Source organism: Zea mays, chromosome 4 (genome assembly GCF_902167145.1).
Source record: "Zea mays cultivar B73 chromosome 4, Zm-B73-REFERENCE-NAM-5.0, whole genome shotgun sequence".
NCBI classification, from domain to species: domain Eukaryota; kingdom Viridiplantae; phylum Streptophyta; class Magnoliopsida; order Poales; family Poaceae; genus Zea; species Zea mays.
Genome location: NC_050099.1, coordinates 165,615,622 through 165,687,563, shown reverse-complemented (window position 1 = coordinate 165,687,563; position 71,942 = coordinate 165,615,622). Strand labels below are relative to the sequence as shown.

Genomic DNA, 71,942 nt, shown 5'->3' with positions numbered 1-71,942 from the left:
TGGTGGTTGGGGCTATAAATACCCCCAACCACCCACCATTCATGGCATCCATGTTTTCAGCCTTCAAACACCTTACAAGAGCTATAGCATTCAATACAAGACATAACCAAAGAGATCAAATCCTCTCCCAAGTCCAAAGATCATTCCAATCAAATAGTGACTCGTGAGAGAGAGACTTGTGTTCATTTGAGCTCTTGCGCTTGGATTGCTTTTCTTCTTCATTCTTTCTTGATTCCAACTCATTTGTAACCAAGGCAAGAGACACCAATTGTGTGGTGGTCCTTGTGGGGACTTAGTGTCCCGTTTGATTGAGAAGAGAAGCTCACTCGGTCTAAGTGACCGTTTGAGAGAGGGAAAGGGTTGAAAGAGAACCGGTCTTTGTGACCACCTCAACGGGGAGTAGGTTTGCAAGAACCGAACCTCGGTAAAACAAATCACCGTGTCACACTCTTCTTTTGCTTGTGATTTGTTTTCGCCCTCTCTTTCGGACTCGGTTTTATTTCTAACGCTAACCCCGACTTGTAGTTGAGCTTAAAGTTTGTAAATTTCAGATTCGCCCTATTCACCCCCCTCTAGGCGACTTTCAATTGGTATCGGAGTCCGGTGCTTCATTAGAGCCTAACCGCTCGAAGTGATATCGGGAGCATCCGCCAAGAGGGAGATCGGGACCGGCGACAAGTCCGCAAGCTCGGGGAGAACGCACTCAAGGGAGTCCGCCCACAAGCACAAGGAGGAATCCTCTTCCTCCATCTAGTCCCAATGGAAGGGTGACAAGAAGAAGAAGATGAAGAAGGTGGTCTACTACGATACCGACTCTTTGTCACCCTCCACCTCAGGCTCGGAATCGGCATCCGCCAGCTCTAAGCGCCATGAGCGCAAGAAGTATAGTAAGATGCCCCTTCGCTATCCTCGCATTTCAAAACGCACTCCATTACTTTTCGTCTCATTAGGCAAACCACCTATGTCTGATGGTGAAGATTATTCTATGTGGAGTGATAAAATGAGGCATCACTTAACCTCAATCCACAAAAGTATATGGGATATTGTTGAGTATGGAGTGCAGGTACCAAAGGAAGGGGACAAGGATTATGATTCAGAGGAGGTCGAGCAAATCCAACACTTCAACTCCCAAGCCACCACTATACTCCTCGCCTCTCTAAGTCGAGAGGAGTATAATAAGGTGCAAGGGTTGAAGAGCGCAAAGGAGATTTGGGACGTGCTCAAGACCGTGCACGAAGGAGACGAGATGACCAAGATCACCAAGAGGGAAACGATCGAGGGGGAGCTCGGTCTGTTCATGCATCACCAAGGGGAGGAGCCACAAGCGATGTACAACTGGCTCAAGACCTTGGTGAACCAAGTGCACAACCTCGGGAGCACTAAATGGGATGACCATGAGATGGTCAAGGTTATTCTAAGATCACTTGTATTTCTTAATCCCACTCAAGTTCAATTAATTCGTGGTGATCCTAGATACAAGCTAATGTCTCCCGAGGAAGTGATAGGAAAATTTGTGAGCTTTGAATTGATGATCAAAGGCTCCAAGAAAATCATCGAGCAAGGCGCCTCCTCCACACCCGATGTGTAACCCGTGGCATTCAAGGCAACGGAGGATAAGAAAGAAGACTCTACACCGAGTAGAGTCCCCATCGATGCCTCCAAGCTCGACAACAAGGAGATGGAGTTCATCATCAAGAGTTTTCGCCAAATCCTCAAGCAAAGGAGGGAGAAGGACTACAAGCCCCGCTCCAAGAAAGTTTGCTACAAGTGTGGTAAGCCCGGTCATTTCATTGCTAAATGTCCATTATCTAGTGATAGTGACAGGGGCGACGACAAGAAGGGAAACAGAAGAGAAAAGAAGAGATACTACAAGAAGAAGAGCGGCGATGCCCATGTTTGCCGGGAGCGGGACTCCGACGAGAGCTCCACCGACTCCTCCACCGACGAGGACGCCGCAAACATCGCAGTTACCAAGGGCCTTCTCTTCCCCAACGTCGGCCACAAATGCCTCATGGCGAAGGACGACAAAAGGAAGAAGGTAAAATCAAAATCCTCCACTAAGTATGCAACTTCTAGTGTTGAGGATAATTCTAGTGATAATGAGGATAATTTGCTCACCCTATTTGCCAACCTAAACATGCAACAAAAGGATAAATTAAATGAATTAATTAGTGCTATTCATGATAAGGATGAACTCTTAGATAGTCAAGAGGACTTCCTAATTAAAGAAAACAAAAAGCATGTTAAGGTTAAAAATGCTTACGCTCTAGAGGTAGAAAAATGTGAAAATTAACTAGTGAGCTAAGCACTTGCCATGATGTTATTTCCAACCTTAGAAATGAGAATGCTAAATTAATTGCTAAGGTTGAGAATGTAAATGTTTGTGATGATTCTCTTGTTAGTCTTAGGAATGATAATGCTAGTTTGATTACTAAGATTGACAAATTAAATGCATCACTCTCTAGCCTTAGAAATGAGAATGAAAAACTAATTGATAAGGCTAAGGAATTAGATGTTTGCAATGCTTCCATTTCCAGTCTTAGAGATGAAAATGCCATATTACATGCTAAGATTGTTGAATTGAATTCTTGCAAACCTTATACATCTACCGTTGAGCATGTTACTATTTGCACTAGATGTAGAGACATTAATGTTGATGCTATTCATGATCACCTAGCTTTAATTAAGAAACAAAATGATCACATAGCTCAACTTAGTGCTAAGATTGATGAGCATGACTTAGAAAATGAAAATTTTAAATTTGCTAGAAAAATGCTCTATAGTGGGAGACGCCCTGGCATTAAGGATGTCATTGGCTTACAACAAGGAGACAATGTCAAGCTTAAGGCCCCTCCTAAAAGATTGTCTAACTTTGTTAAGGGCAAAGCTCTCATGCCTTAGGACAACGAGGGTTACATTTTATACCCCGCCGGTTATCCCGAGCACAAAATTAGGAGAATTCACTCTAGGAAGTCTCACTCTGGCTCTAATCATGCTTTTATGTATAAGATTGAGGCATCTAGTTCTAGGCAATCAACCCGGGCTAAATTGCCTAAGAAGAAAACTCCTATTGCATCAAATGAACCTAATATTTCATTTAAAACTTTTGATGCATCTTATGTGCTTACTAACAAATCAGGCAAAGTAGTTGCCAAATATGTTGGGGGCAAACACAAGGGGTCAAAGACTTGTGTTTGGGTACCCAAGGTGCTTGTTTCTAATGTCAAAGGACCCAAGACCGTTTGGGTACCTAAGAACAAGGCCTAAAATTGTTTTGTAGGTTTATGCATCCGGGGGCTCAAGTTGGATCATCGATAGCGGGTGCACAAACCACATGACAGGGGAGAAAAAGATGTTCTCCTCCTATGAGAAAAACCAAGATCCCCAACGAGCTATCACATTCGGGGATGGAAATCAAGGTTTGGTCAAAGGATTGGGTAAAATTGCTATATCACCTGACCATTCTATTTCAAATGTTTTTCTTGTAGATTCTTTAGATTACAATTTGCTTTCCGTTTCTTAATTATGTAAAATGGGCTACAACTGTCTTTTTACGGATATAGGTGTTACTATCTCTAGAACAAGTGATGATTCAGTAGCATTTAAGGGAGTATTAGAGGGTCAGCTATACTTGGTAGATTTTGATAGAGCTGAACTCGACACTTGCTTAATTGCTAAGACTAACATGGGTTGGCTCTAGCATCGCCGACTAGCCCATGTTGGGATGAAGAATCTTCATAAGCTTCTAAAGGGAGAGCATATTTTGGGACTAACCAATGTTCATTTTGAGAAAGACAGGGTATGTAGCGCATGTCAAGCAGGAAAGCAAGTTGGTGTTCATCATCCACACAAGAACATCATGACGACCGACATGCCGCTTGAGCTACTCCACATGGACCTATTTGGCCCGATCGCTTACATAAGCATCAGCGGGAGTAAGTACTGTCTAGTTATTGTGGATGATTATTCTCGCTTCACTTGGGTGTTCTTTTTGCAGGAAAAATCTCAAACCCAAGAGACCTTAAAGGGATTCTTGAGACAAGCTCAAAATGAGTTCGGCTTAAGGATCAAAAAGATTAGAAGCGACAACGGGACGGAGTTCAAGAACTCACAAATAGAAGGCTTCCTTGAGGAGGAGGGCATCAAGCATGAGTTCTCTTCTCCCTACACGCCACAACAAAATGGTGTAGTGGAGAGGAAGAATAGAACTCTATTGGACATGGCAAGGACCATGCTTGATGAGTACAAGACTTCAGATCGGTTTTGGGCGGAAGTGGTCAACACCGCTTGCTACGCCATCAACCAGTTATATCTACACCGAATCCTCAAGAAGACATCGTATGAACTCCTAACCGGTAAAAAGCCCAATGTTTCATATTTTAGAGTCTTTGGTAGCAAATGTTTTATTCTTGTTAAAAGAGGTAGAAAATCTAAATTTGCTCCTAAGGTTGTAGAAGGTTTTTTACTTGGTTATGATTCAAACACAAGGGCATATAGAGTCTTTAACAAGTCCATTGGACTAGTTTAAGTTTCTTGTGACATTGTGTTTGATGAGACTAACGGCTCTCAAGTAGAGCAAGTTGATCTTGATGAGCTAGATGATGAAGAGGCTCCATGCGTCGTGCTAAGGAACATGTCCATTGGGGATGTGTGTCCTAAGGAATCCGAAGAGCCTCCACAAGCACAAGATCAACCATCTTCCTCCATGCAAGCATCTCCACCAACCCAAGATGAGGATCAAGCTCAAAATGATGAAGATGAAGATCAAGAAGATGAGCCACCTCAAGAGGAGAGCAATGATCAAGGGGGAGATGCTAGTGATCAAGACAAGGAAGATGAGGGACCAAGACCGCCACACCCAAGAGTCCACCAAGCAATCCAACGAGATCACCCCGTGAACACCATCCTCGGCGACATTCATAAGGGGGTAACCACTCGATCTCGTGTTGCTCATTTTTGTGAACATTACTCTTTTGTTTCCTCTATTGAGCCACACAGGATAGAGGAAGCACTTCAAGATTCGGATTGGGTGCTGGCGATGCAAGAGGAGCTCAACAACTTCACGAGGAATGAGGTATGGCATTTAGTTCTACGTCCTAACCAAAATGTTGTAGGAACCAAGTGGGTCTTCCGCAACAAACAAGATGAGCATGGTGTGGTGACAAGGAACAAAGCCCGACTTGTGGCCAAGGGTTATTCACAAGTCGAAGGTTTGGATTTCGGTGAAACCTATGCACCTGTAGCTAGGCTTGAGTCAATTCGCATTTTACTTGCCTATGCTATTTACCATGGCTTCAAGCTCTATCAAATGGACGTGAAAAGTGCCTTCCTCAATGGACCAATCAAGGAGGAGGTCTATGTTGAGCAACCTCCCGACTTTGAAGATAGTGAGTACCCTAACCATGTATATAAACTCTCTAAGGCGCTTTATGGGCTCAAGCAAGCCCCAAGAGCATGGTATGAATGCCTAAGAGATTTTCTTATCGCTAATGGCTTCAAAGTCGGAAAAGCCGATCCTACTCTCTTTACTAAAACACTTGCAAATGATTTGTTTGTATGCCAAATTTATGTTGATGATATCATATTTGGGTCTACTAACGAATCTACATGTGAAGAGTTTAGTAGGATCATGACTCAAAAATTTGAGATGTCGATGATGGGGGAGTTGAAGTATTTTCTAGGATTTCAAGTCAAGCAACTCCAAGAGGGCACCTTCATTAGCCAAACGAAGTACATTCAAGACATTCTCACCAAGTTTGGGATGAAGGATGCCAATCCCATCAAGACACCCATGGGGACTAATGGGCATCTCGACCTCGACATGGGATGTAAATCCGTAGATCAAAAGGTAATACCAGTCGATGATAGGTTCTTTACTTTATTTATGTGCTTCACGACCGGATATTATGCTTTCCGTATGCATTTGTGTAAGATTCCAAGCCGATCCTAAGGAAGTTCACCATAGGGCCGTAAAACGAATCTTGAGATATTTAGTTTATACTCCTAAGTTTGGCCTTTGGTACCCCAGGGGATCCACATTTGATTTAATTGGTTATTCCGATGTTGATTGGGCAGGGTGTAAAATTAATAGAAAGAGCACATCAGGGACTTGCCAGTTCTTGGGAAGATCTCTGGTGTCTTGGGCTTCAAAGAAGCAAAATTCTGTGGCTCTTTCTACCGCCGAAGCCGAGTATATTGCCGTAGGCCATTGTTGCGCGCAATTGCTTTGGATGAGGCAAACCCTTAGGGACTATGGTTACAAATTAACCAAAGTTCCTCTTCTATGTGATAATGAGAGTGCAATCCGCATGGCGGATAATCCCGTTGAGCATAGCCGCACTAAACACATAGCCATTCGGTATCACTTTTTAAGGGATCACCAACAAAAGGGGGATATCGAGATTGCATATGTTAACACCAAAGAACAATTAGCCGATATCTTTACCAAGCCATTAGATGAGCAAACATTTACCAAACTTAGGCATGAGCTAAATATTCTTGATTCTAGGAATTTTGATTGATGTTTTGCACACATAGCTCATATATATACCTTTGATCATCTCTTTCATGTGCTATGACTAATGTGTTTCAAGTGCATCTTATGCTAAGTCATAGATTGAAAGGGGAAATGGAGTCTTCGGCGAAGACAAGGCATCCACTCCACTCCATCGATTAATCATCCTTCGCCGTCACTCCGCAACACACTCTCCAATTTGGTATAATCTTCACTCATATGTTATTTACCATAAGGGGAGAAAGTTGTTAGAAGGGCTCTAATGACTCCGTTTTTGGCAATTCATGCCAAAGGGGGAGAGAGTATTAGCCCAAAGCAAAAGGACCGCACCAACACCAATTTCAAAAATTTTAGTCTTTCAATTTGTTTTTAAAGTAGTGTTTTCAAATTGGTATCTTATTATTGATATAATTTCAAATTGGTATACCCTCTTCAAAATTAATATCTAAAACCCTCTTGAACACTAAGAGGAGGATTTCATTAAGGGGGAGTTTTGTTTAATCAAAGGAAAAGCATTTGAAACAGGGGGAGAAAATTTCAAATCTTGAAAATGCTTCTCAAAATCTTATTCATATACCTTTGACTATTTGCAAAAGACTTTTGAAAAAGAATTTCCAAAACATTGCAAAACAAAACAAGTGGTGCAAGCGTGGTCCAAAATTTTAAATTAGAAGAAAGCCATCCATGCATATCTAGTAGAAATGATTATTGGTTTCATTCCAAGCAACCTTTGCACTTACATTATACAAACTAGTTCAAATATGCACTTTTATATTTGCTTTGGTTTGTGTTGGCATCAATCACCAAAAGGGGGAGACTGAAAGGGAAATATGCTTACATCTTTTCCTAATTGATTTTGGTGGTTGAATTGCCCAACACAAATAATTGAACTAACTAGTTTGCTCTAGACTATAAGTTTTACAGGTGCCAAAGGTTCACAATAAACCAATAAAAAGACCAAGAAAGGGTTCAAACAAAGAGAGCAAAAGACAATCGAAGTGTGCCCTGGTCTGGCGCACCGGACAGTGCCCGGTGCACCAGGGAACTCCACTCCGAACTACTCACCTTCGGGAATTCTGGGAGCCACTCCGCTATAATTCACCGGACTGTCCGGTGTGCCAGCGGAGTAACAGCTACTACAGCGCCAATGGTCGTCTGCAACAGCAGTTAATGCGCTACAGTGCGCGCAGAAGTCAGAGCAGAGCCAGAAGACGCACCGGACAGTGAACAGTGGTTGTCCGGTGCACCACCGGACTGTCCGGTGGCCCAGAAGACAGAAGCTCCAACGGTCGAACCCTAACGGTCGGGTGATGTGGCTGGCGCACCGGACAGTGTCTGGTGGCGCACCGGACTGTCCGGTGCGCCATGCGACAGCAGCCTCCACCAAACGGCTAGTTTGGTGGTTGGGGCTATAAATACCCCCAACCACCCACCATTCATGGCATCCATGTTTTCAGCCTTCAAACACCTTACAAGAGCTATAACATTCAATACAAGACACAACCAAAGAGATCAAATCCTATCCCAAGTCCAAAGATCATTCCAATCAAATAGTGACTCGTGAGAGAGAGACTTGTGTTCATTTGAGCTCTTGCGCTTGGATTGCTTTTCTTCTTCATTCTTTCTTGATTCCAACTCAATTGTAACCAAGGCAAGAGACACCAATTGTGTGGTGGTCCTTGTGGGGACTTAGTGTCCTGTTTGATTGAGAAGAGAAGCTCACTCGGTCTAAGTGATCGTTTGAGAGAGGGAAAGGGTTGAAAGAGACCCAGTCTTTGTGACCACCTCAACGGGGAGTAGGTTTGCAAGAACTGAACCTCGGTAAAACAAATCACCGTGTCACACTCTTCTTTTGCTTGTGATTTGTTTTCGCCCTCTCTTTCGGACTCGGTTTTATTTCTAACGCTAACCCCGACTTGTAGTTGTGCTTAAAGTTTGCAAATTTCAGATTTGCCCTATTCACCCCCTCTAGGCGACTTTCAGTAACATAGACTGCTACAGGCGATTTTGGCTTTGAGATGAAGGTATGCGTGATATGGAGATACAACCCGAAGGCAGGATGAACGGACGCCGAAGTTGTGGCTGAAGGAGCTTCGACTTAGTATGATGATGAATGTGGAAGATGAAACCGACTTAAAGGGGAATATACTACTTAGTCCCTGATAGCTCGCCTTATGGTTAATAGTAAATGTCAGGGACATGAATGTAATTTTGTCCGGGCTGCGTCCCGTGCCTATAAATAGATGAACAGTAACACCGTACTGTTCACGCTGGACTGTAATCGCTCTTGCGTCACTCTCACATTTTTACCTTCTGACAAGTCGAAGTTATCAATGTAATATGAATATTATGAATATTTTTTCATGTTTATGAAATGGGAATATAATTAATTTATTGATATATCATTATTATTTATATTCTTTTATATTTCATGTACCTCCATTTATATTTGTTTACTGAGATGATGAAGGTATGTCCTTCAAGACCTTCGTCTGAAGATCATCATACCCGAAAGGAGATAATGTGTCGAAGGACGAAGGTCTTTAATCGTTAACAATTGTGTTGCTTTGTTCTTGATGTATAGCATTCAAGAACAAAACCAACACATACCCGCAAAAAAATTATCCGCGAATACCTTATTGTATCCATAACCGTACCCGCGGATTCCAAATTCCACCATACCCATATCCAATGGATAATTATCCGCGGTTATTTATCCATACCCGTACCCATTGCCATCCCTATCTGTGAGGACTGAGGAAAATGGTAAATTACTTTTAGAGCTAGTTTGGGAGCCATAAAATCGGAGAGGATTAACGGGGCTAAATTCACCATATTATTCAATTTTGAATAAAAAGGGGATTTTAGCCCCTCCACCCCCGCTATTTTAGCTCCCAAACTAACTCTTAGTCTCTTTAGTCACCCCTTTGGTGACTAGAAAATTAAACTTTAGTCACCCTTTTTAGTTACCCTGAACCAAACGGAGTCTAAGACCATCTCTAACAGTTCACTATATGGGCATCTAAAACACTATTTTGCACTATTTTGTACTGTAGACTGCATTATTCGTAGAGTGAAGTTTGAATATAGGTACGGAGATCGATAAGCTCCTCCAGAAACGGCTGCCACTCCTCTGGACGCCTCTCAGGTCCCCTCCGTTCGCGTCGCCCTCGTCGACCCCACTAGCGTCACACTATGGAGGAGTACGCGGCCCTGCTGGCCAACCACACCTAGGACCTAATGTCGCATCCACCAGGCACCAACGTGATCACCGAAAAGTGGATTTTTCGCCACAAGCTGACCTCGTACAGCTCCCTCGACCGCTACAAGCCCAGTTGGGTCCTTCAGGGCTTCACCTAGTGCCCTAGTGTCGGTGTTTCGAGACCGGGGGGTCCCGGGACCGACGAGTAAACTGTCGCTGGGTGCCCCAGCCAGATGGGTCGGCGCGAGACGGAGCGCGAAGGGGGGAGGCAGCCGGAGAGAGAGAGAGAGAGGTGGAAATCCTGTGGCCTTCGTGTTTGTCCCGCGCCCAGGTCGGGTGCGCTTGCAGTAGGGGGTTACAAGCGTCCACGCGGGAGGGAGCGAGCGGCCTCACGCGAGCGCCCGTCCCGTCCTTTCCCCGTGCGACCAACCCTCTGTAAGAGGGCCCTGGTCCTTCCTTTTATAGGCGTGAGGAGAGGATCCAGGTGTACAATGGGGGGTGTAGCAGAGTGCTAACGTGTCTAGCGGAGGAGAGCTAGCGCCCTAAGTACATGCCATCGTGGCAGCCGGAGAGGTTTTGGCACCTGGTTCGTGTGGTGTCGTGGCCGTCGGAGGAGCGCTGGAGCCTGGCGGAAGGACAACTGTCAGAGCTGTCGAGTCCTTGCTGACGTCCTCTTGCTTCCATAATGGGGCTGAGAGCCGCCGTCGTCATAGAGCGTGCGGGGCGCCATCATTGCTTGTCTGGCGGAGCGAGCTAGATGGGACGCCGGTCTTGTTTCCCGTAGCCTGAGTCAGCTTGGGGTAGGGTAATGATGACGCCTCCTGTTGACGTGGTCGGTTCGTGCCCTAGGTTGGGCGATGTGGAGGCTCCTCCGAGGTCGAGGTCGAGTCTGTCTTCTGAGGCCGAGGTCGAGTCCGAGCCTCTGGGTCGGGCGAGGCGGAGACCGTCGGCTGATGCCAGGGCTGAGTCCGAGCCCATCGGCAAGATTACAGTCTAATAAATGCAATGCGTAAGATATATGCATGATATGATATGTGTTTTTAGAAATTACAACTTTGAAGGTGTATGATCTTCTTGAGTTAAACAAGTTAACTTTACTTATGTAAGACCCTTGGGTGGTATACTTGGTAATTTGGGTTAAACTTAGCTAAGGTAAGTGGTAGGTTTATTTTTGGGGTTCCACTGAATTTCTTTTAAGTCTTAGGGAGAATTGGTAAGTACTTCAAGTTAGACTTATTGGAATGAGGTTTATTTCTTCTTTTCCTTTTCTTTTATTCTCTTTAATGTTTTGGAGTGGGTTTGAACTACAAGTTGCTTTTATAAAACTCTAAAAATTCTGCAAAAATTACAGTGGCTTGGAACTGGTTTATGTTTTTCTGTCAAAATTTGGGGATCAGAAAGTGAATGGTTTTCTCTGGACAAAATTATTAAATTCTAGGGCAGAAGAGGTGCTTTGAACTACAACTATTATTTAACAGTGGGTAATTCTTTAAAACTTATTTTTGCTGGCTTTTAGGTGTTATAACATGACTTGATACATATTTCTAGTCATTAATACGTTTTAATTAATTTTCTATGGTTTTCTCAAGTTTCTAGCCAAATGGGTGCTTTCTACTACCACTATACTTGAAAAACATCAAACAACAGAGTTCTTATTTTTCTTGGTTATTATTTTGTGCAAGAGCAATCATTCTGAAGTTTGGCCTCTTTTTGCTTAAGGGAAGGGGTGGTATGTATTATTTGAATTTAGTGGTCTTTCTCTTAAATCATTAGCAATAGGTAAGAGTTTGCTTCTTTTTCATGGGTTTGCATTTTTCTCTAGTGGTTTATCTTACTATGGACTTAGCTAATTTTTGGTTGCCCATTATCACATGATTAGGGGTTGTTCATGAATTATTTGAAAAATGCCTTATTATCACTTTATATTTATTTTCCTTACTTAAAAAGTTGGGCTGAGGTGTTCTTTATTTTTGTAGTGGGGCTCTGGTGGTTGTAAGTCCACTTGATTTTTATTACTCATTTTGGTTATAGTTTTGCTACTCTAATAATTGATTTTCAGTCCAAATAAGGCTAAATAAAACATTTTAATTTAAAACTGGTCTGAACTAATGGTCTTTGTATTTTTCCTACGTTCTCTGTTACATAAGTAAACTAGGAAAAATAATTTTACTCACTGTTCACCAATTCCTAATGCCTTTCTGGTTTTTTCTAAGTTTTGGGCAAAATAGCTTTAATTGAATATCTACATCATATTTTCCAATGCTGGGGTTCCTACTATTTTTAAATAGTGTCTAAATAAGGTTTGAACATCTACAAATTTTCTTAAGTTCAGCACAGAAGAAAAACTAATTTTCCTTAATTAAACTAGGTTTGGTAAGTTTCTGTTTTTAATTTTAAACTCTAAAATTTAAAACAGAAAGCATAGGGTTTATCATTTTTAAATGATAGTTCATAATATTCAGGAGCTAACAAAATTGGTTTGACAACTTTTTATGAAGAATCCATCAAGTTATGGGTTTTCTAAGTTCTCTGGTCATTTTAAAAAGATTAACAGAATTGGTTTAATGGAAATCCACTTTGCACTGGGGTCCCTGGCGGGGTTTTAAGTTTTTCTCGTGGATCAGTCCTTAGGCTACTATTCACATGAGTCACTGACGTTACAGAAAACCCCTCGGGTTCTACAAATCCTAAGCCGAGGTCCTTCTCCTATCTTAAACAGTAACCGCGGCGGAAGAAAGGGCGGAGGGGCTTACCGGTGGCGAGATTGCTCCGGTGAAGTGGTCGAGGACGTAGGGGAGGTCTCGGGGATCACAACGGTGTGCGGGTCGCCGTCGGAGATGGCTGGAGTCGGTCGGTCCACGCGCGCAGGCGGGGATGCTCGTTGGCGGCGAGGAGTCCGACCTGGTCACGGCGAGATAGAGCAATTGGATGGGTCAGAGAGGTTCACGGGGTGCCAGAGAAGATATCGGTGCAAGGAATTGGTCGGAGACTCACTGGTTAGCTCGGTCCACGCACGGCGGCGGAAGACCGAAGTCCGGTGAGGTCGATCTCGGGCCTCCGGTGAAGTCCGGCCTGGTCCGAGGGCTTGGCGAGCTTCACGGGCTACTGGTGGAGCTAGCTGAAGCACTGGCTCGACTCGAGGGTGGCTAGAGTGGGCTGGCCACGGTGGCCGAAGCTCTGGCAGCAATGGCGGGCGGAATTGAGCTCGCCGGAGCTAAGGAGAGGTGGCTAGCCAGTGAAGATGAGCGCGGGGTGAAGTGGGGCGCGCCTGGGGAGGCTTTATAGGCACGGCGCGGTGCACGGGCGGTCGTGGACCGGCGAGCGCGCGCGGGCGTGCACTGGGAGGCGCGGTGCGCGAACGGGCGTGAACCGGAGGTGTCAGCCATGGTCGAACACGTGTTCCCGTTGCCTCTGCCCATGTTCAAGCGCCGATTGGGTGCAAATCTTCGCGAATTTGGGCAAGATCGCTGTGAAGGATTTGTTCACCTGACCAAGCTTTGTCTTTTGTGTATGGACGTCGTGCGGTTTTAGGCTAGGGACAGGGAGTTGTAGCGTCACCAAGGTGCCAGTGTCAGAACGCCTGGTCCCGAGGTCAAACTGCGCCAAAATCGTGTCAAATGAATTTGGTTTGAGTTCAAACTTTTCCAGGACGTGTTCAAGGGAATTTGGCACAACTTTGATATTTGGATCTCCTAGTTTTGAGTTTTGAAAAACAGAGAACGCAGTTGATCTTTGGAAAGAGGTCTGAATTCAGAAATTCAGAAATCTGAATTTCTCCAAGGGTTCATAGTTCAAGGGCTGATTTGGGGATTTATTTGAGTTATTTTGGCTAAGCTTTCTCAACCTTTCTTGTTGCTTAATAAATATACTTTAATTTTTATAATTGGCTCAAGTCATAATTTTAAATTTTTCATACCCTTTTCCTTATTTTCTTGAATTTTTGCTCATGGGGCTTACTTAGGGTGTTTATTAGGGTTACACATTCTTACCTTTTCGAAAGACTTATTTGCTTTGATCATGATACTTTTAAGCATATGCTTGGTGAATTCCTTCTTACTTAAGTTAATTTGATGCTCATGCTTACTTTGGTTCACATGAAATAATGGTTCTGGGTTTGGCATTTTGAGAGAAACCCTAGGTGACACTGGGGTGTCACAGAAACCTTGTCGGAAGGCGTTTCCAACAAGGGCTCGAGGTGCTGCGTGATGGCCGCAAGCCCCCGAGTGTATCTCTCGTAGGAGCTCCTGACCTTCGGCGATGGGGATGCATCGCTGGAGGATGCCTGAGGGGTTGCGGTGGTAGAGCTCCTTCCCATCTCCCAGCAAGACGAACGACTTGGCGCGTCGCGCCAACCGCCGAGCTTCGGCTCGGTCGAGGGGTAGCTCTCCTCGGTGGAGATATTGCAGGTACGGGGTCTGCTAGCTTCGATTAGGCGTGACCCCGCTTCGCTCCTCCTCGACGCGCAGTGCCTCACCCTCGGGGGCCGAAGGTACCTCGGGCTGAACCGAGGGTGCCTCGGGCCGAGCCGAGGGTACCTCGGGCTGGGCCGAGGGTGCCTCGGGCTCGGGCGTGTTATCGATCTTGACGGAGGGTTGATGCAGGTCTCGGGAGAAGACGTCCGGGGGAACCGTTGTTCGCCCTGAGGCTATTTTAGCCAGCTCGTCCGCAGTCTCGTTGTAGCGCCGGGCGATGTGGTTGAGCTCGAGCCCGTAGAACTTGTCTTTCAGGCGCCGAACCTCATCGCAGTAGGCCTCCATCTTCAGGTCGTGGCAGTGGGAGTTCTTCATGACTTGGTCGATGACGAGCTGCGAGTCACCACGAGAGTCGAGGCGTCGGACCCCTAGCTCGATGGCGATCCGCAACCCATTGACCAGAGCCTCGTACTCAGCCACATTGTTGGACGCCGGGAAATGGAGGCGTAGCACGTAGCGTAGGTGCTTCCCGAGGGGCGAGATGAAGAGTAGGCCTGCGCCGGCTCCTGTCTTCATCAGTGACCCGTCGAAGAACATGGTCCAGAGTTCCGGCTGGATCGGAACTGTTGGGAGCTGGGTGTCGACCCATTCAGCCACGAAGTCCGCCAAGACCTGGGACTTGATGGCCTTCCGAGGGGCGAACGAGATTGTTTCGCCCATGATTTCCATCGCCCACTTTGCGATTCTACCCGAGGCCTCTCGGCACTGGATGATGTCCCCCAGGGGGAAGGATGACACCACAGTTATCAGATGAGACTCGAAGTAGTGTCGCAACTTCCGCCGCGTCAAGATCACCGCGTACAGCAGCTTCTGAACTTGTGGGTAGCGGATCTTGGTCTCGGACAGTACCTCGCTGATGAAGTAGACTGGCCTCTGGACGGGCAATGCATGCCCCTCTTCTCGTCTCTCAACCACAATCGCGGCGCTAACCACCTGAGTGGTCGCGGCGACGTAGATCAAGAGGGCTTCCTCGGCAGCGGGGGGCACCAAGATGGGCGCGTTCGTGAGGAGCGCCTTCAGGTTCCCGAGGGCTTCCTCGGTCTCAGGGGTCCAAGTGAAGCACTCGGCCTTCCTTAAGAGGCGGTACAGAGGCAGACCTCTTTCGCCGAGGCACGAGATGAAGCGGCTCAGAGCCGCAAGACATCCCGTGACTCTATGTACGCCTTTCAAATCCTTGATGGGCCCCATGCTGGTGATGGTCGCGATCTTCTCCGGGTTGGCTTCGATGCCCCGCTCGGAGACGATGAACCCCAAGAGCATGCCTCGGGGTACCCCGAAGACACACTTTTCGGGATTGAGCTTCACGCCTTTCGCCTTGAGACATTGGAATGTCACTTCAAGGTCGGAAAGGAGGTCGGAGGCTTTCCTCGTCTTGACTACGATGTCATCGACATAGGCCTCGACCGTTCAGCCAATGTGTTCGCCGAACACATGGTTCATGCACCGCTGGTACGTCGCACCCGCATTCCTCAAGCCGAACGACATGGTGACATAGCAGTACATGCCGAAGGGTGTGATGAAAGAAGTCGCGAGCTGGTCGGACTCTTTCATCCGGATTTGGTGATACCCTGAGTAGGAATCGAGGAAAGACAAGGTTTCGCACCCAGCAGTGGAATCCACGATTTGATCGATGTGAGGCAGAGGGTAGGGAACCTTCGGACATGCTTTGTTTAGACCAGTGTAGTCTACACACATCCGCCATTTCCCTCCTTTCTTTCTCACAAGCACAGGGTTGGCAAGCCATTCGGGATGGAATACCTCTTTGATGAATCCTGCCGCCATTAGCTTGTGGATCTCCTCGCCTATGGCTCTGCACTTTCCTTCGTCGAATCGGCGCAGAGGCTGCTTCAAGGGTCGGGCTCTAGCTTGAATATCCAGCGAGTGCTCGGCGACATCCCTCGGTATGCCGGGCATGTTCGAGGGACTCCACGCAAAAATGTCGGCGTTTGCGTGGAGAAAGTCGACGAGCACTGCTTCTTATTTGGGATCGAGCTCGGAGCCGATCCGGATCTGCTTGGAGGCGTCGCTGCTGGGGTCGAGGGGGACGGACTTAACCGTCTCCGCTGGCTCGAAGTTGCCGGCGTGGCGCTTCACGTCTAGCACCTCCTTAGAGAGGCTCTCCAGGTCGGCGATGAGGGCCTCGGATTCGGCGAGGGCCTCGGCGTACTCCACGCAATCCACGTCACATTCGAACGCGTGTCGGTACGTGGGGCCGACGGTGATGACCCCGTTGGGGCCCGACATCTTGAGCTTGAGGTAGGTGTAGTTGGGGACGGCCATGAACTTCGCGTAGCATGGCCTCCCCAATACTGCATGGTAGGTTCCTCGGAACCCGACCACCTCGAACGTGAGGGTCTCCCTTCGGAAGTTGGAGGGTGTTCCGAAGCAGACAGGAAGGTCGAGTTTTCCGAGGGGCTGGACGCGCTTCCCGGGGATGATCCCGTGGAAAGGCGCAGCGCCTGCCCGGACCGAGGACAGATCAACACGCAGGAGCCCGAGGGTCTCGGCGTAGATGATGTTGAGGTTGCTGCCTCCGTCCATGAGGACCTTGGTGAGCCTGACGTCGCCGATGATGGGGTCGACAACGAGCGGGTATTTCCCCGGGCTCGGCACATGGTCGGGGTGGTCGGCTTGGTCGAAGGTGATGGGCTTGTCGGACCAGTCTAGGTAGACTGGCGCCGCCACCTTTACCGAACAGACCTCCCGACGCTCTTGCTTGCGGTGCCGAGCCGAGGCGTTCGCCGCTTGCCCACCGTAGATCATGAAGCAGTCGCGAACCTCAGAGAACTCTCCTACCTAGTGATCTTCCTTCTTGTCGTCGTCGCGAGCCCTGCCACCCTCCGCGGGTGGCCCGGCCCTGTGGAAGTGGCGCCGAAGCATGGCGCACTCCTCAAGGGTGTGCTTGACGGGCCCCTGATGATAGGGGCACGGCTCCTTGAGCATCTTATCGAAAAGGTTGGCACCTCCGGGGGGTTTCCGAGGGTTCTTGTACTCGGCGGCAGCGACAAGGTCCGCGTCGGCGGCGTCGCGTTTCGCTTGCGACTTCTTCTTGCCTTTCTTCTTGGCGCCGCGCTGAGTTGACGCCTTGGGGGCATCTTCCGGTGGGCGGCCCTGGGGCTGCTTGTCCTTCCGGAAGATAGCCTCAACCGCCTCCTGGCCAGAGGCGAACTTGGTGGCGATGTCCATCAGCTCGCTCGCCCTGGTGGGGGTCTTGCGACCTAGCTTGCTCACCAGGTCGCGGCAGGTGGTGCAGGCGAGGAGCGCGCCGATGACATCCGAATCGGTGATGTTGGGCAGCTCGGTGCGCTGCTACGAGAATCGCCGGATGTAGTCCCGGAGAGACTCTCCCGGCTGCTGTCGGCAGCTTCGGAGGTCCCAGGAGTTCCCAGGGCGCACGTACGTGCCCTGGAAATTGCCGGCGAAGGCTTGGACCAGGTCGTCCCAGTTGGAGATCTGCCCCGGAGGCAGGTGCTCCAACCAGGCGCGAGCGGTGTCGGAGAGGAACAGAGGGAGGTTGCGGATGATGAGGTTGCCATCGTCCGTTCCACCCAGTTGGCAAGCCAGCCGGTAGTCCGCGAGCCACAGTTCCGGTTTCGTCTCCCCTGAGTACTTTGTGATAGTAGTCGGGGGTCGGAACCGGGTCGGGAACGGCACCCGTCGTATGGCGCGGCTGAAAGCCTGCGGACCGGGTGGTTCGGGCGAGGGACTCCGATCCTCCCCGCTGTCGTAGCGTCCCCCACGCCTGGGGTGGTAGCCTCGATGCACCTTCTCGTCGAGGTGGGCCCGACGGTCGCGGTGATGGTGCTCGTTGCCGAGGCGACCCGGGGCCACAGGCGCTGTGTTGCGCGTGCGCACGGTGTGGACCGAGGCTTCCAGCATGAATCGGGAAGTCACGGCGCGATGTTCCGAGGGGTACCCCTGCCTTCGGGAGGCGGAGCTTTCGGCCCGTCGGACCGCGGCGCCCTCCAGGAGATTCTTGAGCTCTCCCTGGATATGTCGCCCCTCGGTGGTTGACGGCTCCGGCATTGTGCGGAGAAGCATTGCCGCTGCAGCCAGGTTCTGGCCGACTCCACTAGAAGCGGGTGGCGGCCTCACCCTGCCATCGTCGGCGATGCGGTGCTGGATACCCTGGGGTAGATGACGCACTTCTCCGGCCGGAGGTTGGCCCGCCCATTCCTGCCCGATGTCCCGGCGGATCGGCTCAAGTGTTCCTGCTCCCTCGTCGAGCCTGGCCTGCACCCCGTGGATTTGCTCGAGCTACGGGTCATGACCTCCCGCCTGAACGGGGACCACAGCTAGCTCCCGTAGGATGTCAACGCGAGGCACAGGCCTAGGGAGATCACCGTTCTCTAGCATACCAAGATGGTTGCCTTCGGAGGGACCCCCTAGATCGACATGGAAACATTCACGACTTGGGCCGCAGTCCTCGTCGTCGAGGCTGCGGCTACCGTCAGAGCAGTCGGAAAGGCAGTAGTCGCATGCGGTCATGAAGTCCCACATGGCACTGGGGTTACCAAGTCCGGAGAAATCCCAACAGAAGTCGGGCTCGTCATCTTCCTCGGACCCCGAGGGCCCGTAGGTCGAGACATCCGTCGGCCGGTCCTAGAGTGACCGCATACGATACCCCAGAGGGTTTGGACTCGCCTCTACGAGAGCGTCCACCAAAGCGAAGTCGCTTGGCGAGTCGAGGCTGAATCCAAAAGGCGTGAGATGGGAATCGGTGGGTACCTCTTGGTCGACGGGCGGTGACGAAGTCACGTCCGGGACTGACTGCACCGCCGTCTCAGGTACGAGGGTGACGCCCAGCAAGTCCTTCGCGAGCGTGCTGGCGTCGTCCGTTTGCTTGGGATTGGCGCGTTGCGGGGAGACAGCGCTCGTCTTCGTCTCAGACGCGAGGTCGATGCCTGACGTGCCCCCCGTTGGGGCGCCGGCGCCGTCGACTCGCTCGACAGCCGATGAGGTGCCGCCTCCTGCTTGGCCTTGGTTGCCCCGCCTCCTCCTCCGTCGGCGGGGGAGAGGACAGGGTGAGCTCGAATGTTGTTCTTCCACCGCGTGGGGAAGACGTCGTTGATTCCGCCGCCGACGGGCGGGCTGTCGGTCGCCATTGCCGTTGTCGCACGGCGGGGGAAAGAGTATCATGTCGTAGCTGCCGTCGAGGGACATGAACTCAAGACTCCCGAAACGAAGCACCGTCTCGGGCTGGAAAGGTTGCTGGAGACTGCCCATCTGGAGCTTGACGGGAAGCTGTTCGTCAACACGCAGCAGGCCCCTACCTGGCGCGCCAACTATCGGTGTTTCGAGACCGGGGGTCCCTGGACCGACGAGTAAACTGTTGCCGCGTGCCCCAGCCCAGATGGGTCGGCGCGAGACGGAGCGCGAAGGGGGGAGGCAGCCGGAGAGAGAGAGAGAGGTGGAAATCTCGCGGCCTTCGTGTTTGTCCCGCGCCCAGGTCGGGTGCGCTTGCAGTAGGGGGTTACAAGCGTCCACGCGGGAGGGAGCGAGCGGCCTCACGCGAGCGCCCGTCCCATCCTTTCCCCGCGCGGCCAACCCTCTGTAAGAGGGCCCTGGTCCTTCCTTTTATAGGCGTGAGGAGAGGATCCAGGTGTACAATGGGGGGTGTAGCAGAGTGCTAACGTGTCTAGCGGAGGAGAGCTAGTGCCCTAAGTACATGCCATCGTGGCAGCCGGAGAGGTTTTGGCACCCGGTTCGTGTGGTGTCGTGGCCGTCGGAGGAGCGCTGGAGCCTGGCGGAAGGACAGCTGTCGGAGCTGTCGAGTCCTTGCTGACGTCCTCTTGCTTCCGTAAGGGGGCTGAGAGCCGCCGTCGTCATAGAGCGTGCGGGGCGCCATCATTGCTTGTCTGGCGGAGCGAGCCAGATGGGACGCCGGTCTTGTTTCCCGTAGCCTGAGTCAGCTTAGGGTAGGGTAATGATGGCGCCTCCTGTTGACGTGGTCGGTCCGTGCCCTAGGTTGGGCGATGTGGAGGCTCCTCTGAGGTCGAGGTCGAGTCTGTCTTCCGAGGCCGAGGTCGAGTCCGAGCCCCTGGGTCGGGCGAGGCGGAAACCGTCGGCTGAGGCCAGGGCTGAGTCCGAGCCCTAGGGTCGGGCGAAACGGAGTTCGTCGTCTTCCGGGGCTGAGCCCGAGTCCGAGCCCTGGGTCGGGTGGAGCAGAGTTCGCCGTCTTCCGGGGCTGAGCCCGAGTCCGAGCCCTGGGTCGGGTGGAGCGGAGTTCGCCGTCTTCCGGGGCTGAGCCCGAGTCTGAGCCCTGGGTCAGGCGGAGTGGAGTTCGCCGTCTTCCGGGGCTGAGCCCGAGTCCGAGCCCTGAGTCGGGCGGAGCGGAGTTCGCCGTCTTCCGGGGCTGAGTCCGAGTCCGAGCCCTAGGTCGGGCGGAGCGGAGTTCGCCGTCTTCCGGGGCTGAGCCCGAGTCCGAGCCCTGGGTCGGGCGAAGCGGAGTTTCCTATGGTGCCTGAGGCCGGGCCTGGCTGCCTGTCAGCCTCACTCTGTCGAGTGGCACAGCAGTCGGAGCGGCGCAGGCGGTGTTGTCCTTCTGTCAGGCCGGTCAGTGGAGCGGCGAAGTGACTGCGGTCACTTCGGCTCTGTCAACTGAAGGGCGTGCGTCAGGATAAAGGTGTCAGGCCACCTTTGCATTAAATGCCCCTGCGATTTGGTCGGTTGGCGTGGCGATTTGGCCAGGGTTGCTTGTTGGCGAAGACTGGGCCTCGGGCGAGCCGGAAGTATGTTCGTCGCTGGAGGGGGGCCTCGGGCGAGACGTAGATCCTCCGGGGTCGGCTGCCCTTGCCCGAGGCTGGGCTCGGGCGAGGCGTGATCGAGTCCCTCGAATGGATAGATCCCTGACTTAGTCGCACCCATCAGGCCTTTGCAGCTTTGTGCTGATGGGGGTGACCAGCTGAGAATTAGGAGTCTTGAGGGTACCCCTAATTATGGTCCCCGACACCTAGAGTGGGCTACGACGATACCTTTAGCACATCGTCAAGTTTGTCACCGTTTGAACCATCATCTCCCTTGCCCTTTCCCAGGACTGGGCGATCCATCAGCTCGACATCAAGAATGAGTTCCTCCACTACACTCTAACAGAGACTGTCTACTACAGCCAGCCCACTAGCTTCGTCGATGTCGCTCGTCCAGATCTGGTCTGCCGACTAAATCGCTCCCTCTACAGCCTCAAACAGGAGACACGAGCCTGGTATAGTCGCTTCGCCTCCTACTTAGCCTCCATCGGCTTTCGAGGCCATGTGGGACACATCCCTCTTCATCTATTGGCGCGGCAACCGCACCGTCAACCTCCTGCTCTACGTTGACGACATTGTACTCACGACATCTATCGCCGACCTTCTACAACGCATGATTGTCGCCCTTTAGTGGGAGTTTGCGATGAAGGATCTGAGGCCCCTTCAACACTTCCTCGGTATCACCACAGAGCATCGACCTTAGGGTCTCTTTCCTCCACCAGCGCCAGTATGCCATTGACATCCTGGAGCAGGCTGGCATGTCAGGCTGCAAGCCCTGCTCCATGCCCTTCGACACTCAGATGAATCTCTCTAAGGATGACGGGCCCCTGGTCGTAGATGCAACATCTAACCAGAGCCTGACTGGCGCCCTCCAGTACCTGACCTTCTCTAGGCCCAATATCACCTATGTTGTACAGTGGATGTGCCTGCATATGCACACCCTACGGGCGTCCCATCTCACCGCTCTCAAGTGAATCCTGCGCTACCCATGTGGCTCCCTTGACTACAACCTTCTACTCCGACCCTCCCCAACGTCGGAGCTTGTGGTCTACACCGACTGGGCTGGCTATCCAGACACGCGCCGATCCACTTTTGGTTATGTCGTGTTCTTCGGCGCCAACCTTGTCTCCTAGGCTGCCAAGCGACAACCAGTCGTCTCCCGCTCCAGCATGGAGACCGAGTGCCACACTGTGGCCAACGACGTGGCAGAGGCCTCCTGGCTACGTGCCACCCTCGTCTACTACGACAATGTAAGGAAAATGGACCCCGAGCTATTTGGCTAAGTGATTTTGGTGTTTGATGATCAACATAGCCTTGTAGACTAATGTGTGTGCTAGTGTTTGTTTTTATAGTTCACAGGATGCAAAGAGGATTGGACTAAGACACAGAGGATGCAACACCTCAAAAGAAGAGATAAAATATGCATAGAAGTCCAAGACTCAAGAACAAAAGAAGCCCAAGGAAACAATGAAGAAATCCATGAAGTGGGTAGTCAGCCTGAAAGTCGCCTAGAGGGGGGGTGAATAGGCGTAATATGAAATTTATAACTTTAAACAAGCACTAAGGTCAGGGGTTAGCGTTAGAATTAAATTCAAGTCCGAAAGAGAGAGGAAAACAAATCAAGCAAGAATTAAGGCGAGTGAACACGGTGATTTGTTTTACCGAGGTTCAGTTCCAAAGAACCTAGTCCCCATTGAGGAGGTCACAAAGACCGGGTCTATTTCAACCCTTTCCCTCTCAAACGGTTACTTAGACCGAGTGAGCCTTCTTCCTTAATCTCACGGGTCACTAAGACCCCGCAATGACCACCACACACTTGGTGTCTCTTGCTTCGCTTACAAAGCACTTGAGAATAAGAATGGGAAAAGAAGAAAGGCAATCCAAGAAACAAGAGTTCAAAAGAACACGAACACACACTCTCTCTCGAGTCACTAAATGGTTGAGATTAATTCTAGACTTGAAGAGCGTTTGATCTTTGGAAATGTGTCTTGGAGTGAATGCACTAGCTCTTGTATTGAATGTGATCTCTGAAAAACTTGGATGCCACAGGTTGTGGTGGTTGGGGGGTATTTATAGCCCTCAACCACTTTGGTAGCCGTTGCGGAGGCTGCTGGCGATGGGCGCACCGGACAGTCCGGTGAACCACCGGACAGGCACCGTTCCTTGTCCAGTGCGCCGCCATGTCACCCAACCGTTAGGGTTTGGAGCTAGGTTGACCGTTGGAGCTTTGTCCTCTTGTGGCATCAGATAGTCTGGTGCCACACCGGACAGTCCGGTGCCCTCTGACTTCGCAGCACTGACTTCTGCCGCGACACTGTAGCCCACTTTAACACTTTGCAGAGTCGACCGTTGGCCTAGATAGCCGTTGCTTCGCTGGCTCACCGGACAGTCCGGCGAATTATAGCAGAGGGCGCCCTGGAATTCCCGAGAGTGGCTGGTTCAGAGTGTATGACCCTGGTGCACAGTACACTGTCCGGTGGCACACCGGACAGTCCAGTGCACCAATTTTTAGCACACCGTTGAACCTTATGTCCCTAACTTGAATCTTGTAATACATGAATCTTGTATTGGTTTGTTAGTCCATGCGTTTGTGTTGACTATCAACCACCAAAATTAATTATAGGAAATGGTTAACCTAATTTCCCTTTCAATCTCCCCCTTTTTGGTGATTGATGCCAACACAAACCAAAGCAAATATAAAGTGCAGAAATGTAACTAGTTTGCATTTGGAATGTGCATAGGTTACTTGGAGTTAAACCAATTGAAAATTTCACTAGATATGAATGGATTGATTTTTTCTTTTATTTAACATTTTGGACCACTTTTGCACCACATGTTTGTTTTTGCAAATTCTTTTGGAAAATATTTTCAAAATCTTTTTGCAAATAGTCAAAGGTATATGAATAACATTGCAAGAAGCATGTTTTAGATTTGAAATTTTTCCTCCTGTTTCAAATGCTTTTCCTTTGACTAAATAAAACTCCCCCTGAATGAAATTCTCCTCTTAGCTTTCAAAAGGGTTTTGAGATAGATATCAATTTGAAATTTTACTTTCACAAATCAAGTGAAACAGATATCAATTGATATCAAAAACTAATTTGAGAATACATCAATTAAAATAAATACCAATTGAAGAATACCAATCAAAATTACATTTCAAAAAAATTCGAAATGGTGGTGGTGCGGTCCTTTTGCTTTGGGCTTAATACTTTCTCCCCCTTTGGCATTAGTTGCCAAAAACGGAGACTTTGAGAGCCCTTTAATACTTTCTCCCCCATTGGTAAAAGAAATATGAATAAAAGATTATACCAATTGAGAGTTTGTGGGAGTAACGACAAAGGGTAAATGATACCGTTAGAGTTGGAGTGGAAGCCTTGTCTTTCACGAATACTCCATTTCCCTTTCAATCTACGACTTAGTATAGAAATACACTTGGAAACACATTAGTTGTAGCCTTGGCATAAGAATAATAAGAAATAAGCATTTGCACCAAATGAAAGAGACGCGATCAAAGGTATATAGATTAGCTATGTGTACACCAGACAGTCTGGGTAACGGTCGGATCCAACGGTCGACTGACTGTCCGGTGCGCCCATCGACAGAAACAACAACTTTCTATCCAACAACTGTAATTGAGGGGGAAGGCTATAAATATCCCCAACCGACCATTTGAAGGTGTGAGAGCCCAAGCAACATACCAAGGCATATTGTAGATATTTCCAAGTGCTCAAACACCCAAGTGCTTAATAAAGTCACTCGGTGATTAGCGTAGGTGCTTTGCGAAGAGCTTATGTTAGTTAGACCACATTAGCGCTTGCTCTAGGTGGATCCTTGTTAATTGAGTGAGTTTATAAAAACCACACAAACCCTCGGCTCTTGCGCGAGCCGTTGTAATTGTACCGAGTGGGGCGAGAGTCTTGCGAGACCGTGACAACCACGTTTGTCATGGCCGCCACCGTGTACCGGAGGGTACGAGGCCCCCGACGTTTTCGGTCGGAAGCTCGATAGTGGAGACGGCAGGGAGCGTCCGAGAGGAGCCGAAAGGAGAGCACCACTTGCGTGTGGAGAAGTCATGCAGCTCTCTACGAAGTTACTCAACCGAGGTGCTTGGCCCTCGAGTGGGCTTTGAAAGTCGCCTAGAGGGGGGGTGAATAGGCAAATCTGAAATTTATAAACTTTAAGCACAACTACAAGCCGGGGTTAGCGCTAGAAATATAATCGAGTTCGAAAGAGAGGGCGAAAAAAAAACAAATCACAAGCAAATAAGAGCGGGTGACACGGTGATTTGTTTTACCGAGGTTCAGTTCTTGCAAACCTACTCCCCGTTGAGGTGGTCACAAAGACCAGGTCTCTTTCAACCCTTTCCCTCTCTCAAACGGCCACTTAGACCGAGTGAGCTTCCTTTCTTGATTTCCTGGGTCACTTAGACCCCGCAAGGATCACCACACAATTGGTGTCTCTTGCTTTGCTTACAAGGCTTTGAGAGTAAGAATGAGAGAAAGAAGAAAGCCAACCAAGCAACAAGAACAACAAAGAACACAAGCCGATCTTCTCATAAGTCCTAACAACTAGAGTTGAATTGGGGACTTTGATTTGATCGGAGGCTTTGATTTGTGTCTTGGAGTGTTGTGTATTGCTCTTGTATTGAATGAGGAGTAGTGAATGCTTGGATGTCTTGAAGAGTGGTGGTTGGGGGGTATTTATAGCCCCAACCACCGAAATGGCCGTTGGGGAAGGCTGTTGTCGTATGGCGCACCGGACAGTCCGGTGCGCCAGCCACGTCACCCAACCGTTAGGGTTCGACCGTTGGAGCTTCTGACATGTGGGCCACTGGACAGTCCGATGGTGCACCAGACAGCTCCTGTTCACTGTCTGGTGCGCCATCTGGCGCCTGCTCTGACTTCTGCGCGCGCAGGTGCACTGTTCATTGTTCACTGTAGACTTTTGCAGACGACCGTTGGCGCAGTTAGCCGTTGCTCCGCTGGCACACCAGACAGTCCGGTGAATTATAGCGGAGAGCCATTTTCTGAAACCCGAAGCTTAGCAGTTGGAGGGAATTCTCCCTGGTGCACCGGACACTGTCCGGTGGCACACCGGACAGTCCGGTGCGCCAGACCAGGGCAGCCTTCGGTTTTCTTTGCTCCTTTTTATTTGAACCCTTTCTTGGACTTTTTATTGGTTTGTGTTGAACCTTTGGCACCTGTAGAACTTATAATCTAGAGCAAACTAGTTAGTCCAATTATTTGTGTTGGGCAATTCAATCACCAAAATCATTTAGGAAAAGGTGTAAGCCTATTTCCCTTTCAATCTCCCCCTTTTTGGTGATTGATGCCAACACAAACCAAAGCAAATATATAAGTGCAGAATTGAACTAGTTTGCATAAGGTAAGTGCAAAGGTTACTTGGAATTAAACCAATATACATTTCATAAGATATGCATGGATGCTTTCTTCTAGTTTTTAACATTTTGGACCACGCTTGCACCACATGTTTTGTTTTTGCAAATTCTTTTGGAAATTCTTTTCAAAGTCTTTTTGCAAATAGTCAAAGGTAAATGAATAAGATTTTAAGAAGTATTTTCAAGATTTGAAATTTTCTCCCCCTATTTCAAAATGCTTTTCCTTTGACTAAACAAAACTCCCCCTCAATGAAATTCTCCTCTTAGTGTTCAAGAGGGTTTTAGATATTAATTTTGAAGAGGTTATACCAATTTTAAATTATATCAAAAATAATATACTCATTTGAAAAACTTCTTTAATACAAATTGAAAGAACAGAATTTTTGAAATTGGTGGTGGTGCGGTCCTTTTGCTTTGGGCTAATACTTTCTCCCTCTTTGGCATAAATCGCCAAAAACGGATACTTGGTGAGTGAAATATAAGCCCTTTTTCAAACTTTCTCCCCCTTTGGTAAATAATATAGGTGTGAAGATTATACCAAATTGGAGAGCGGTGTGGAGCGACGGCGAAGGAGGAATAATTCGATGGAGTGGAGTGGAAGCCTTGTCTTCGCCGAAGACTCCATTTCCCTTTCAATCTATGACTTAGCATGAAATACACTTGAAAAACACATTAGTCATAGCATATGAAAGAGATGATCAAAGGTATATATATGAGCAATGTGTGCAAAATATCAATCAAAATTCCTAGAATCAAGAATGTTTAGCTTATGTCTAAGTTTGGTAAATGTTTTCTCATCTAATGGCTTGGTAAAGATATCGGCTAATTGTTCTTTGGTGCTAACATATGCAATCTCGATATCCCCCCTTTGTTGGTGATCTCTCAAAAAGTGATACCGAATGGCTATGTGCTTAGTGCGGCTGTGCTCAACGGGATTTTCCGCCATGTGGATTGCACTCTCATTATCACATAGGAGAGGAACTTTGGTTAATTTGTAACCATAGTCCCTAAGGGTTTGCCTCATCCAAAGCAATTGCGCGCAACAATGGCCTGCGGCAATGTACTCGGCTTCGACGGTAGAAAGAGCTACAAAATTTTGTTTCTTAGAAGCCCAAGACACCAGGGACCTTCCCAAGAACTGGCAAGTCCCTGATGTGCTTTTTCTATCAATCTTACACCCTGCCCAATCAGCATCTAAATAACCAATTAAATCAAATGTGGATCCCTTGGGATACCAAAGGCCAAACTTAGGAGTATGAACTAAATATCTCAAGATTCGTTTTACGGCCCTAAGGTGAACTTCCTTAGGATCGGCTTGGAATCTTGCACACATGCATACGGAAAGCATAATATCCGATCGAGATGCACATAAATAGAGTAAAGATCCTACCATCGACCGGTATACCTTTTGATCTACGGATTTACCTCCCGTGTCGAGGTCGAGATGCCCATTGGTGCCCATGGGTGTCTTGATGGGTTTGGCATCCTTCATTCCAAACTTGGTGAGTATGTCTTGAATGTACTTCGTTTGGCTAATGAAGGTGCCCTCTTGGAGTTTCTTGACTTGAAATCCTAGAAAATACTTCAACTCCCCCATCATAGACATCTCAAATTTTTGAACCATTATCCTACTAAACTCTTCACATGTAGATTTGTTAGTAGACCCAAATATAATATCATCAACATAAATTTGGCATACAAACAAATGATTGGAAATTGTTTTAGTAAAGAGAGTAGGATCGGCTTTTCCGACTTTGAAGCCATTAGCGATAAGAAAATCTCTTAGGCATTCATACCATGCTCTTGGGGCTTGCTTGAGCCCATAAAGTGCCTTAGAGAGTTTATAGACATGGTTAGGGTACTCACTATCTTCAAAGCCAGGAGGTTGCTCAACATAGACCTCTTCCTTGATTGGTCCATTGAGGAAGGCACTCTTCACGTCCATTTGATAAAGCTTGAAGCCATGGTAAGTAGCATAGGCAAGTAATATGCGAATTGACTCAAGCCTAGCTACGGGTGCATAGGTTTCACCGAAATCCAAACCTTCGACTTGTGAATATCCCTTGGCCACAAGTCGGGCTTTGTTCCTTGTCACCACACCATGCTCATCTTGTTTATTGCGGAAGACCCACTTGGTTCCTACAACATTTTGGTTAGGACGTGGAATAAGATGTCATACCTCATTCCTCGTGAAGTTTTTGAGCTCCTCTTGCATCACCAACACCCAATCCGAATCCCTTAATGCATCTTCTACCCTGTATGGCTCAATAGAAGACACAAAGGAGTAATGTTCACAAAAATGAGCAACACGAGATCGAGTGGTTACCCCCTTTTGAATATCGCCGAGGATGGTGTTCACGGGGTGATCTTGTTGTATTGCTTGGTGGACTCTTGGGTGTGGTGGTCTTTGACCGTCATCATCTTCCTTGTCTTGATCATTGGCATCTCCCCGTTGATCACTGTCCTCCTCGTTCATCATCTTGAGCTTGATCCTCATCTTGGGTTGGTGGAGATGCTTGCATGGAGGAAGATGGTTGATCTTGTGCATGTGGAGGCTCTTCGGATTCCTTAGGACACACATCCCCAATGGACATGTTCCTTAGCGCGACGCAAGGAGCCTCTTCATCATCTAGCTCATCAAGATCAACTTGCTCTACTTGAGAGCCGTTAGTCTCATCAAACACAATGTCACAAGAAACTTCAACTAGTCCAGTGGACTTGTTAAAGACTCTATATGCCCTTGTGTTTGAGTCATAACCAAGTAAAAAGCCTTCTACAGCCTTAGGAGAAAATTTAGATTTTATACCTCTTTTAACAAGAATAAAGCATTTGCTACCAAAAACTCTAAAATATGAAACATTGGGCTTTTTACCGGTGAGGAGTTCATATGATGTCTTCTTCAGAATTCGGTGAAGGTAGAGACGATTGATGGCGTAGCAAGCAGTGTTGATTGCTTCCGCCCAAAACCGGTCCGAAGTCTTGTACTCATCAAGCATGGTCCTCGCCATGTCAAGTAAAGTTCTATTCTTCCTCTCCACTACACCATTTTGTTGTGGCGTGTAGGGAGAAGAGAACTCATGCTTGATGCCCTCATCCTCAAGGAAGTCTTCTATTTGTGAGTTCTTGAAATCCGTCCCATTGTCGCTTCTAATCTTTTTGATCCTTAAGCCTAACTCATTTTGAGCTCGTCTCAAGAATCCCTTTAAGGTCTCTTGGGTTTGTGATTTATCCTGCAAAAAGAACACCCAAGTGAAGCGAGAATAATCATCCACAATAACTAGACAATACTTACTTCCGCTGATGCTTATGTAAGCTATCGGGCCAAATAGGTCCATGTGGAGTAGCTCAAGCGGCCTGTCAGTCGTCATGATGTTCTTGTGTGGATGATGAACACCAACTTGCTTCCCTGCTTGACATGTGCTACAAACCCTGTCTTTCTCAAAATGAACATTTGTTAGTCCCAAAATGTGCTCTCCCTTTAGAAGCTTATGAAGGTTCTTCATCCCAACGTGGGCTAGTCGGCGATGCCAGAGCCAACCCATGTTAGTCTTAGCAATTAAGCAAGTGTCGAGTTCAGCTCTATTAAAATCAACTAAGTATAGTTGTCCCTCTAACACTCCCTTAAATGCTATTGAATCATCACTTCTTCTAAAGACAGTAACACCTATATCCGTAAAAAGACAATTGTAACCCATTTTGCATAATTGAGAAACAGAAAGCAAATTGTAATCTAAAGAATCTACAAGAAAAACATTGGAAATAGAATGGTCAGGAGATATAGCAATTTTACCATGTCCTTTGACCAAATCTTGATTTCCATCCCCGAAAGTGATAGCTCTTTGGGGGTCATGGTTTTTCTCATAGGAGGAGAACATCCTCTTCTCCCCTGTCATGTGGTTTGTGCACCCGCTATCAATGATCCAACTTGAGCCCCCGGATGCATAAACCTACAAAACAAATTTAGGCCTTGTTCTTAGGTACCCAAACGGTCTTGGGTCCTTTGACATTAGAAACAAGCACCTTGGGTACCCAAACAAAAGTTTTTGACCCCTTGTGTTTGCCCCCAACATATTTGGCAACTACTTTGCCTGATTTGTTAGTTAAAACATATGATGCATCAAAAGTCTTAAATGAAATATTAGGTTCATTTGATGCAATAGGAGTTTTCTTCTTAGGCAATTTAACATGAGTGGATTGCCTAGAACTAGATGCCTCACTCTTATACATAAAAGCATGATTAGAGCCAGAGTGAGACTTCCTAGAGTGAATTCTCCTAATTTTGTGTTTGAGATAACCGGCAGGGTATAAAATATAACCCTCGTTATCCTGAACCATAGGAGCCTTACCCATAACAAAATTAGACAATTTCTTAGGGGCATTAAGCTTGACATTGTCTCCCTTTTGGAAGCCAATGCCATCCTTAATGCCAGGGCGTCTCCCACTATAGAGCATGCTTCTAGCAAATTTAAATTTTTCATTTTCTAAGTCATGCTCATTAATCTTAGCACTAAGTTGAGCTATGTGATCATTTTGTTGTTTAATTAAAGCTAGGTGATCATGAATAGCATCAACATTAATATCTCTACATCTAGTGCAAATAGTAACATGCTCAACAGTAGATGTAGAGGGTTTGCAAGTATTTAATTTAACAATCTTAGTATGTAAAATAGCATTCTCATCTCTAAGATTGGAAATAGAAATATTGCAAACATTTAAGTCTTTAGCCTTAGCAATTAATTTTTCATTCTCAATTTTAAGACTAGAGAGAGATGCATTTAACTTGTCAATCTTAGCAATTAAATTAGTATTATCATTTCTAAGGTTGACAAGAGAATCATCACCAACATTTAATTTCTCAACCTTAGCAATCAATTTATCATTTTCAAATCTAAGGTTGGAAATAGTGTCATGGCAAGTGCTTAGCTCACTAGTTATTTTTTCACATTTTTCTATCTCCTGAGCATAAGCATTTTTAACTTTAACATGCATCTTATTTTCTTTAATAAGGAAGTCCTCTTGGCTATCCAAGAGTTCATCCTTCTCATGAATAGCACTAATCAATTCATTCAATTTTTCTTTTTGTTGCATGTTTAAGTTGGTAAAAAGAGTGAGCAAATCATCCTCATCATCACTAGAGCTAGCCTCATCACTAGATGTTGCATATTTAGTGGAGGCTCTAGCTTTTACCTTCTTTTTGTCGTTCCTTGCCATGAGGCACTTGTGGCCGACGTTGGGGAAGAGAAGACCCTTGTTGACGGCGATGTTTGCGACGTCCTCGTCGGAGGAGGAGTCGGTGAGCTCTCGTCGGAGTCCCACTCTCGGCAAACATGGGCATCGCCGCCCTTCTTCTTGTAATACTTCTTCTTCTCCTTCCTTCTCCCCTTCTTGTCGTCGCCCCTGTCACTATCACTTAATAATGGACATTTAGCAATGAAATGACCGGGCTTACCACACTTGTAGCAAACTTTCTTGGAGCGGGGCTTGTAGTCCTTCCCCCTCCTTTGCTTGAGGATTTGGCGAAAGCTTTTGATGATTAAAGCCATCTCCTCATTGTCGAGCTTGGAGGCGTCGATGGGAAGCCTACTTGACGTAGACTCTTCCTTCTTCTGCTCCGTCGCTTTGAACGCGACGGGTTGCACCTCGGATGTAGAGGTGGCGCCTTGCTCGATGATTTTCTTGGAGCCTTTGATCATCAATTCAAAGCTCACAAATTTTCCTATCACTTACTCGGGAGACATTAGTTTATATCTTGGATCTCCACGAATTAATTGAACTTGAGTAGGGTTAAGAAAAACAAGTGATCTAAGAATAACCTTGACCATTTCATGGTCATCTCATTTGGTGCTCCCGAGGTTGCGCACTTGGTTCACCAAGGTCTTGAGCCGGTTGTACATGGCTTGTGGCTCCTCCCCTTGATGAAGCATGAAGCGACCGAGCTCCCCCTCGATCGTTTCTCTTTTGGTGATCTTGGTCACCTCATCTCCTTCGTGCGCGGTCTTTAGCACGTCCCAAATCTCTTTGGCACTCTTCAACCCTTGCACCTTATTATACTCCTCTCGACTTAGAGAGGCGAGGAGTATAGTAGTGGCTTGGGAGTTGAAGTGCCGGATTTGGGCTACCTCGTCCGGGTCATAGCCTTCATCCCCCACGGATGGTTCCTGCACACCAAATTCAACAATGTCCCAAATACTAGCATGGAGTGAGGTTAGATGATACCTCATTTTATCACTCCACATACAATAATCTTCACCGTCAAAAACAGTGGTTTGCCTAGTGGGACGGAAAGTAAAGGGGTGCGTTTGGAAATGCGAGGATAGCGTAGGCGGATCTTACTAAACTTCTTGCGCTCATGGCGCTTAGAAGTGACGGAAGGCATGTCGGAGCCGGAGGTGGAGGGTGACAAAGAATCGGTCTCATAGTAGACCACTTTCTTCATTTTCTTCTTCTTATCACGACTCAGGTGTGACTTGACGCGGGGAGGTGACTCCTCCCTCTTCTTGTTGCCGGACTCCCCCGGTGGAGCCTTCCCGTGGCTTGTGGCGGGCTTGTCGCTGATCACCATCTCCTTCTTGGTGTGAGCTCTCGACATCACTTCGAGCGGTTAGGCTCTAATGAAGTACCGGCCTCTGATACCAATTGAAAGTCGCCTAGAGGGGGTTGAATAGGAAAATCCGAAATTTATAAACTTTAAGCACAACTACAAGCCAGAGTTAGCGTTAGAAATATAATCGAGTCCGAAAGAGAGGGCGAAAAAAACAAATCACAAGCAAATAAGAGCGGATGACACGGTGATTTGTTTTTACAAAGGTTCGGTTCTTGCAAACCTACTCCCCGTTGAGGTGGTCACAAAGACCGGGTCTCTTTCAACCATTTCCCTCTCTCAAACGGTCACTTAGACCGAGTGAGCTTCCTTCCTTGATTTCCCGGGTCACTTAGACCCCGCAAGGATCACCACAAAATTGGTGTATCTTGCTTTGCTTACAAGACTTTGAGAGTAAGAATGAGAGAAAGAAGAAAGCTAACCAAGCAACAAGAACAACAAAAGAACACAAGCCGATCTTCTCACAAGTCCTAAGAACTAGAGTTGAATTGGGGACTTTGATTTGATCGGAGGCTTTGATTTGTGTCTTGGAGTGTTGTGTATTGCTCTTGTATTGAATGAGGAGTAGTGAATGCTTGGATGTCTTGAAGACTGGTGGTTGGGGGGTATTTATAGCCCCAACCACAAAAATGGCCGTTGGGGAAGGCTGTTGTCGTATGGCGCACTGGACAGTCCGATGCGCCACCGGACACTGTCCGGTGCGTCAGCCACGTCACCCAACCATTAGGGTTCGACCGTTGGAGGTTCTGACATGTGGTGCACCGGACAGTCCGGTGGTGCACCGGACAGTCCGGTGGTGCACCGGACAGCTCCTGTTCACTATCCGGTGCGCCATCTGGCGCCTGCTCTGACTTCTGCGCGCGCAGTTGCACTGTTCACTGTAGACTTTTACAGACGACCGTTGGCGCAGTTAGTCGTTGCTTCGCTGGCACACCGGACAGTCCGGTGCTACACCGGACAGTCCGATGAATTATAGCGGAGAGCCATTTTCTGAAACCCGAAGCTTAGCAGTTGGAGGGAATTCTCCCTGGTGCACCGGACAGTGTCCGATGGCACACCGGATAGTCCGGTGCGCCAGACCAGGGCAGCCTTCGGTTTTCTTTGCTCCTTTTTATTTGAACCCTTTCTTGGACTTTTTATTGGTTTGTGTTGAACCTTTGGCACCTTTAGAACTTATAATCTAGAGCAAACTAGTTAGTCCAATTATTTGTGTTGGGCAATTTAACCACCAAAATCATTTAGGAAAAGGTGTAAGCCTATTTTCCTTTCAGGCTTCCCTTTGCGTTAAGACACCAACGAGGATTAGTCGGAACTTTACGTGGTTACGGATACCTCGGTAAAAATACCGGTGTCATCCACGAGAGTTTGCATTTCTACCTCGCTCCTTACCTTCCACATTTACATGAAGTATTTAAGTTTCAATTTTATCTATTTTGGTTAGATTATTTAGATTGAAACTTAGCCTTTGCAGTAGAGATAGCAACACTTAGACAAAACCTAGTTTGCACATTCTAGATTATTTATTTGCATAGGTTTTTCTCTGGGGATATATTTGTGGTCTAGTTTAGAGAGAATTTTTAGAAGTCCTAATTCACCCCTCTCTTAGGCATCACCGTTTCCTTCAGACAACTTCAACACGGTCTACCTCTCCACCAATCTAGTGCAACATCAAGCACGAAGCACGTGGAGATCGACCTGCATTTCGTCTGCGAGCGTGTCGTTGTCGGTGACGTTCGGGTTCTCAGCGTCCCCACCACGCTGCGGTTCGCCGACATCTTCATCGTCGAGTGTCCAACAAGCTTTAAAAATGTAGGAAGAGAGAGACCTCTTCTATCATCGAGGAATACATTGAAAGTTGGCTTGACGATGAAGAATGAGGTATTAGAGTACCATTGCCTAACTGAGAGGCAAAGAGATTTGTAAGCGTGGAACTGTTACAAACATCATTTGGAAGAGCTAAGTTCTGCTGACTGGACAATGTTTCTTCACTGTAAATTTCGAATTGAGTTCTTCAACTCAAGAGGTGAACTCATCCATCCTTTCATTCAATGTTGATATTTGTTCTAAATGTTAGGTGATTGCGCCCTATGATATATAAGTGGAAACTAGAACATTTGCATGTCAATGATCACATATGTATTCATTGAGGCTTTCAACTGTCATGCTAGTAATAATTCTTTACAAATAATAACCTGGTTGATAGTAGGTGGTTCAAGGGCTAGCCCTCCACCAAACCTCTTGTTGGTTTCTGTTAGTTTACTTAATTTCACAATATTTTTTTGTCTTTGTGCGTTGAATATGATTGAAATAGACCATAGGAAAACATGATAAGAAAGTCAGCCAAATTCATTTAGCTAGATTCCAAAGTTTCAACAGTTCAAATTGAAACAAGGTTGTTATTATGAAACCTCTTCATAAGTTTGTTTCTCTGATCAGCAGAAACACGAGAAAATGCTTCCTTGGATTTGAGGCAGCTCATCATCGATGTTGAGTTTTGTCTTCAAATCTTTTGGTAACACCTGCATAGTAATCAGATCTAACCAATAAACTAAACAAAACAACTAGAATGAATGCAAATATACAGTGTAAGCAACATAACTAACAAAATATACATACCATAACATCATTAATCAATTTCTCCAACTGAATTTGTTCAATATATGTGCATAGTATATAAGAACCATCCAAACCTAACTGATCCACTACAAATTTAACATAAAGTTGATCTCTTCCTTGCACCTAAAGAAACATTTGCACATATTTTACAATCAGACATTAAAGAAGTAAACAACAAACATTATGCTCACTTGTATATATTGTCTATTAAGTTGTTCCAGTGATTCAATTTTAACAGTTGCCTTGCCATCAGAAAAAGTACGACTGCTTCTCTTCAGTATAGCTGCCATAGTATATCCCAATGCCATCAAACCACCAAGAAGACAGACACTGTCTTCAAAAGTGGTCCTTGGCGATATGATAAAAGAATTGTCGGTTACCCATTCCTTTGAGCATAAAATAACACAAGAGAGTTAGTGAACACCAGGGCTGCCAACAAGGGTTTTCTTATTACACGTGGCCACAGACAATAGAAACAAATACAGGAAAAATCTAAGAGAATACAGAGAAGACTGATCAAATGTGTTAGGTTATGCATACCTAGTAAATATAAAAAGGGAAGTAAAATTTAGACTCCGACGGCGATGGAGATTGAACCGAGTTATTTTTTCATGTGCTAGCAAAGATTCCTAGGGAAATATAATATGGAATCAATTACATGGTTGCTAAGGAGTGGACTTAATTCAAAGAACCTTATACATTACTAGTATCGGAACATGATCAACTAACAATATCATTTAAAAGTATAATTCATATTTATCAAACATAAAATTGAAATTCCATTTGTAAGGGAGAAAAGTCATAAAAACTGGAATTCCATTGGTATGATAGGAAAATATAAAACAGATATACCTCAAACATTAGATTATTTTTCCTTTCCCTATTCCGCATTCTCATGTAAGATTGACATGCTTCTGGGTCTTCACCATGTGGAAGTAGATATATATCATAAGTTTCTTCGTTGCTTTCCATATGAACACCACCAACCACAATCTTGATTTTCTTAGGTGCTAGAGACCTTGGTGACTGCAAGTGTATATGACCAATATGTTGTGCACAATTCAACAATTTTCTTGGTTAATCACAAAAAATGTTTGTTGTTGACAATGTCATTGGTGTACATTCTACAATTTTCTTGAGATGCCTACTTTTAGAATGTACATAGGATTTTGGAAACCTGAGCATGGGTTGAACTTGTTAATGATTTTAATATGTGCGGTCTGTAAATCTGGTTCGATGAAAGCCTTGTACATTAGATAAACCTAAAAATGTCATCTTTGATTAAACCACACCAATTACAGTAAGAGCCAATTCACTGTTAACATGAACCACAAGATTGCTCCTAATGTGTAAAGCCAAGTTGGAAATTTCAACCTATCGTTTGAGAGATTTGATCAATTATTTCTTCGGGTTCCTGGCTAGCTCGTTGTACATCCCTTAAAACCCTCTTCACCAGGTCAAAATGAACACCACCAGTGACAGAAACACGCAAGTCCATCATAGGTCGTCATTTTTCACTCAATGCATATATATCTTCAATGATAACAATTCGGGAGCTAGGGACATCAAATGTTTTGTTTGTACATAAAAATTATGATATTCAAATGAATGATCATATGAAAATGAATGATGTAATATGGACCTTAGCTTGGAATATTGAAAGATAGCGGTGCATAATTTACTTATAACCAGTCTGGCAGCTTGACTTGAAATCTTATATTGGAACCTGAACTGGCATTCTTCCTTCAGAGCGTGAATATTTTCCAGCAGTGTGTGAAAGTCTGTCTGACGTGGATATGAGCAAGTTTCAAGAGGTAAAAGAATTATTTTCTCTGGTAGGAAACATTATCACCTTAGAGAATGCAACTTGTAATAATAGAGTACTCTGATACTAATATTCATCATAAATCTTATAAGATAACAATCACGCTATTATCAATGCAATGGTATGCAGTTTCCAAATGACAAAATGTGCAAGAGACACATTTCAAGATGTATGTAACATAACTACCTATTGTTTCTTTTAGATTTTTTGTGTGAAGGAAGTGGCATGCAAATTAAATAAACTATAAGACAACATGCAAAGTGTTTGATGATTAGGACTATTGAAAGGGAAATAGTCTCAACATTTTCTATAATCGATTTTGGTGTTTGACGACCATCACAAACCTTGTGGACTAACCAGTTTGCCTAGTTGATCATTTCACAGGTGCATAAGTTCATCTACAACTATTCTAAATCGATTCCGGATAGGAGAAGCTTTTTGGAAAAACACCTAAGCGTGGACCGTCCGGGCCCTTGTGGCGGACCGTCCGCGACACAAAAGTGACCCTCGGACAGGAACACTGCAAAAACACATGCTTACACTACGGACCGTCCTATGGAGAAGCAAGCACCGTCCGAGACCAAGCACGGACCGTTCGGCCTCAGGCGCGGACCGTCCGGCCGACGAAAAACTAGAAAATCCTGAAGGTGACGGGTTCGGTAAAATGTATTTTTAGCATCCTCGCGGACCGTCCGGGGTGCACGACCGGACCGTCCGCGACTGCTTTATCTGACATCTAACGACGCATTAAATGCTCTATAGCCGTTGATATAGCAGTTACTGCTAACCGTTGCGATTTCAGCCGTTGATGTGCAAGGCAGGACCGTCCGCGGTTGGCAGGAAAGGAGCAACGGCTAGGAAGTGGTTGGGGGCTATAAATACAACCCCAACCACCTCCATTCAATACATCCAAGCACTCCAATCCTTCACATTCAATACAAGAGCTAGCAATCCATTCCAAGATATAATCAAAGCTTCCAATCTCTCCAAGTTCCACAATTGAGACAAGTGATCATTAGTGATTAGTGACTTGAGAGAGAGTGATTCGTGTGTTATTTGTCGCTCTTGTTGCTTGGTTTTCACAATCGTGCTTTCTTCATCTCTTTCTAAACTCTCTAAGTGTTTGGTAAAGCTTGCAAGAGACACCTAATTGTGTGGTGATCCATGCAGGGTCTTAGTGACCCGTGAGATTAAGAAGAAGCACTCAACTGGTCTGAGTGACTGATTAAGAGAGGGAAAAGGTTGAAATAGACCCGACCTTTTTGGCCTCCTCAACGGGGACTAGGTTCTTTGGAACCAAACCTCGGTAAAACAAATCAACGTGTTCACTCGGCTTATTTCTTGGTTGATTTGTTTTCCCTCTCTTTGCGACTTGAGTTTAACTGTAACGCTAACCCCCGACCTTAGTGCGTGTTTAAGTTTATAAATTTCGGGTTTCGCCTATTCACCCCCCCTCTAGGCGACTTTCAATTGGTATCAAAGCCCGGTGCTTCATTAGAGTCTAACAACTCGAAGTAATGTCGGGAGATCACGCCAAGAGGGAGATCATGACCGGCGACAAGGCCGCAAGCTCGGTGAGAACTCTTTCAAGAGAGTCCGACAACAAGAACAAAGAGGAATCATCTTCCTCCACCAAGTCGCTTCAGAGAGGTGACAAGAAGAAGATGAAGAAGGTGGTCTACTACGAGACTGACTCTTCGTCACCCTCCACATCAAGCTTCGAGTCGTCCGTCGCTTCAAAGCGCCATGAGCGTAAGAAGTATAGTAAGATGCCTCTTCGCTATCCCCATATTTATAAGCGCGCTCCATTACTTTCCATTCCCTTAGGCAAACCACCATATTTTGATGGTGAAAATTATTGTATGTGCAGTGATAAGATGAGGCATCACCTAACCTCACTCCACGAAAGCATATGGGACATAGTTGAATTTTGAGCTCAGGTACCACAAGTGGGGGACAAGGATTACGACTCGGACGAGGCCGCCCAAATACGGTACTTTAACTCCCAAGCAACTTCTATACTCCTCGCCTCTCTATGTCGAGAGGAGTATAACAAGGTGCAAGGATTAAAGACCGCCAAGGAAATTTGGGCGTCCTCAAGACGGCACACAAAGGGTACGAGGTGACCAAGATCACCAAGCAGGAGACGATCGAGGGGGAGCTTGGTTGTTTCGTCCTCAACAAAGGAGAAGAGCCACAAGCAATGTACAACCGGCTAAAGACGATGGTCAACCAAGTGCGCAACCTCATGAGCACAAAATGGGATGACCATGAAATGGCCAAGGTTATTCTTAGATCCCTCGTATTTCGTAATCCTACTCAAGTTCAATTAATACGTGGGGATCCTAGATATAAACTAATGTCTCCCAAGGAAGTTATTGGCAAGTTTGTGAGCTTTGAACTTATGATCAAAGACTCCAAACATATTGTCAATTTGGAGCAAGGCACCACCTCTACACCCGAGGTGCAACCAGTCGCATTCAAGGTGACAGAGGAGAAGAAAGAGGAGTCTACATCAAGTAGGCTTCCCATCGATGCCCCCAAGCTCGACAACGAGGAAATGACGCTCATCATCAAGAGCTTCCGCCAAATCCTCAAGCAAAGGAGGGGAAGAACTACAAATCCCACTCCAAGAAGGTGTGCTACCGGTGTGGTAAGTCCGGTCACTTTATTGCTAAATGTCCTATCTCTAGTGAAAGTGACATGGAAGACAACAAGAAGGGGAGAAGAAGGAGAAGAAGAGGTACTACAAGAAGAAGGACGGCGATGCCCACATATGTCGGGAATGGGACTCCGGCGAGAGCTCCACCGACTCCTCCTCCGACGAGGACGCCACCAACATGGCCGTCAACAAGGGCCTCCTCTTCCCCAACATCGGCCATAAATGTCTTATGGCTAAGGACGGCAAAAAGAAGAAGGTAGCTCTAGTGATAATGAAGATAATTTAATGTCTTTATTTTCCAACCTTAGCATGGACCAAAAAGCAAAATTAAATGAATTAGTTGAAGCAATTAATGAGAAGGATGAACTCTTGGATAGCCAAGAGGACTTCCTTATTAAAGAAAACAAAAAGTTTGTTAAGTTGAAAAATGCTTATGCTCAGGAAGTAGAGAAATGTGAAAATTTATCTAAGGAACTTAGCATTTGCCATGATTCTATTTCTAGCCTTAGAAATGAAAATGCTAGTTTAAATTCTAAGGTTAAAGAATTAAATGTTTGCAATGATTCTATTTCCTGTCTTAGAGATGAGAATGTTAGATTAAGTGCTAAGATAGAGGAATTAAATATTTGCAAACCCTCTACATCTACTGTTAATCATGTTTCTATATGTACTAGATGTAGAGCTGTTAATATTGAAGCTATAGATGATCACCTTGCCATGATTAAGAAACAAAATGATCATATAGCTAAATTAGATGCTAAAATTGCCGAGCATGAGCTCGAAAATGAAAATTTTAAATTTGCTCGTAGCATGCTCTATAATGGGAGACGCCCTGTCATTAAGGATGACATTGGTTTCCAACAGGGGAGCAATGTCAAGCTTAATGCCTCTAAAATATTGTCTAATTTTGCTAAGGGCAAAGCTCCCATGGTTCAGGATAGTGAAGGTTACATTTTATATCCTGCTAACTATCCCGAACATAAGATTAGGAGAATTCATGCTAGAAAACCTCACACTATTTCTCATCATGCATTTATGTATAAAAATGAGGCTTCTAGCTCTAGGCAATCAACTCATGTTAAATTGCCTAAAAAGAAAATTCCCACTGCATCAAATGAGCATAACATTTCATTTAAGACTTTTGATGCATCATATGTACTTACTAACAAATCAGGCAAAATAGTTGCCAAATATGTTGGGGGCAAACACAAGAGTCCAAAGACATGTGTTTGGGTACCAAAGGTGCTTGTTTCTAACGTCAAAGGACCCAAGACTGTTTGGGTACCTAAGAACAAGGCCTAAAATTGTTTTTGTAGGTTTATGCATCCGATGGTTCAAGTTGCATAATCGATAGCGGGTGCACAAACCACATGACAGGGGAGAAAAGGATGTTCTCCTCCTATGAGAAAAATGAAGATCCCCATCGGGCTATCACATTCGGGGATGGGAATCAAGGTTTGGTCAAAGGATTGGGTAAAATTGCTATATCACCTGACCATTCTATTTCCAATGTCTTTCTTGTAGATTCTTTAGATTACAATTTGCTTTCTGTTTCTCAATTATGTAAAATGGGCTACAACTGTCTTTTTACAGATATAGGTGTTACTGTCTTTAAAAGAAGTGATGATTCAATAGCTTTTAAGGGAGTGCTAGAGGGTTAGCTATACTTAGTTGATTTTAATCAAGCTGAACTAGACACTTGCTTAATTGCTAAGACTAACATGGGTTGGCTCTGGCATCGCCGACTAGCCCATGTTTGGGATGAAGAATCTCCATAAACTTTTAAAGGGAGAGCACATTTTAGGACTAACAAATGTTAATTTCGAGAAAGACAGGGTTTGTAGCGCATGCCAAGCAGAAAAGCAAGTTGGCGCTCATCATCCACACAAGAACATAATGATGACTGATAGGCCGCATGAGCTACTCCACATGGATCTATTTAGCCCGATTGCGTACATAAGCATTGGCGGGAGTAAGTACTGTCTAGTTATTGTGGATGATTATTCTCGCTTCACTTGGGTATTCTTTTTGCAGGAAAAATCTCAGACCCAAGAGACCTTAAAAGGATTCTTAAGACGGGCTCAATACGAGTTCAGATTAAGGATAAAAAAGATAAGAAGCGACAATGGGACGGAGTTCAAGAACTCTTAAATAGAAGGTTTTCTTGAGGATGAGGGCATCAAGCATGAGTTCTCTTCTCCCTACACACCTCAACAAAATGGTGTAGTGGAGAGGAAGAATAGAACTCTACTGGACATGGCAAGAACCATGCTTGATGAGTACAAGACACCGGACCAATTTTGGGCCGAGGCGATTAACACCGCCTGCTACTCCATCCACTGGTTATATCTTCACCGAATCCTCAAGAAGACATCATATGAACTCCTCATTGGTAAAAAGCCCAATGTTTCATATTTTAGAGTCTTTGGAAGCAAATGTTTTATTCTTGTTAAAAGAGGTAGAAAATCTAAATTTGCTCCTAAGGCTGTAGAAGGCTTTTTACTAGGTTGTGACTCAAACACAAGGGCATATAGAGTCTTCAACAAATCCACTGGATTGGTTGAAGTTTCTTGTGACATTGTGTTTGATGAAACTAATGGCTCCCAAGTGGAGCAAGTTGATCTTGATGAGCTAGATGATGAAGAGGCTCCATGCGTCGCGCTAAGGAACATGTCCATTGGGGATGTGTGTCCTAAGGAATCCGAAGAGCCCACACAAGCACAAGATCAACCGTCATCTTCCAACCAAGCATCTCCACCAACTCAAGATGAGGATCAAGCTCAAGATAATAATGATGAAGATCAAGAGGATGAGCCACCTCAAGAGGAGGACAATGATCAAGGGGGAGATGATAATGATAAAGACAAGGAAGATGAGCAAGAAATACAGGGTCAAAGACCGCCACACCTAAGAGTCCACCAAACAATTTAACGAGATCACCCCGTCAACTCCATCCTTGGTGATATTCATAAGGGGTAACCACTAGATCTCGAGTTGCACATTTATGTGAAGATTACTCCTTGTGTCCTCTATTGAGCCATACAGGGTGGAGGATGCACTAAGAGATTCAGATTGGGTGCTGGCTATGCAAGAGGAACTCAACAACTTCACGAGGAATGAGGTATGGCATTTAGTTCCACGTCCTAACCAAAATGTTGTAGGTACCAAATGGGTATTCCGCAACAAGCAATATGAGCATGGTGTGGTGACAAGGAAAAAAGCCCGACTTGTGGCCAAAGGTTATTCACAAGTTGAAGGTTTGGACTTTGGTGAAACTTATGCACCTATAGCTAGGCTTGAGTCAATTTGTATATTACTTGCCTATGCTACTTACCATGGCTTTAAGCTTTATCAAATGGACGTGAAAAGTGTCTTCCTCAATGGACCGATCAAGGAAGAGGTCTATGTTGAGCAACCTCCCGGCTTTGAAGATAGTGAGTACCCTAACCATGTGTATAAACTCTCAAAGGCGCTTTATGGGCTAAAGCAAGCTCCAAGAGCATGGTATGAATGCTTAAGAGATTTTATTATCACTAATGGCTTCAAAGTCGGTAAAGCCGATCATACACTCTTTACTAAAATTGTTGCAAAAGATTTGTTTGTATGCCAAATTTATGTTGATGATATTATATTTGGGTATACTAACAAATCAACTTGTGAAGAATTTAGTAGGATCATGATACAAAAATTTGAGATGTCTATGATGGGGGAGTTGAAGTATTTCCTTGGATTTCAAATCAAGCAACTCCAAGAGGGCACCTTCATCAGCCAAACCAAGTACATTCAAGACATACTTAATAAGTTTGGGATGAAGGATGGCAAACCCATCAAGACACCCATGGGAACCAATGGGCATCTCGACCTCGACACAGGAGGTAAATCCGTAGATCAAAAGGTATACCGGTCGATGGTAGGATCTTTACTCTATTTATGTGCATCTCGACCGGATATTATGCTTTCCGTATGCATGTGTGCAAGATTTCAGGCCGATCCTAAGGAAGTTCACCTTAGGGCCATGAAGAGAATCATGAGATACTTAGTTTACACTCCTAAGTTTGGGCTTTGGTTCCCTAAGGGGTCCACTTTTGATTTAATAGGATATTCAGATGCTGATTGGGCAGGGTGTAAAATTGATAGAAAGAGCACATCTGGGACTTGTCAGTTTCTGGGAAGATCCCTGGTGTCTTGGGCTTCAAAGAAACAAAACTTAGTAGCTCTTTCCGCCGTCGAAGCCGAGTACATTGCCGCAGGCCATTGTTGTGCACAATTACTTTGGATGAGGCAAACCCTTAGGGACTATGGCTACAAATTGAGCAAAGTCCCTCTCCTATGAGATAATGGCGGATAATCCCGTTGAACACAGCCGCACTAAGCACATAGACATTCGGTATCATTTTCTGAGAGATCACCAACAAAAGGGGATATCGAAATAGCTTATGTAAACACTAAGAACCAATTAGTTGATATCTTTACCAAGCCACTAGATGAGAAAACCTTTAGCAAACTTAGGAATGAGCTAAATATACTTGATTCTCGGAAATTTTATTGAAACATTGCACATATAGCTCATTTATATACCTTTGATCATATCTCTTTCATTTTGGTACAAATGCATATTTCTTCTTTTACTTGTGCCAAGACTACGACTAATATGGTTTCAAGGGTATTTCTATACTAAGTCGTAGATTGAAATGGAAATGGAGTCTTCGGCAAAGAACAAGGCTTCCACTCTACAACTCTGATGGTATCATCTACCCTTTGCCGTTGTTCCTCCACTCTCAATTGGTATAACTTTTCACTCATATTTCTATTACCATTTGGGAGAAAGATGCAAAAAGGCTCTCAAAGTCTCTGTTTTTTGCGATTAATGCCAAAGGGGGAGAGAATTAAGCCCAAAGCAAAAGGACCGCACCGCACCACCATAATTTCAAAATTTTTGAAATGAAGTTTTAATTGATATTTTTCACATTGGTATCTACGTGATGGCAAATTTCTCAATTGTATCTAATTTACAATTAATCCTTTCAATTGGTATCTTTAAAGGTCAAATTTCAAATTGAAATCTATTTCAAAAACCCTCTTGAAAGCTAAGAGGAGAATTTAATTCAGGGGGAGTTTTATTTAGTCAAAGGAAAGGCATTTGAAATAGGGGGAGAAATTTCAAGTCTTGAAAATGCTTCTTGCAATCTTATTCATATACCTTTGACTATTTGCAAAAGATTTCCAAAAGGATTTGCAAAAACAAAACGAGTGGTGCAAATGTGGTCCAAAATGTTAAATATATCAAATCAAACTTATATGCTTAGAAATGCTTTCATTTCAAAATAACTTATGCACATCTGTCAAAATGCAAACTAGTTACATTTCTACACTTTGTATTTGCTTTGGTTTGTGTTGGCATCAATCACCAAAAAGGGGGAGATTGAAAGGGAAAATAGTCTCATCATTTCCTATAATCGATTTTGGTGTTTGACGACCATCACAAACCTTGTGGACTAACTAGTTTGTCGAGTTGATCATTTCACAGGTGCATAAGTTCATCTACAACTATTCTAAATCGACTGTCCGGAACACCGTAGATTATTCCGGACACAAAAAACTTTTTGGAAAAACCCCTAAACGCGGACCGTCCAGGCCCTTGCGGTGGACCGTCTGCGACACCAAAGTGACCCTCGAACAGGAACACTGCAAAAACACATGCTTACACTACGGACCGTCCGATGGAGAAGCAAGCACCGTCTGAGACCAAGCGCGGACCGTCTGGCCTCAGGCGCGGACCGTTCGGTCGGCGAAAAACCAGAAAACCCCAAAGGTGACGGGTTCGGTAAAATGTTTTTTTAGCATCCTCGCGGACCGTCCGGGGTGCACGACTAGACCGTCCGCGACTGCTTTATCTGACATCTGACGACGCATTAAATGCTCTATAGCCGTTGATGTAGTAGTTACTTCTGACCGTTGCGATTTAAGTCGTTGATGTGCAGGGCCGGACCGTCCGGACCAGGGGCGCGGACCGTCCGCGGTTGGCAGGAAAGGAGCAACGACTAGGAAGTGGTTGGGGGCTATAAATACAACCCCAAACACCTCCTTTCAATACATCCAAGCACTCCAATCCTTCACATTCAATACAAAAGCTAGCAATCCCTTCCAAGATACAATCAAAGCTTCCATTCTCTCCAAGTTCCACCATTGAGACAAGTGATCATTAGTGAAAGGGAAATGTGCCCTTGGGCCATTTCTATAAGATTTTGGTGATTAAGTGACCAACACACATTAAGGGAATGAGTATATGCCAAAGGGTGGACAAAGTGCAAATCAATACAAAGGTATGATTCTAGACTTAGTACATTATTTTTTTGTGTACTAACATATTTGTCTAAGTGCTAGAATCAGAGAAAATACAATTGGAAAAGACTTGGCTCGAGCAGCCAAGACTCTGCTCAGTCTGGGTGCACCGGACAGTGTCCGGTGCGCCAGGCTGGCTCTGGTGAAAAGGCCACCCTCGGGAAATCGTCGGAGGCGTACGACTAAAATTCACCAGACTGTCCGGTGTGCACCGGACTGTCCGGTGAGCCATCGGTCGGTCGAGCCAACGGTCGGCCGCGCAATCCGCGCGTGACGCGTGGCCGGGCCAACGGTCTGAAGGGGGCACCGGACTGTCCGGTGTGAACCGGACAGTGTCCGGTGCGCCAACGGCTCCAAATCTTCAACGGTCGGCTACGCCAGAATAGGAAAGAAATCCGCACCGGACAGTGTCCGGTGGTGTACCGGACTGTCCGGTGCGCCAATCGACAGAAGGCAAGAATTGCCTTCCTGGAATGCTCTCAACGGCTCCTAGCTGCCTTGGGGCTATAAAAGGGACCCCTAGGCGCATGGAGGAAGAAACTAAGCACACCTTGAGCATTCTTGATCATTCACACTTTGTTCTTGCGCACTCGTTTGACATTCTTAGTGATTTGAGCTCCGTTCTATTGAGAACTTTGAGATATTCATTTGAGCTCAAGTCTTGGCCGTGTGTGTGTATTGCTGTGGACTTGTGTGTGTTGCTCATCCCATCCTTACTTCCGTGTTCATTTGTGATCATCTTTTGTAAGGGTGAGAGACTCCAAGTTGTGGAGATTCCTCGCAAACGGGATATAGTGAAAGGAAAAGAAATACCGTGGTATTCAAGTGGATCTTTGGATCACTTGAGAGGGGTTGATTGCAACCCTCGTCCGTTGGGACGCCACAACGTGGAGTAGGCAAGTGTTGAACTTGGCCGAACCACGGGATAAACCATTGTGCCTCTCTGTGTTGATATCTTTGTGGTTATTGTGTTTTGCAAGAACTCCTTTCTAGCCACTTGGCTTTATTACTCTAACACTTAATCAAGTTTGTGGCATTAAGTTTTAAGTTTTTACAGGATCACCTATTCACCCCCCCCTCTAGGTGCTCTCAATTGGTATAATAGACGTTCTCTTCAAGAAAGGGACTAATCGCCCAAAGAAATGGATCCTAAGGGAAAGGGTATGGTGGTCAATGACAATGAGAAGGAGTCCATCTTCAACGAGCCAAGGGACGACAAAGTCAATGACTCCGGCTCGAGTCAAAAGAAGAAAGATGGAAAGAAGAAGAGGCGCATCAGGAAGGTTGTCTACTACGACAGCGACGAATCTTCCTCTTCTCAAAAGGACGACGAATACAAGGAGAAAAAGAAAACGGTTAACTCGAACTTTTCTTTTGATTACTCTCGTACTCCGCATAATTCAAATGCTCATTTGCTTTCCATTTCACTTGGTAAACCCCCACACTTTGATGGAGAGGACTACGGATTTTGGAGTCACAAAATGCATAGCCACTTGTTTTCTCTTCATCCAAGTATATGGGAGATAGTAGAAAATGAGATGCAATTTGATAGTTCTGATAACTCCATGTTTATCAATGAACAAATCCATAAAAATGCACAAGCTACTACTGTTCTTTTAGCATCTTTGTGCAGGGAAGAATATAATAAGGTGAGCGGCTTGGATAATGCCAAGCAAATCTGGGACACCCTTAAGATCTCGCATGAGGGGAACGACGCCACCATGCTCACCAAGATGGAGTTGGTGGAAGGCGAACTAGGAAGGTTCGCAATGATCAGGGGAGAGGAGCCAACTCAAACATACAATAGGCTCAAGACCCTGGTCAACAAGATAAGGAGTTATGGGAGCACGAGATGGACGGACCACGACGTCGTCCGACTGATGCTAAGGTCCTTCACTGTCCTTGATCCTCATCTTGTAAACTCTATTCGTGAGAATCCTAGGTACATCAAGATGACGCCCGAGGAAATACTCAGAAAGTTTGTAAGCGGGCGGATGATGATCAAGGAGGCAAGATATGTTGATGATGCATTGAATGGACCAATGCCGATCTACGAGCCTCAAACTGTTTCTCTCAAAGCAACAAGTAGCAGGGAGGTGCTACCTAGCAAGGTGGCACAAGTTGAGGCGGCCGGGCTAAATGAAGATGAAATGGCCCTCATCATCAAGCGCTTCAAGACGACGCTCAAAGGTCACAAGGAGCACCCCAACAAGAGCAAGACGAAGGGGAAGCACTCCTGCTTCAAGTGTGGTAAGATTGGTCACTTTATTGCTAACTGTCTCGATAATGATAGTGACAAGGAACAAGGAAAGAGTGGAAAGTGGGAAAAGAAGAAGACCTACAAAAAGGCGAAGGGTGAGGCACACCTTGGAAAGGAGTGGGATTCGGATTGCTCCTTGTCCGACTCTGACAATGAAGGACTCGCTGCCTCAGCCTTCAACAAGTCGGCTCTCTTCCCCAACGAGCATCACACATGCCTCATGGAAAAGGAGAAGAAGGTACATACTAGAAGTACTATTACGTATGCTTCTTCAAGTGATGATGAGTCTAGTGATGATGAAATAGACTATGCATGTTTATTCAAAGGATTAGATAGAACTAAAATTAATAAGATCAATGAATTGATTGATGCTTTGAATGACAAGAATAGACTGTTAGAAAAGCAAGAAGATCTTTTATATGAAGAGCATGATAAATTTGTAAGTGCGCAAAATTCTCTTGCTTTAGAGGTTAAAAGAAATGAAATGCTTTCATGTGAATTATCGACTTGTCATGAGACTATTTCTAGCTTAAAGAGTATTAATGATGACTTGAATGTTAAGTCAGAAATAGCTAATAAATTAACCTTTTGTGAAGAACATGTTGTGATTTGCAATAGGTGTAAGGATTTTAATGTTGATGCTTGTAGTGAACACCTGGTTGCCATTTCTAAATTAAATGATGAAGTGACTAGTCTTAATGCTCAACTTAAGACTAGAAAAAATGAATTCGATAAATTAAAATTTGCAAGGGATGCCTACACGATTGGTAGACACCCTTCAATTAAGGATGGGCTTGGCTTTAAGAGGGAAGCCAAGAACCTAACAAGTCATAAGGCTCCCATCTCCACCAAGGAGAAAGGGAAGGCCCCTATGGCTAATAGTGCTCAAAAGAATCATGCATTTATTTATGATAGGAAATTTTCTAGAAATGTTCATCATGATAGGAGTTGTAATGCTTATGATTCAAATGTAATGTTTGCTTCAAGTTCTTCCTATGTGCATAGTAGAGATATGCCTAGGAAAAAATGTCATTCATCATATGCCTAGGAGAAATGTTGCTCATGTTCCTAGGATAATAGTTAATGAACCTTCTACAATTTATCATGCTTGCAACGCTTCCTTTGCAATTTGTAGAAAGGATAAGAAGGTGATTGCTAGGAAATTAGGGGCAAAATGCAAGGGAGATAAAACTTGCATTTGGGTCCCTAAGACCATTGTTACTAACCTTGTAGGACCGAACAAGAGTTGGGTACCTAAGACCCAAGCCTAAATTGCCTTGCAGGTTTATGCATCCGGGGGCTCATGCTGGATTATCGACAGCGGATGCACAAACCACATGACGGGGGAGAAGAAGATGTTCACCTCCTACGTCAAGAACAAAGATTCCCAAGATTCAATCATATTCGGTGACGGGAATCAAGGCAAGGTTAAAGGGCTAGGAAAGATTGCTATTTCTTCCGAGCACTCCATTTCTAATGTGTTTTTAGTTGAGTCGCTCGGTTATAACTTGTTGTCCGTTAGTCAACTTTGTAATATGGGTTATAATTGCCTATTCACAAATGTTGATGTGTCTGTCTTTAGAAGAAGTGATGGTTCATTAGCTTTTAAGGGTGTACTAGACGACAAACTTTATTTAGTTGATTTTGCAAAAGAGGAGGCCAGTCTAGATGCATGCTTAATTGCTAAGACTAGCATGGGCTAGTTGTGGCATCGCCGTTTAGCACATGTGGGGATGAAGAACCTTCACAAGCTTCTAAAGGGAGAACATGTGTTAGGTCTAACAAATGTAAATTTCGAAAAAGATAGACCTTGTGCAGCTTGTCAGGCAGGTAAACAGGTGTGAAGCTCTCATCATATCAAAAATGTGATGACCACGTCAAGACCTTTGGAGTTACTTCATATGGACCTCTTCGGACCCGTCGCCTACCTAAGCATAGGAGGAAGTAAGTATGGTCTTGTTATAGTTGATGATTTTTCCCGCTTCACTTGGGTATTCTTTTTGCAGAATAAATCTGAAACCCAAGGGACCCTCAAGCGCTTCCTGAGAGCTCAAAATGAGTTTGAGCTCAAAGTGAAGAAGATAAGGAGCGACAACGGGTCCGAGTTCAAGAACCTTCAAGTGGAGGAGTACCTTGAGGAGGAAGGAATCAAGCACGAGTTCTCCGCTCCCTACACACCACAGCAAAACGGTGTGGTAGAGAGGAAGAACAGGACGCTCATCGACATGGCAAGGACGATGCTTGGAGAGTTCAAAACGCCCGAGCGGTTTTGGTCGGAAGCCGTGAACACGGCTTGCCACGCCATAAACCGGGTCTATCTTCATCGCCTCCTCAAGAAGACTTCGTATGAGCTTCTAACCGGTAACAAACCCAACGTTTCGTACTTTCATGTATTTGGGAGCAAATGTTATATTCTAGTAAAGAAAGGTAGAAATTCTAAGTTTGCTCCCAAAGCTGTAGAAGGGTTTTTGTTAGGTTATGACTCAAATACAAAGGCGTATAGAGTCTTCAACAAATCATCGGGTTTGGTTGAAGTCTCTAGCGATGTTGTATTTGATGAGACTAATGGCTCTCCAAGAGAGCAAGTTGTTGATCTTGATGATATAGATGAAGATGTTCCAACGGCCGCCATACGCACCATGGCAATTGGAGATGTGCGACCACAGGAACAAACGGAGCAAGATCAACCTTCTTCCTCAACAACGGTGCAACCCCCAACTCAAGATGATGAACAGGTTCATCAAGAAGAGGCATGTGATCAAGGGGGAGCACAAGATGATCATGTTATGGAGGAAGAAGCACCTCAAGCCCCTCCAACTCAAGTTCGAGCGACGATTCAAAGGAATCATCCTGTCGACCAGATATTGGGTGATATTAGCAAGGGAGTAACTACTCGCTCTAGATTAGTTAATTTTTGTGAGCATTACTCTTTTGTCTCTTCTATTGAGCCTTTCAGGGTAGAAGAGGCCTTGCTAGATCCGGACTGGGTGTTGGCCATGCAGGAGGAGCTCAACAATTTCAAGAGAAATGAAGTTTGGACACTGGTGCCACATCCCAAGCAAAACATTGTGGGAACCAAGTGGGTGTTCTGCAACAAACAAGACGAGCACGGAGTGGTGACAAGGAACAAGGCTAGACTTGTGGCAAAAGGTTATGCCCAAGTCGCAGGTTTGGACTTTGAGGAGACTTTTGCTCCTGTGGCTAGGCTAAAGTCAATTCGCATATTGTTAGCCTATGTTGCTCACCATTCTTTCAGGTTGTTCCAAATGGACGTGAAGAGCGCTTTCCTCAACGGGCCAATCAAGGAGGAGGTGTACGTAGAGCAACCCCCTGGATTTGAGGATGAACGGTACCCCGACCACGTGTGTAAGATTTCTAAGGTGCTCTATGGACTTAAGCAAGCCCCAAGAGCATGGTATGAATGCCTTAGAGACTTTTTAATTGCTAATGCTTTCAAGGTTGGGAAAGCCGATCCGACTTTATTCACTAAGACTTGTGATGGTGACTTATTTGTGTGCCAAATTTATGTCGATGACATAATATTTGGTTCTACTAACCAAAAGTCTTGTGAAGAGTTTAGCAGGGTAATGACTCAACAGTTTGAAATGTCGATGATGGGCGAGTTGAACTACTTCCTTGGGTTCCAAGTGAAGCAACTCAAGGACGGCACTTTCATCTCCCAAACGAAGTACACGCAAGACTTGATCAAGCGGTTTGGGATGAAGGACGCCAAGCCCGCAAAGACTCCAATGGGAACTGACGGACACGTCGACCTCAACAAAGGAGGTAAGTCCGTTGATCAAAAAGCATACCGGTCTATGATAGGTTCCTTACTTTACTTATGTGCTAGTAGATCGGATATTATGCTTAGTGCATGCATGTGTGCTAGATTTCAATCCGATCCAAGGGGGTGTCACCTAGTGGCCGTGAAGCGAATTCTTAGATATTTAGTTGCCACGCCTTGCTTCGGGATCTGGTATCCAAAGGGGTCTACCTTTGACTTAATTGGATACTCAGACTCCGATTATGCTGGATGTAAGATTGATAGGAAGAGTACATCAGGGACGTGCCAATTCTTAGGAAGGTCCCTGGTGTCCTGGAGTTCTAAGAAACAAACTTCTGTTGCCCTATCCACCGCTGAGGCCGAGTATGTTGCCGCAGGACAGTGTTGCGCGCAACTACTTTGGATGAGGCAAACCCTCCGGGACTTTGGCTACAATCTGAGCAAAGTCCCACTCCTATGTGATAATGAGAGTGTTATCCGCATGGCGAATAATCCTATTGAACACAGCCGCACAAAGCACATAGACATCCGGCATCACTTTTTGAGAGACCACCAGCAAAAGGGAGATATCGAAGTGTTTTATGTTAGCACCGAGAACCAGCTAGCCGATATCTTTACCAAGCCTCTAGATGAGAAAACCTTTTGCAGGCTGCGTAGTGAGCTAAATGTCTTAGATTCGCGGAACTTGGATTGATTTATAGCATACATGTGTTTTATGCCTTGATCATGTTCCTTATGCATTTTGTTGTTTATTTATGGTGCTCAAGTTGTACAAGCACTCCCCGGACCTCACAAGTCCATTTGCAAGTGATGCACATATTTAGGGGGAGTTGTGCTACAACTTGATCCTTTGAGACTAACCATGTGCTTGAGTGTTCTTAAATTAGTCTCAAAGGTGGATTGAAAGGGAAAGGTGGACTTGGACCATGAAAGACTTCCACTGCACTCCGATAAGAGGGTAACTTACTCCAAGTTCATCTTCATGTCTCTTATTGCCTTTTGTTCTTAATTGAAAATTTTGGTGAGACAATGGGGTTTAAAGGCAAAAAATGATCATGTTTTGGTGCTTGATGCCAAAGGGGGAGAAATTAAGGACCAAAGCAACAAATGGATCAGCTACCACTTGAGAATTTTGAAAATAGTAGAGTTAGGACTTTTGATTTGTCAAAATTCTAAATGTCTTTTTTTGTCAAAAGTTGGTCTCTTGTGGGGAGAATGTTTGATTATGGGAAATAGGGGGAGTTTTTGAATCAGCAATCAATTTCTCTTGGAATATCTTTCTCTATGCCTCAACAAGTGAATTTGACTTAGGGATAGGAAATTGAGTTTGATTTGCAAAAACAAACCTAGTGGTGGCAAAGAATGATCCAAATATGCCAAATTTGAATCAAAACAATTTTGTGTTCTCATTTGCATTGATGTTGCACTTCTTTTAGTTGCTTTTTGTTGAGCTGGCATAAATCACCAAAAAGGGGGAGATTGAAAGGGAAATGTGCCCTTGGGCCATTTCTATAAGATTTTGGTGATTAAGTGACCAACACACATTAAGGGAATGAGTATATGCCAAAGGGTGGACAAAGTGCAAATCAATACAAAGGTATGATTCTAGACTTAGTACATTGGTTTTTTGTGTACTAACATATTTGTCTAAGTGCTAGAATAAGAGAAAATACAATTGGAAAAGACTTGGCTCGAGCAGCCAAGACTTTGCTCAGTCTGGGTGCACCGGATTGTCCGGTGGTGCACCGGACAGTGTCCGGTGCGCCAGGCTGGCTCTGGTGAAAAGGCCGCCCTCGAGGAAATACAACTAAAATTCACCGGACTGTCCGGTGTGCACCGGACTGTCCGGTGAGCCAACGGTCGGCCGCGCAATCCGCGCGTGACGCGTGGCCGGGCCAACGGTCTGAAGGGGGCACCGGACTGTCCGGTGCGCCAACGGCTCCAAATCTTGAACGGTCGGCTGCGCCAGAATAGGAAAGAAATCCGCACCGGACAGTGTCCGGTGGTGCACCGGACTGTCCGGTGCGCCAATCGACAGAAGGCAAGAATTGCCTTCCTGGAATGCTCTCAACGGCTCCTAGCTGCCTTGGGGCTATAAAAGGGACCCCTAGGCGCATGGAGGAAGAAACCAAGCACACCTTGAGCATTCTTGATCATTCACACTTCGTTCTTGCGCACTTGTTTGCCATTCTTAGTGATTTGAGCTTCGTTCTAGTGAGAACTTTGAGATATTCATTTGAGCTCAAGTCTTGGCCGTGTGTGTGTGTATTGCTGTGGACTTGTGTGTGTTGCTCATCCCATCCTTACTTCCGTGTTCATTTGTGATCATCTTTTGTAAGGGCGAGAGACTCCAAGTTGTGGAGATTCCTCGCAAACGGGATATAGTGAAAGGAAAAGAAATATCGTGGTATTCAAATGTATCTTTGGATCACTTGAGAGGGGTTGATTGCAACCCTCGTCCGTCGGGACGCCACAACATGGAGTAGGCAAGTGTTGAACTTGGCCGAACCACGGGATAAACCACTGTGCCTCTCTGTGTTGATATCTTTGTGGTTATTGTGTTTTGCAAGAACTCCTTTCTAGCCACTTGGCTTTATTGCTCTAACACTTAATCAAGTTTGTGGCATTAATTTTTAAGTTTTTACAGGATCACCTATTCACCCCCCCTCTAGGTGCTCTCAATTAGTGATTAGTGACTTGAGAGAGAGTGATTCGTGTGTTATTTGTCGCTCTTGTTGCTTGGTTTTCGCAATCGTGCTTTCTTCGTCTCTTTTTAAACTCTCTAAGTGTTTGGTAAAGCTTACAAGAGACGCCTAATTGTGTGGTGATCCATGCGGGGTCTTAGTGACCCGTGAGATTAAGAAGAAGCACTCAACCGGTCTGAGTGACCGATTGAGAGAGGGAAAGGGTTGAAATAGACCCAGCCTTTGTGGCCTCCTCAACGGGGACTAGGTTCTTTGGAACCGAACCTCGGTAAAATAAATCATCGTGTTCACTCGCCTTATTTCTTGGTTGATTTGTTTTCCCTCTCTTTGCGACTTGAGTTTAACTCTAATGCTAACTCCCGACCTTAGTGTGTGTTTAAGTTTTAAATTTCAGGTTTTGCCTATTCACCCCTCCTCTAGGCGACTTTCAACTACCATCAAAATTGCCATCGACTATGCAAGTTGTGTCATTGTAGTTGTCCATTGATATCACAGTAACATCAGGCATGAAATTGACCACCTTCTCATTAAACACAGTCTCATTGTGTTGCGCCAAAAGCTGGCAAGCGCGGATCACAACAAAAAAGCCTTTCTCAAAAGATAATGGATCGTGGAAGCAACAATCTCATAGCGATTCGAGCCCTTTTCACCAGTTGGACCTTGTCGCGATAGAAGGTTGTGTCGCCTCCTTGGTGAGTCAACCATTGAATCATGTTGATCCATCTTAGTTTCCAAGATGCAATTGTAGTATGGACAACATATGGGAAGAGAAAATCAAAGACATAATAGAGGTATGGAAATTAAGAGGTTCTCTAAGAGGCTCAAAATATAGACTGATTGGCTTCAAGGTCAGTGTCATTGTCACCTGACAGTGGAGTCCAATTATATTGTACTTTCTACTTCCTAGGCCCTTCTCACTATTGCTTTTTACTTTTCCCTTCTCTAACTTTTATACCATACTTTCATGTAACTCTTACTTTTACCGCAAATTCTACAATGCAAGGAGAACAGGCAGCTATTGAGTGCGGGACAACACCTGAGCTCTATCGAAGAACAAGGGGATGAATAAATATCACAATTCTCAGGCCCGAGAATCGATGACGACGACGACGAGCGAGAGCAGAGTTCTTCTCGGTCTCGGTGGTGTATTCACATGCTTGGGTCAGTGCTAGACTCTCTAGCGAGTTCAACGGCGCTCGAAGGGTCGAATTTGAGCGCGACGTTGTGGGCGAAGGAGGATGCTTCAATGCTAGTGCCGACCAAGGGTCGAGATGGACATAGACGTGGCTGAGCCCAAAGGTCAATGTATGTAAAATTCATGAGTTCGACTATATTTATATAGTCGGTCAAACTAGGCACAAGAAAGTCAAACAAACCATAATTTAAGACAGAGTAAGAAAAAGAAGGAACGAGCATTGAAGCACAAGAGAACCCGTCCCTAGAACATCAATTTGGTTAAAAGCCGCGGGGAGCATGATTATTCGGTGTTCTTATATCTGATACGATAAAACACTCCTACTCTAGTCATAACTCCCAAAAATGTTTGGCAAACTACAAGGCAGATTCTCGCACTCACTTAGGGTAGGTTTGGTTGTTATGACAGAAGAGGGATGTGATAGGACAATCTCTTAAATAAGATTGTTTGGTTCACGGTCAAAGGTTGAGACAAAACTATCTCAGTGTTATTTCCGGTTGTTCTTCAAAATTGAAGGATGAGAGATGACGTCAGGAGACGTCTCTATTCTACCTCAGCTGTCCAGCAACCAAACGTATCCTTAGTCCTTACCTTTCCTTAAGAGTGACGTGCTTACCAACTCTGACCAAACATCTCGTAAAATGAGAGAGAGAGAGAGCAAATTCCCAAGTCTTGTGATCTTCTCTTTTTTTATAAGGGATCTTGTGACTTTTGGCAACAAATTGCCGAAAAGGCAATATAACAAAAGAAAAAAAATCCAAGCCCCTTTTCTCTTCGTCACACCGCCAATCTGGTCAGACAGAGCATCAACGAGTGAACTACGGATAAACAAAAATGTTTTTAGATCAGATGCACGTCGAAAAATCTACGCGCAACCTGGTGCCACCAAAAGCTGGATGATGAAAGCATTTAATAAAGATGACAACAACGTCGTGCACATCTGATTAGCCTGGAACAACAAAAGTAAAGCATCCACTGACCGGCCTTCATGGCCATCCACTGACGACTTTACCTGCCGTTAAGAAATTCGCGAGGCGCTGTCCGAGTGAGTGTACCGTACCGTACAGTTTGATGACATGTTATCTTCACGAAATCCAACCAGGCCATTTCATGGTACAATGCGCAGAGCATCTTATGCTATGTCCTCTGGACCCAAAAATTCAAGCACATGAACGTCCCAAAACCAAAAGAAAAACACTACAGATACAACAAATTCTTTTGAGGTTGGTGCGAGGGAGCACCAATACAATTATTGACCTTTTCAAGTACTCCCCTGATCCCCTTTCTTACAATCTGTTGCTCTTCATGAGCTCTATAAACTCGCCGAAGGCTGTAAAACACAAAACATGAATCGATACATCAGCTAAATCACATTAAGATAGCAAGCACGTTGTACTCCATGGTGGATCTATAGAAGATTCTAGTACAAGAAACGTACCTGTGTCGGAGTCATGCGGACCAGGGGAAGACTCGGGATGGTACTGGAGAGACATAAGCTTCATCTTGGAGTACTGGAGGCCAGCGCAACTATTATCGTTGAGATTGACGTGAGTTACTTTTGCTCCTTCTGGGAGTGATTCTGGGTCAACTGCGTAGTTATGGTTCTACAGGGAAATGAATCGTGCTTTAGGATAATACAAATCACGATTGCAAGCTTGGAAGCATCACAAGTAATGAAGTAAAAAAAACAAAGAATAGTGTTTTCCGACTCGGTAATGCGGATTAGAGAAATGTAACAGCGTGGATACTACCATACTTAGGAGGTAAAACATAATCTTCTTGGTGGGAACCCCCACTTATTTCAACCAATAATCGATTTTATATCTCAACTGACTTGTCACATTTACTCTCACTCTAGCAGTATATACTGCTATTGGTTGTAGCATGATTGCCTATAACAAAACAAAACTACAATTCTATATGAAGACACTGAGAAACTCAAATTTACTGAAGGAACAGATGAAAGACGTGCAGCACCTCTCAACAAATAGAGATGCAACAGTACACGGTCGGTGGTCATTGCGAGGATTAACATAAAGTAGTAATTATTTAAGCCCAACCCTTTTTTCAGCAGAATGAACATTGAGCTGGCTCAGTTCGTTGTAGGTGTGTGTATGCCCAGACCACCAAAGTTCAAAATCTCATCAAGTCTAATCTGCCAACCTGGGCGCTATTTCTCTCTTAATTTCAAAGATGCCTAGTTCCTCCTAGGTTGGTTTTTTTAACAGACATGACCAACATCAAGCATAAAAAAGTAAGAGGTAGGAACAAACCTGTGCACTTATGTCTACACGTCCACTACGGAGATCACAGACAGGGTGATTCCCGCCATGATGTCCAAATTTCATTTTAAATGTCTTCCCACCAAGAGCCTGCCCAATCAATTGGTGGCCCATACAGATGCCAAAAACAGGAACCTTCCCAATTATTTCCTGTACCGTCTTCACAGCATAGGGAACTGCAGCTGGATCCCCAGGACCATTGCTAAAAAGAACACCATCAGGCTTCAAATTGAGTACCTCTGAAGCAGGCCAATTTGCTGGAACAACTGTTATTTTGCATCCATATGATGTCAATCGTCTCAAAATATTATGCTTGATACCAAAGTCGTAGGCAACCACCTACAGAAGAAATGAAGCTCATATCAGGTACAATATTTATTTTGGGTGTGGGAAAGAGTGTCAATAGTCAATACTGACATGAAAAGTTTCACTTGACGGATCCCTCTTAAACTCCCATTCTGAATCAGTCTTGTCCGACCATTCATATGGAGCATCACATGTGACACCACTAATCAAATCAACTCCTGTGTAAATATCAACATGAATGATTCTTTCATTATTAGAGCCAAGAAACTAACAGCTTAAACATCATACAAAGGTCATTTGCAATAGTAATAACTACTAACGATATACTAAACATGGCATCCAAGGTGCTGAACAATATCAAATAACTAAGGGGGTGTTTGGTTTGAAGAATTTTTTCTTGAATACGCAGGAGATCTGCGTATTTTTGTATTAAGAAGAGAAAAGAGGTGAAACCCCAAAACACGAACAGCAGACTTACAGACACACACCACCAAATACACCACTCTTAAAACAACTCCTCTAGATGGAAAGAAGAGAGAGCTTTAGCGCCAGCCAAACACCAGCACAACATCTCTTCCCTCGCAGCCGAGAGGGCGATCACAACACTCGGGCTACAGCCATCAAACACACACCTATTTCTATGCTTCCAAATCGACCATGCACCCAAAATGACCAGCGAGTTGAAACCCTTCGACAAAGGCTTGCCCACCATCTCAGCACTCTTCTCCCACCAAGAGTCAAAACAGCTATCCCCTGTAGAAGGACAGAGCACCTGGAAGTCCCCCGACCGAAGGAGAAGAAACCAAAACTGCTTTGCAAAACTGCACTCGACCAGCAAAACTGGTTTGAAGAATCACTCCATTCAAAATGAGATTGTGCATCACGAATCCATTCCTCAAATTTGGTGGGATGACCAACAAGTGATGGAGACACCGATGACTTTCCAATTAACATAGGACTACATCAAGGGTCGGCTTTGAGCCCTTATCTTTTCGCTTTGGTGATAGATGAGGTCACAAGGGACATACAAGGAGTTCTACCGTGGTGTATGCTTTTTGCCGATGATGTGGTACTTATTGAGGAGAGTAGGAGTGGTGTTTCTCAAAAGTTGGAATTGTGGAGGCAGACGCTGGAAGCAAAAGGTTTTAGGCTAAGTAGGTCTAAAACAGAGTATATGAAGTGTGATTTCAGTGCCATGGGGTATGAGGATGGCGATGTTAGTCTTGATGGGCAAGTGGTACCCAAGAAAGACACTTTTCGTTACTTAGGATCAATGCTTCAGAAGGAGGGAGACATCGATGAGGATGTCAGTCATAGAATTAAAGCTGGATGGTTGAAGTGGCGACAAGCTGCGGGTGTCTTATGCGACCCCCGGGTGCCACACAAACTAAAAGGCAAATTCTACAGGACAGCAATCCGGCCGGCTATGTTGTATGGAGCAGAATGTTGGCCCACTAAAAGACGACATGTCCAACAACTAAGTGTGGCAGAGATGCGTATGTTGCGCTGGATATGTGGCCACACAAGGAGAGATCGAGTCCGGAATGATGATATACGAGAGAGAGTAGGAGTGGCGCCAATTGAGGAGAAGCTTATGCAACATCGCTTGAGATGGTTTGGACATATCCAACGAAGACCTGAAGAGGCACCAGTGCATATCGGAATAATTAGGCGTCCCGAGAATGTGAAGAGAGGTAGAGGTCGGCCAACTTTGACGTGGACAGAGGCTGTGAAGAGAGACCTGAAGGAGTGGAATATTGATAAAGAGCTCGCCGCAGATAGGAAGGGGTGGAAGTGTGCAATTCACGTGCCAGAACCCTGATTTATAGTTTCGCTTTTCCTCCTTAATCGTTTGACCTTTCCTTGTGCCCATTTTAGATCTTGCTGGTTCTTGTGGGTTTTATCTCTTTTATGTGTTTCCCCGTTTCGTTGTTTTCGGTTCTCCTTTGCCTTTGTTTCCCTTTTCTGTTCTTTGGGGGTTGAGCTCTGAGGTTTTCATACGGGGTTTCATCTCTAGCCTACCCCAACGTGCTTGGGACAAAAAGGCTTTGTTGTTGTTGTTGTTGTAACTAACTATGAGGAGTGAGGTGATGAGGGATCAACTCATTACACAAACCAAATAAAAAAGTGAGTGGAAAGATGATGGACTAGTTCATTCCTCAAACCAAACACACTATAAATCACTCCCTTGAAACAGTAGGAAATCAAAGTATTCCAACAGATCCAACCAATTTTAAAAATTTATATTTTAGCTGTTTCTTACAATCCCGTAATTTTCTTTTCTGAACCCATCAAATTTTTAAGTGATAATTCACTGATTAATATCCAATTGCACCTAATTCTTTCAAAGGTCAAAACGATTATGATATCAGAACAACAGCTCTTTAATTCAAATAACATAAATCAAAAGCAAAAGAATAAACAACTCAATAAATATAAAAATTAGTTCTCACTGGAATATGTTGGGAAAAGAAATCTATTATATCTAAGCTGACCACTATGCAGTCATTTAGGTTCATCAGTGGAGATAGATACTGAAGTGTGCATAAAAAAGAAGTCACTTCTTTCAAGGACATTGCACATCGCTGCTTGATAAAGTTTTAACATACCAACAATTTTCCACTTTTGGGCCATTTCTAACAACTCATTGTCTGTCAGAGACTGATCAGTACTCAAGACACCAATAAGACTACCATCTTCTCTTAATCTTCGTGTTATAGCACGTGTATCCACATCATCTGTCAAAAATGTAAATCCATGGTGAATTTAAATAATTCTTTGTTGCACACGTGTGACTGAGTCGTGAGAGAGAGAGAGAGATGTTAGCTTCTATCACTTACATACTCCCATGATGTTAGAGAGAGATGTTAGGTTCTATCACTTACATATTCCCATGATGTTCCTCTTAATCAGATACTTCTCAAGTGTTTCTTTGCATCGCCAGTTGGAAGTACTACAACAGAAAATATCATTTTAGCAGATAAAGAGAAGGTAGTTCTTTTAAAATGACAAAAAACAAAACCAAAGGGAAAAAACCAACCATATGCTTAGATTTCTTATGATTAAGCCACCAAGAAAACATTGGTTTGATTCTTCATCATCTGTAAGAGCATTATACTTCATTTCATGCTAAATTGTCAAAAAAAAAAGGCATATTAAATCTCTCAAGTAGAGAAGTAACAAACCAGGATTAACGCCAGTGTTCCCAATATGAGGATTGGTCATTAGGACAAACTGACCAGCATAACTTGGATCGGTCAAAATCTCCTGATAGCTGCAACCACAAATGTGCCATGTAAGTAACAATTCTTAGTCCTACCTAGAATTATGGTGCATAATCATCAACATAACTGCATCGACAAGTCATGTTCAATAGTACAGAAAGGTTTGTCGAGGAAGTGCAGCACTATGAATGTTAAAACTAGTACAATCTCTGTCAAACAATAAGCCAAAAAATCTAGCTATTATAACAAGCCTAACTTCTAACGACTTAACAATCTCTCTATCTCCACTTCTCCAGAGCCCAATGCCTCCGCTGAATATGATGAATAATATTATCTCCCCAGGTTGTCTCACCTCAATGAAGTTCTCCCGCTCACTCACCCCTCTTCTTGCAAGAACAACCAAAATTCAGCAATTGATCCCAAACAATTCTGTCACATCAAATTTGATGTAAACGGAAGCTTGTAACACTGAAATTTCCAGGTACAATGAGCTGACTGTAAGCTGGAACCAAATTTATAGTCATTTGTTTTCATTTGCTTCATATAACTATATGACTAAACTAAATCAATATGTGATACAGGTACAGTGAAATCGGGGAGGTTTGTTAGGTTACAGGAGTAAGTGCGCCCGCGCCCCAATCAAATATCTAAAGTCCTAGTATGAGGATTGCCTGTTTGACTGAGAAAACAAATAATAACCAACCAAGAGATGCGAAACATACCACCACTCAGATAAACAATAACCAAAAGACATGCAAAACATCGCCCCACTTAGACAAAAGCGTAACTCAGTCCAAAATGATTTACCCTGTCAGTGATGTGTTGAAAACAACTTCACCAACTTGTGTTCCTGAAGCACCAAAAGACTTGGCCGTCCACACTGATCCATCTTCCAGGACAAGACGAGCATCACTGAGCTTCCACGGCCTTTCCGCTGCATGGAGATTTCAAAAATAGTGAAACCAGAAATAATAGAGCTCTTAAATTGTAAGGTACATAATTGATGAATCGTGCTACAAAATCCCAAGCGCATACTCCACGTGCCGACTGCCGAATACAAAACTTGATATCTGAACAGCTAGTAAAGACAACCCACCTCCATCATCCGCAATGCAGGCCCTCTGCAGGCCAGTGGCAACCTGCATGGAAGAACACAGAACAGCTTAATCCCATAGGGGTAAAACAATCTGTGGCTTATAAATATGGGATTCAGAATCCCATGGGAGCATGGGATTTGGATGAGACGATTGCAAAGGTTTTTTTAAGCACCATACTCCACACAAACCAAACTAGTAAAGGAAGTCACTGGCGCTCAGTAGAGTAGCCAAATCTGCGGAAACGAAAATCTTGTCCGACGCTCACCTTGGCACGGATGCTGAGGACGCGGCTCCCACTTTGCCGGAGGCCAGTCGCAGGAGCCGAGAGGACAAACGAGCTGGAGCTCCGCTCGGCAGCCCAGCACGACTTGGCGACGGACAGACATCGGGCGGTCGCGGGAGCCGTGGCCGGAGGCGCCGCCATCGTAGAGTGCAGACTGAGGCAGGGACGGACCAATTTTTTCGCAAGGGGACTAGTTTTTAAGTGAGGGTTCGGGTGCAGGGGTTCGCACGGCGAGATAATTGCCATTATGGAAGAAGACAGAAGGGGTGGCGTTGGTGTTGGCTTCTCTGTTTTGGAGACGCAGCGGACAGACTATTTCTGATATGGACAACAAACAGAGATTTACGTCTGGCGTCAATATTAAATTCACTTCGTGCTCACGCCGTCAAAAACCTGGCGCCACTGTTTCTTGTTGACGCTGGCTGCTTTCCCATCTAGAAACCCTAGCCGCCGTTTCCTGTTCCTGCGGCCTGCTTCCCCAATCCAGGAACCTAGCGGCGGATGGGCTTTGGGGGGAAGAGCGGCGGCGAGCTGTCGTGGCCGTGGCAGTTCACGCCGTTCCAGAAGCTGAGCTTCTCCGTGGACCAGGTGGTGAGGAGCCTGGTGGACGCCAACATCATCGGCAAGGGCTGCTATGGCGTGGTGGTGCTGGAAGTGCTGACGGGGAAGCAGCCGATCGACCCGACGATCCCAGACGGCCTGCACGTGGTGGACTGGGTGCGGCGGTGCAGGGACCGCGCCGGCGTGCTCGATCCGGCGCTCCGGCGACGGTCGAGTTCAGAGGTGGAGGAGATGCTGCAGGTGATGGGAGTGGTGCTGCTGTGCGTGAGCGCGGCGCCGGACGACCGCCGGACGATGAAGGACGTGGCGGCCATGCTCAAGGAGATCTGATTCCGCAACGGAGAAGAAGACGACGCCAAACGACGTCTGAGCTCGGCGACGGTAAATGGTGAAAGGACACTAATATCTGTTGTGCAGCCCTAATTGAGTGTCTTGTATCCATTTTAGAGTTTGTCTGTCAGCTGCGTCTCCAAAACAGAGAAGCCAACGCCAACGCCTCCATTTCGTCGAAACCCCCTCTCTTCTTCCATAATGGCAATTATCTCTCGCACGGCAGGAAGAGAATACCTGATCTGTGTTCGTCGCCCGGTGAATAGGACTCACAAAATAATCCTTATAAATTAACTTAAAACGAAACCGAAATCATCCTTATAAATTTTGATTCATATTTCAGAAAACCAAAACAAATGAGATACTTTCTGTTCTAGATTAAAAAACTGAATTAACCGAAAACCGAAATATAATTGTCGGCGTTTCGAACCCGAGGGTTTCTGGACCGACGAGTAAATTGTCGCCGCGTGCCCCAGCCCAGATGGGTCGGCGCGAGACGGAGCGCGAAGGGGGAAGAAGCCGGAGGGGGACAGGCGTAAAAGGGGAAACCCGCGGCCTTCGTGTTTGTCCCGCGCTCAGGTCGGGTGCGCTTGCAGTAGGGGGTTACAAGCGTCCGCGCGGGAGGGAGCGAGAGGCCTAAGCGCGTGCCGTCCCGTCCTTCCCCGCGCGGCCAACCCTCTGTAAGAGGGCCCTGGACCTTCCTTTTATAGGCGTAAGGAGAGGATCCAGGTGTACAATGGGGGGTGTAGCAATGTGCTAACGTGTCTAGCAGAGAAGAGCTAGTGCCCTGAGTACATGCCATCGTGGCAGCCGGAGAGGTTTTGGCACCCGGTTTGTGTGGTGTCATGGCCGTCGGAGGAGCGCTGGAGCCTGGCAGAAGGACAGCTGTCGGGGTTGTCGAGTCCTTGCTGACGTCCCCTTGCTTCCGTAAGGGGGCTGAGAGCCGCCGTCGTCATAGAGCATGTGGGGCGCCATCATTACTTGTTTACCGGGGCGAGCCAGATGGGACGCCGGTCTTGTTCCCCGTAGCCTGAGTTAGCTTGAGGTAGGGTAATGATGGCGCCTCCTGTGACGTGGTCGGTCCGAGCCCTGGGTTGGGCGAGGTGGAGGCTCCTCCGAGGTCGAGGTCGAGTCTGTCTTCCGAGGCCGAGGTCGAGTCCGAGCCCCTGGATTGGGCGAGGCAGAGACCGTCGGCTGAGGCCAGGGCTGAGTCCGAGCCCTGGGGTCGGGCGATGCGGAGTTCGTCGTCTTCCGGGGCTGAGCCCGAGTCCGAGACCTGGGGTCGGGCGAAGCGGAGTTCGTCGTCTTCTGGGGCTGAGCCCGAGTCCGAGCCCTGGGGTCGGGTGATGCAAAGTTCGTCGTCTTCCGGGGCTGAGCCCGAGTCCGAGCCTTGGGGTCGGGCGATGCGGAGTTCGTCGTCTTCCGGGGCTGAGCCCGAGTCCGAGCCCTGGGGTCGGGCGATGCGGAGTTCGTCGTCTTCCGGGGCTGAGCCCGAGTCCGAGCCCTGGGGTCGGGCGATGCGGAGTTCGTCGTCTTCCGGGGCTGAGCCCGAGTCCGAGCCCTGGGGTCGGGCGATGCGGAGTTCGTCGTCTTCCGGGGCTGAGCCCGAGTCCGAGCCCTGAGGTCGGGCGATGTGGAGTTCGTCGTCTTCCGGGGCTGAGCCCGAGTCCGAGCCCTAGGGTCGGGCGATGCGGAGTTCGTCGTCTTCCGGGGCTGAGCCCGAGTCCGAGCCCTTCGGGCGATGCGGAGTTTCCTATGGCGCCTGAGGCCGAACTTGGCTGCTGTCAGCCTCACTCTGTCGAGTGGCACAGCAGTCAGAGCGGCGCAGGCGGCGCTGTCCTCTTGTCAGGCCGGTCAGTGGAGCGGCGAAGTGACTGCAGTCACTTCGGCTCTGTCGACTGAAGGGCGCGCGTTAGGATAAGGTGTCAGGCTACCTTTGCATTAAATGCTCCTGCGATACGGTCGGTCGGCGTGGCGACTTGGCCAAGGTTGCTTCTTGGCGAAGACTGGGCCTCGGGCGAGCCGAAGGTGTGTCCGTTGCTTGAGGGGGTCCTCAGGCGAGACGTGAATTCTCCGGGGTCGGCTGCCCTTGCCCGAGGCTGGGCTCGGGCGAGGCGAGATCGTGTCCCTTGAGTGGACCGAGCCTTGACTTAATTGTACCCATCAGGCCTTTGCAACTTTGTGCTGATGGGGGTTACCAGCTGAGTTTAGGAGTCTTGAGGGTACCCCTAATTATGGTCCCCGACAGTAGCCCCCGAGCCTCGAAGGGAGTGTTAATACTCGCTTGGAGGCTTTTGTCGCACTTTTTTGCAAGGGGACCGGCCTTTCTCGGTTGCGTTTTGTTCCGGTGGGTGCGCACGAGCGCACCCACCGGGTGTAGCCCCCGAGGCCTCGGAGGAGTGGTTTGACTCCTTCGAGGTCTTAATGCATTTCGTGATGCTTTGGCCGGTCTGGTTGTTCCCTCATGCGAGCTGGTCGTAGCCCGGGTGCACGGTCGGGTCCCAAGTTCTCGGGCTGGTATGTTGACGCTGTCAACGGTTTGGCCGGAGCCGGGTTTGCGAGAGCAGCCCCCGAGCCTCCGCACAGAGCGAGAGGACGGTCAAGGACAGACTCGACTTTTTTACATACGCCCCTGCGTCGCCTTTCCGCAAGGAGGAGGGGGGAAAAGCGCCATGTTGCCCTTGGAGGGCGCCGAACATGGTGTCTCCAGTGAGCTGCTAGCGGGTAATCCGAGTGGACGCCCGTGCCCCATTTGTTAGGGGTCGGCTAGAGGCCCGGAGGCGCGCTCCAAAAGTACCTGCGGGTGATTTGCCGGACCCGGTCCCCTTTTGACAGGGTCCGAGGGCTCGATGCCTCCCTCTGATGGGATTCCGTTACAAGATCGTTCCCGCTGGTCTCGGAAATGTCCTAGGGTACCTCAGGAGCGTAGCCCGAGCCTTGGTTATGTATCGAACGTACCCAGGGTCATCCCTCGCTCTGCGTCTGAGGCGGCTGTGAACCCTTCGAGGGCCAGGCTACGAACCCCTGATCAGTAGTGGGCGCGGAGCCCAAGTGGCCTGAGGCGGTCGTTGAACCCTTCCGAGGGGCCAGCCTTCGAACCTCTGACCAGTAGTGGGCGCGGAGCCCAAGCGCTCTGAGGCGACTGTTGAACCCCTCTAAGGGGCCAGCCTTCGAACCTCTAATCAGTAGGGGGGCTCGGGGCCCGTTTCCTTCGCGGAGAAGGATTCCTTTCGGGGTATCCCCCTTTCCCAGTCCGTGTTGTAAGAGAGAGAAAGAGGAAAAGGAAAAGGATACGAAATCGAATGACGTGGCGCACCTTTTTTGACGCGGTCATTATGGCGAAGGCGAAGCGTCGCCCGCTTCTCCTGCCAAAGGTGTCGCATGTCCCGCCGCGGAGTTAATGCGACGGGATGAGTGGTTCGCGGGGCAGCCGTTGCGCGTGCGCGAGCCGTTCGAGGCACGGGCGTTTCGCTTTGAGTTTTGAATCCCGCGGTGGGTTCGGGTGACTCGTTGAACGGGTCTCGCCTGGGTCTTTATATATTCAGGAGAGGGACCTGTGATGGTTTTTTGCTCTGCTACTTGCCTCCTTCTTAGGTTTTTGCAACCCGAGGGAATAGCCAGAGAAAAGGAAACCGCCCACCCAGTCCTCTCCGCCGCCACCTCCTCCGCTTGGTGATGGCCGACCGGGTGACCATTGTTCCGCCGCGCGATCCGTGGCCTTTCTCCACCGTCACGGCGGATGACCTGGAGGCCCTCGTCGCTGAGGGTTTACTTCGCCCTCTCTCCGATGAGAGGCAGCCGGAGTGGATGCCCCCAGAGCGGAGCCGCCCTGTCCCCGCCGTCGGGGTATGTCGTGAGCTTCGTCTCCTTTCACGAGCGGGGGTTCGGAGTGCCGGCGAGCCGTTTTATGCGGGCAATTCTGCATGTCTATGGGGTGGAGCTACACAACCTCAGCCCCAACTCCATCTCGCAAGCCGCCATCTTCGCGGCGGTTTGCGAAGGATACTTGGGGATTGACCCCCATTGGGACCTGTGGACTCATTTCTTCTTCGTGGAACTTTTTGCTTCGCCGACGGGGGAGAGAAGGGTCCGCACGGCAGTGCGGGCCGGTGGCTGCATCCTCCAGCTGAGGCAGGCGCGGGCGCCGCAGTATATCCCCGCCATCCTTGCGTCCTCGAACAAAGGGTGGCAGCACCGGTGGTTCTATCTCTGAAATGACGACGGGAGGCTCCCGTCGTTTTCTCAGCGAGTGGTGACCGCCGCCGCTGACGCCTGGCGCTACGGGACCCCGCACGACAGACAGAAGAATCTCCAGCCCCTTCTGAAGGCCCTGGAGGGGTTGCGGAAAGGAGGGCTCACCGCTGCGGGAGTAATTGCCGCCATTCATCGCTGAAGGGTGCTTCCCTTGACGGAGCGGCGGTTGCCGCTTTGGGAGATGACGCCGGAGGCCGACTTGGAGGGTTCGCGGATGTCCTCGGATCCCCTTCCCGTCGATGACCTCCACAGGCGGGTAGCCGTCACGTTGGGGAAACCCGACGCCGGCGCCCTTTCCTAGCCCTTGATGCGTCCCGACCGCGGGTGTGTGTCCTTGGTGAGTGTCCGCTCCTTCCTTCTCCTTGCGTCGGATTGCCCTTGGTTCTCACAGCTGAGACTTTTCGTCTGTCTCCAGGAGGTAGGGTGTCACAAGCCTTCCCGGCCACCGGTCCCGGAGGATGTGGTGGACCGAGCTGCGCGGAGGGTTGCCGCGGAGAAGAAGAAGGAGAAGAAGGACGCGAAGAAGGCTCGGGCCCGCGAGCGGACGTGGGCCCGAGACGCCTTGGAAAGGCTCCATCATCGGTAGGAGAGGGATGGACTCCCGAGGGAGCCATCGCCGGAAACGCCTGACGACGACGATGATGAAGACGATGACGAAGACGACGATATGGCTGCCCGCCTTGGCCTCAGCCCAGGTCTGAGGCTAGGCCAGGAGTCGTCAAGCCAGCCCCCGAGCGGGCTGGCGCCGTTGGTTTCCAGGGCCGGGACGCCAGGGTCCCGGTCCAAAGAGCGGGGGCAGACCGAGGGGGTACTTGACCCCTCGGCTGGGGAAGTTGAGGTGACCCCGGGGAGTCAGGCCGAGCTGCCTGTTCCCCGAGAACCGTCGCTCGTGCCGGCTGCGCAGGAGGGCGATCCTCAGGTCGTCGTGGCTGCACCTGGGCAGTCTGTCTCTCGGGCGTTTAGAGCGCCTAAGGCGAGGATGGTACCGAAGCTAGCAGCGAGGCAGACCTCGGCGGTACCTTCGGGGGTCGAGGTTCGAGAGACCTCCCCACAGGCACGGTTGATCATGGCCCGAAGTGGGTAAGTACCTTAGGATGTCTTCGTCCCGGCTCCTCCTTTGTATGTCCCGACCCTGACTTTCCTTTTGTCCTTAGCAAGCGGAGTCACGGCCCGACCGATCTGGCTCCCCGGAAGGTCCTCAAGACGGCGTCGGCTTCCGCAGCCGGTACCGCACCGGGCCTCGCCGGCCAGCTGACCTTCTCGCAAGACGCCCCACAGCGGGGGGCTCAGGCGGCACCAGTCGCCGTGGAGCGAGCTCCCGAGGCTGGCTCTTCTGTCGAGGCGGTCGTCGCGCTGGGGGAGGCGGCTGGCGCGGCCGTGGCCTCGGGCCCACCAGACATGCCGCCGACGCTGGCGCCGACTGCTGCCGAAGCCGTTGCCGTCCTGGCCGTGGAGCGACCCGTCGCCGCCGACGCTGAGATGGCCGACGCGTCGCTACTTGGTGCCTCGGAAGAGGGGGGCGCGGAACCGCGACCCGTCCCGTCGAGCGGCAGCCTTGTCCCTGCGCGGCGGAGCTCCGAGGGGCGGCGCCAGTTGCTCCGGTTCTGGACCCGTGAGGCCTCGGATCCCTTCTTCGTTCTTGACGATGAGCGGGAGGAGCAGTCTTGGGACGAGCTCCGTGAGTGTGCCGAGGCAACGGTGGGGTCGCTCCGGTCATCCTTGGAGGTCTTTTGCAGGGACGTTCCCAAGATCCTCCAGGTAATGATTTCAGGCATACCTTTCTCGTGATCAAGGCGTCCTTTGTGACGCCCCGCTTCCTTCCCTCAGGATCTGACGGATCTGAGCGCCGCCAAGTCGTTGTTCATCCGCCGCGAGGTCGATGTCTGGGGTTCGCTGTGGTCCCTGAGGACCTCGCTTGCCAGGGCTACCGCGCGCCTCTCCCAGCAGAGCGCCGAGGTGGCGGACCTTCGGTTGCTCTGTGCCGATCTGGGAGCAGAGGCAGCAGCGGCACGCACAGAGGTGCAGCGGTGGTAGTCGGAGCTTGACCAGGTCACCGGCGAGCGGGACCAATCTCGGGGCCGGGCCGCCGAGGCCAAAAGCTGGGCCGGAGCCCTTGCAGCAGACCTAGTCGTAGCCCAAGCCGCATCCTCGGAGCAGCGTGCCCGAGTCGGAGGTATGTCTTGGTTGTTTTAAGTTTTCGTTTCAGCTCGGTTCCTCCACTTGTGTTTGAGGTCTTGCGCTTTGGCTGTTCGCAGAGCTCGAGTCTGCCCTTGATAAGTCCACCAGGGCGCTTGCTCAGGCGGCCGAGCAGAGGGAGGCCAACCACGCGGCCATGTCCGAGGCCATCTCGGCTTTCTGCCGGGTCTTTGGCTTCGACGACGTCCCCTCGGGAAGCTCCCCTCAAAGTCGCCTGCAGGCCTTGGGTGACCATGTGCGTGGCAGACTCCGCGAGGCGCTACATCACGGCGTCAGGCGGGCCTTCGCCGTGCTTGCTTCCCACTATGTCGTGGATCTGGAGCGGGTCAGCGAGGGGTATTGCCTCCCCGACGAAGATGAAGCCGCCCTGGCTGAAGTCCAGAGGCTCGACGCGGCCGCCGCGGGCCCGAGCGCGGTGCTGGCCACCACCTTCGAGGCAGAGATCCTCCCGCCTGCGCCGTCGTCCGAGGCCGGGGCGGACTTTGCCGAGGGTGGGGACGAAGCCGAGGGCGCAGCTCCTTCTCCGGGCGACGCCTGACTCTGCCGGAGCAGTTTTCTTTGAATGCACATGTGTCTTTTGCGGCCGCTGAGGCCCGAACACTTTATTATCGTAGTATAAGGTTGTGCTCCTTTTCCTTCCATTTTGCGTATCCGGCCCCGTTCGTCAGTAGCAGGGTGGCTTGCCCAAGTAGGAGTCATTTTTTGTGGTAGGTGACGAGTGAGGTATCCGTATCCCAGAGGTGTAGGAGTCCCTCGGCTCGGTCGGCCTTGCCACTTACATGCGCCCTCGTTCGCTTCTTGGGGTCCTGCTACTGATATAGCCGGGGAACGTAGAAGCCTTTTTGATGGAAGACTTTTTTCGAGGAAAATTTTGACGCAGAGGGGGTTCCCCCCTTCTAGCCCCCGAGGGAGGGTCGGGCTTTGCCGAGGCAAGGCTGACCCTTCCTTGATGACTAGACTTTGTGTGTGAACGAGGTGTACGAATAACTTGAAAGCATCTTAAGGGTAGAAGCGACGCAGCTGTCGGATGTTCCAAGCGTTGTCGTAGACCTCGCCTTGACTGTTGGCCAGCTTGTACGTTCTGGGC

General features: G+C 47.2%; 1 protein-coding gene and 1 pseudogene across 1 annotated transcript; both read right to left on the bottom strand.

Annotated features, from left to right (window-relative positions):
- Window positions 1-34,734: 34,734 nt before the first annotated feature.
- LOC103655643 (inorganic pyrophosphatase TTM1-like) lies at window positions 34,735-55,850 on the bottom strand (annotated as a pseudogene).
- Window positions 55,851-57,242: 1,392 nt separating this feature from the next.
- LOC100193467 (uncharacterized) lies at window positions 57,243-63,675 on the bottom strand. The gene is made up of 11 exons (NM_001138583.1): window positions 63,497-63,675; window positions 63,231-63,273; window positions 62,942-63,068; window positions 62,096-62,184; window positions 61,951-62,011; window positions 61,796-61,863; window positions 61,520-61,648; window positions 59,022-59,128; window positions 58,596-58,943; window positions 57,761-57,926; window positions 57,243-57,652 (listed from the first exon to the last, which is right to left on the bottom strand). The coding sequence occupies exons 1-11, from the start codon at window positions 63,653-63,655 to the stop codon at window positions 57,609-57,611; spliced, it is 1,341 nt and encodes a 446-aa protein (NP_001132055.1). The 5' UTR covers window positions 63,656-63,675; the 3' UTR covers window positions 57,243-57,608.
- Between the last annotated feature and the right edge of the window lie 8,267 nt (window positions 63,676-71,942).

Coding starts and splice junctions, on each gene's coding strand:
- LOC100193467 (NM_001138583.1), bottom strand. CDS start 63,655: ATGGCGGCGCCTCCGGCCACGGCTCCCGCGACCGCCCGATGTCTGTCC. Junction 61,649..61,795: donor GAGGAACATCATGGGAATAT/GTAAGTGATAGA, acceptor CATTTTTGACAG/ATGATGTGGATACACGTGCT. Junction 59,129..61,519: donor CCAAAAGTGGAAAATTGTTG/GTATGTTAAAAC, acceptor ATATTTACACAG/GAGTTGATTTGATTAGTGGT.